Below are 56,749 nucleotides of genomic sequence, written 5' to 3'. Positions count from 1 at the left end.
TCAAGTGTCTGAGACTGGATTTGAACTCAGGTTCTCCTGAATCCAGGGCTGGTACTTTATCCAGTGCACCACTTAGTTGCCTCCTAGTTTTATATTTTTATTCTTACCTATGAATGAGCTTATTCATGCTTTGAAAAAATATTTAGCTGGAAATTACCTGAGAGCTAATTTAGTTGTACTTTTTTTCTTTTTAAAGCTAAGGAAATCGAGTCCTTCAGAGGTGCAATGAACAATAATATTTGGTAATCACCTGAATTTTTGGAAATCTAAACAATTCACTTTTCGTGAGTCAATTGCATTTTAAAATTTGAATAGTGCCTCTGACACAAAGTTTAATTTATTTTTTGGGGGTGGGGCAATGAGGGTTAAGTGACTTGCCCAGGGTCACACAGCTAGTATCAAGTGTCTGAGGCCGCATTTGAATTTAGGTCCTCCTGAGTTTACAGTCAGTGCTTTATCCACTGCGCCACCTAGCTGTCCCAGTTTCTTTTTCTTTTTCTTTTCTTTTCTTCTTTTTTTTTTTTTTGTGAGTTAGTTGGGGTTATGTGACTTGCCCAGGGTCACCAGCTAGCAAGTGTCAAGTGTCTGAGTCCAGATTTGAACTCAGGTCCTCCTGACTTCAGTCCTGCTGCTCTATCCATTCAGCGACCTAGCTGTTCCAGTTTCATTTATTTTTAAGGGTTTTTATTTTCTGAAACGTGCAGGAAAAAATATTATGTGTCATACAAAAATATGGGTTCCCCTTTTTTTACTTGCACCTGAGCCTCTTTGAAAACATTGTGGCCCTTGTACATCTTGTGCCTTCCTTCCAATGCTGGGTTTCCTGAGGGATAGCTCTATCTGCTCATTGTTCCCACCTGTGGTGTTTCATCTCCCATTCCCCTCCCAAAAAGTAGCACTTAACACAATCTCTCTAGCAAAGTCCTATCTTTGGCAAAACAGGATAGCTAGGTATTACTTTGGAGAGGTAAGTCACATAACCAATGTAGGCCGCAAGCGACAACCTAGAACTGATCAACAAAGTCAACAGTTGGGTTCAGATTTGTGTTAGTAGAGAGGCTTCTTTTTTTATTGTTTGTGATATATAATTATTATTCTTTTTTGGTGAGGCAATTGGAGTTAAGTGACTTGCCCAGGGTCACACGGCTAGTAAGTGTCATGTGTCTGAGGCCAGATTTGAACTCAGGTCCTTCTGAATTCAGGGCCAGTGCTCTATCCACTGTGGCATTAGCTGCCACTATAATTAAATTTTAAACATATATCAAACAGATTCAATATATGCATATACATATATGTGACATATAATGTATATTTTCTATGTTATTACATTTAGATATACCTAGACATATTCTTAGATGCAGAATTTCCCACAATGAGAGAATGCTGGGCTTGGAGTCAAGAAGACTTAAGTATGAACCTTACCTCAGACACTTGCTAGCTGTGTGACTCTAGGTAAGTCACTTAAACTCATTTTCCTCCACTGGGAAATGTCTCTATCTCATTTGCAAGGATCCAATGAGATAATATTTAGGAAGGGCTTAGCACATAGTTGGAACTTAATAAATTCTTGTTTCCTATGCTGCAGCAGGTACTCCTGCTTGGCTGACATCTCTTATGGCATATTTGTATAGCGTCGTTGACTCAGTTGAGGTAGTTGTACTTTGCTGTACCTCAAATATAGAAACACTTGGATCTACTCTATCTGCATTTGCTAGGAATCTCTACCCACAATCCACAGTGTTCAAGCAGTTCTCAGATGTTTCCCCATTGCTGGCTAGGGTCATATATTTCTTTTAAAATTATGCTGCACTGCATAGACTGCGGGGTTTGTTCTGGGAGAAGGTTCACATTCTCTGACACTTGGTTATATGATTTTAGGTAAGTCACTTAACCACCTTAAGCCCCAAGCAACTCCCTGGTACTAATCAACAAAGTCAATAGATGGGTTTAGGTCTATGTTGGTAACGAGGATTCACATATCCAAAAAAAGAGAAAAGGACCTCTTTGTACAAAAATATTTAAAGCAGTTCTTTTTATGGTGGCTAAGAATTGGAAATCAAGGGGATGTCTATCTCTTGGGGAATGGCTAAACAAGCTGTGCTATATGTAATGTTTTTGTGTAAAGTAATATTATTGTACTATAAGAAATGACATGAAGAATGACTTTAGAAATGCCTGGGAAGACTTATATGAACTGATATACAGTGAAGTAAACAGAATCAGGAGAACATCGTGCATAGTAACAGCAATATTGTTGGATGAAGAACTATGAAGTAGCTATTTTCAGCAATACAATGATCCAAGACAATCTCAAAGGACTAATGATGAAACATGCTCTCCACTTCCAGAGAAAGAACTGACATTGACTGAAGACAAACTGAAGCAGGCTATTTTTCATATTCTTTCATTTTTTTCTTTGTATTTGAGTCTCTAACAAAATGATTAATATGGAAAGGTTTTATATCATTGCATATGCATAACCTATATCTGATTGCTTGCCATCTCAGGGAGGGGCAAGGGGTGGGAGAGATAGAATTTGGAACTCACAATTAATAAAAATGTTTATTAAAAAAATAAAGAGAGTTCACAGACACAGAATTTACTCTAATTATAGGAGTTCATCATGAATTTGGATAAAATCCCCCAGACAACTGGTGTTAGGATCTAGAAAAAGAAAAGTATATTTCAGTAATTTCTGATGAGGTGGTGTTTGAAATCCTGGGCACCAATGGAATTGCTTAGGGTCCATGGTGACCTAGTACTCACATTTGGTGAAGCTCTGATATAAGACAGGGTGCTCACTCTCAAGCAGCATATAATGTGGTTGTTGGGTTCAGGACATAAACATATAAACCTTGTTTCAGAGACTATCATGACATGAAAGAACCAGTACTTTGTGAATTCTCTCACTTTTATCATAGAGTTCCTATCCAGGGAAGCCTGGGATATGTATCCTGACACTGTCTACTTGTAAGCATGGAATCCACAGTCTTTTGGGCTAACCTTTTATTAGAGGAATCATGAAAGCAAATGGAATTCCCCAAATGAATAACCATGAGTGTGAAAGCATGTATGTAAATTCTCTTAAACATGAGAACTTCCCCTGACAGAAAGTCATTTCCATTAATCCCATGTTGGCCTTACTACTTTCCAGTTGCCCAGCTACTTAAAGTGAGGGGCTAGGGAGAGCTGTTATCATTCTCTTTTTCCTTCTCTTCTTCCACCCCTTCCTCCCTTTCACTTCATCATCCATTCCTTGGTTGCCATCTCTCAGGTTCAATATGAGGTTAAAACCTACTAGGTTAGCCCTCCTCTTCTCCCCAGGTTGATATGAATATCTTTCCAAAGTCCCTTCCTCCTTTCTGCCTTGTTCACTTTCTCTTAGTATCCATGCCATCACTTCATTTTTCTCCCGGGGCAGACACACTTTATGCTTTCCAGTTACTCAAATGGGAAGGAGTCAAACTATCTCAACACTTTCTCTATACATTCAAGTAGAAATAAAACTGAATACAGGATGGTAGTGTTAAGTGACTTATTGAATACTGACCTTTACATGGTATATGTACCCGGAAACCACTTGGCTTTTGTAACTCACAGCCTCAAATTGCTCACATTTTTCATTGCTCTTTTTTTCATACTGAGGCTTTACCTTAAGAAAAGAGAGGAGAGTAAAGAATTTAGTAGTTATCTGAAAGTAATATCAGGGTTTGGTCTACTCAGTAGCCAATGCAACACTGATAACAATGGAAAATTTAGTCAAACCCTTCTTTTCCCCCAACTCATTAAATGATTAATAAATTCTTTTTTTAAAATCAATGTTTTTGTGTCTTTGGCATTGTGCTAAGTACTGAGGGTAAACACATGCATGTATAACCAGCCCCTCCTCTAAGGAGCTTACAGTCTTCTAGGAGGAATACAATATTTACCCGAATTAGTAAACACCAAATACATAAAAATAATTTCCAAAGGAAGGAATCAATGACAATAGCAACTATTTCCTCCAGACAAGGAATAAATGATTGATTGACAGGTTGAGTGACCACTGAAGTAATGGGTGGCTAGTGTTCCTTCAGAGGCTACAATGCACATCTTTTGATAAGGATTCTATAAATCTGAGTTGCTAAGGATCCTAACAGAGTCTCAGAATCTCACTTGGATGATACCTCAGTGGCTAATCTCCATATAGTCCTACCAGTAATAGAAAAACAAAGAAGATATAAACAGGGATAAAATAAGAATATTGTCCAGAGGTCTGGGAAAGGCTTCTTCCAGGAGGTGGGAAAGGTAGGTTGGAATCAGATTGCCAGGGGTCTTGGCTTTTAGGCTAAAGAGCTTGTATTTATCCTATAGACAACTGGGACTGACTGATAGTTTGGCTTGTTTTTTCCTAAGTAGGTAAGTTCCCCTTTTCTATGTGTGTATCCTTTAGATGTGCCTCAGTAATGTTGTGGACAAGGGTAACTCACAACTACTGGTACTCCATGTCCTATCAGTCCTTTCTCTCCCTAGAGACCCCACAGAAACCCCCCCCCCCCCATCTTAGGTGCATGCCTCTGCCTGGCAGGCTGCTGGGTTGGTGTCTCAGGGCCTGCTGCCCCCTGAGTCCATAAGCAGTGCTCTCCTCTCCTCCGGGCCTGGGGAGATGGGTCACATTCTTTGAAGCTGCTTTCTCCCAACAGTGACAATCTCTCAGTATCCAGCTCTGACCTGCAGTCTTTGTCTCAGGTTCCAAATAGAATCTGACTGAATGTTGCTCCCAGGGGCTCCTTTGACATGGATCATTGTGTTGGAGGTGGGGGTGGGGAGGAGAAATCCTTCCCCACCTAAGTTATCTCCTGAGCCTGGCCTGGCCTGCTTAATGAATTGACACATGAATAGAGTACTGGGTCCTTAGTCAAAAGATCTGGGTTCAAATATGACCTCAGACACTTATTAGCTATGTCTTAACTTCTGCCTCAGTTTCTTCAGTTACAAAATAGAGAAAATAATAGGGCCTTTCTCTCTGGGTGGCTGATTAAACCAGATCATATTTGTATAGCACTTAGCACAGTGCCTGGCATGTAGTGGGTGCTTAATAAATACTTGTTACTTTCCCTCTTGAACTTTTAAAAAATATATGTATAATAGTCTGGCAGCTAGGTGGTGCAGTGGATAAAGCTCCAGTCCTGGATTTAGGAGGACCTGAGTTCAAATACGACCTCAACACTTGACACTAACTGTGTGACCCTGTGCAAGTCATTTAAACCTCATTATCCCACCACACCCTAAAATTTATACACACACACACACACACACACACACAAACACACGTATATATGCTCAAGAGTTATGACTTAGTCTCTTAACTCCTCAACAAATGTTTTCTTTTGCTTTTTATCCAGTGGCCACATGCTACAAATCCTCCCACATTGATTAAGAGACTTATTCATAGATTTGTGTGGGTCATAAGTTAACTATTTTAGATTTTGTGATTACATTTTTGGAAGGGAATGACATTGGTGATTATATCAAGTGAGGTGGGAAAGGAAGCCACCTCCCTTACATCCACCAATTAGGAATTGGCTACAATATTTGGCTATACTCAAGGATAGTTGCCCCTAGGAGCAGCTGTACCCGAAGCTATACAATCTCTTTGTCCTATGTCGCAGGCTCCCTGCATACAGACAGGAGACCTTAGCACAAATGAAAGTTTAAAATTAGTATGTTGCATTTTGCAGTGAGTCCCACTTTCTCTGGACTCTAACTTCTCTTCATTTCTTTTTGGCAGTAGTTATGCCTTTATCACCATCATTTTCCAAGAGTCCTTTGATCTCTTCTTCACAGGAATCCTCTCTTTACCAGGCCAATCTTCCCTAGGACCAGTTAACCAGAGATCACATTTTCTAGCAAACTCACCTCCTGACTGAGAGGTGATACACTCAGTGTGCAGATGGAGATCTAATTTTTTGGGGGGCAGGGCAATGAGGGTTAAGTCACTTCCCCAGGGTCACACAGCTAGTAAGTGTTGTGTCTGAGGCTGGATTTGAACTCAGGTCCTCCTGAATGTAGGGCCGGTGCTCTATCCACTGTGCCATCTACCTGCCCCTCTATTTTTTTTAATATGGCCTATGTGGAAATTGGTTTTGCTCAACTATTATAGAAGAAATTATCCACTATGACTATTTAAATCTGAGAGTTCCCATGATTTCCATTTCCTTTAGAGATATACATGAAAGTCGGCTGCTCTGGTAAATTGATGCCTTTTGTTCTTACATAACCTTTATTTCCAGATCTATCCTTCCTTTCCCTCTTCCCCAGTGGGCCATTCTGTGTAATAAAGATTTTAAAAAAAAAAAAGAGGAAAAAAGCAGTTCAACAAAAAACAACTTAACCATGTCTGTCAGTCTAAGAAACACCTATAGTCCCTCACCTCTGTAAAGAAGAGAGGAAAGCACTTTCTCATATCTTTTCTCTGGGGCCAGGCTTGGTCAATATAATTAAATGGTATTCAGTTTGTCCTTTCTTGTTTGCCACATAGAATTATAAATCTAGAACTGGAAAACACATCAGGGACCAACTACTTCAATTCCCTCATTTTGCATTTGAGGAGACTGGGGCCCAAGGGAATTTAAATGAGTTACCTCAAAGCCATACTGATACATGCTCTGACTTCTAATTCATTGTCCTTGTCACTGTACTAGACCCACATTCTTGTTGCCCATTGTGTATATTTTTGTTAGTTTCTGCTCACTTTGCATCATCTCATGTAAGTCTTCTCACGCTTCTCTAAATTCTTCATACTCATCATTTCTTATGGTTTATGAATGTGCTATTTCATTCATGCACCACATTTTTTAGCTTTCCTCCAAATCAATGGTTACCAGAAAAAGCATTGCTGTAAATATTTTTGCACAGATAGATGCTTTTCCTCTACCTTCAGGGTGTAGGCTCCCAAGTTATTGGTAGATACCTATGAGTTTAAATGGATCTTCTGTACATTAAATTAAAAAGTTTTTGCACAAACAATACCAATGCAAACAAGATTAGAAGGCAAGCAGAAAGCTGAGAAACAAAATTGTCTTTACATACAATTGGAAAAACTCCAAAATATTATTTTAAAGTAGAGCATATTTCAGGTATTGAAGTTCAGTACTTTTTACATTAGGATGTCTTGTATCTATAAGATGGGGCAGCAGGAAATTACCTATGTGTGTATGGATGCTGAACACTTTTTTTTTAAACAAGCAATTCCAATTCATATATGTTCACAAAAGGCTGGTATTGGTAGCTACAAACATTCTGAATAGCAAACATTTTACATATATTATGATAAAGATCATAGCAACCACAAATCGCCAGACATTCTGAAATGAATTGTGGTAGTCATAGTTTAGCTGTCATGGAGCTGCCAGAAAGATATTTTTCTTCATATTTTTAGATGAGAAAACAGAGACTCAGAGAAATTAATTCAGTTCCCCAAGATTGTTGTTGTTTAGTCATTTCAGTTGTATCTGACTCTTCTTGACACCATTTGGGGTTTTCTTGGCAAAGATGCTGCATTGGTTTTTCATTTCCTTCTCTAGCTCATTTTATAGATGAAGAAACTGAGGCAAACAGGGTTAAGTGACTTGCTCAGGGTAGCAAAGCTAGTAAGTATCTGCATCTGGATGTGAATTCAGGTCTTTCTGACTCCAAGGCCTAGTTTTCTATCTCCTGGGGCACCTAGCTGCCCAATAGTAATAGTTCGCACTTTAAGAACCACATTCCAATTATTATGTGTGTGTGTGTGTATAAACTGAACCAACTGTGGCATATGAATATAATGGAATGCTATTATGCAGTAAAACAAAAATGTTGACTATACAGAATTTTTAACAAAATGAGAAAAGAAAGCAGAAAGTAAGCAGAGCCAGGAGCACAATACACATAATGAGTCCAATTATGTAAGTGAAATGATCACTAAAAGGAAATCACTGGCCTACAACATGAGGTCATCACAACGGCTCTGTAGACCTGAACTTTGCTAGACAGCCTAATACCTATTTTACCCCCACACTTTCTAAAATGAATCTGTAATTGCATCAATTTCTATATTTCTTCCAACAATCTATTCATGTCTGTTCCATCTTGTGTGATTCTTGCTCAAGTCTAAATGGATAAATGATCTAAATTTCAAAAGTCACATCATGAAAGAGTAGAGGAGAAGAAGGTCGTATCTTTCACAACTATAAGGAAAGAATTCTTAACCAACAGTGTCTAGTTTTGCAGATAGGGCTAGCACAGGAGTCCCTTATATTCTCTTTCTGACAAGTTGTCACATCCCCTTATGGTCTCTGGTTTTTGAGCTCCCAAAGCTGTTGCTGCTGCTGCTGCTGTTGCTGCTGCTGCTGCTGCCACCGCCACCACCACCACCACCTCCAAGGCCCACAGCTGCTGTTGCTGCCATATGGGCTCCAGGTCAGCCTCTATTCCAGTGACACAGACCCTCTTTCTGACCTCCTAAGTTGTCTGGGGCTGGAAAAATGTCTCACACTAATATTTTGTTGGCTCTGCTGCTCCAGAATTTGATTTGAAGCATTATTTTAAAGATGTTTGGAGGCAAATGTTGGGAGAGGTTGGCTATATGGCAAGAGGGAGTTTTCCAGGATGCCTCCACTTTTCTTCTCTCAAAAGGAAAAGGAAATAGGTTGTCCTGTGACAAACTGGTGAGATTCTTGCCAGATCCTCCTTAACAGGCTGATTCTTCACCTGGACCATGGTCATCTACCTGAGAACCAGTGTGGCTTCAGAAAGGGCTAAGGGACAATCACTATGGTGTTTGATGCTTGACAGCTCCAGGAGAAATGACCAGAGCAGAACAGGTCTGTACACAATGTTTATCAATCTGACCAAGGCCAATTCTGTCCCCCACACTGCAGATTACTCACTTGGTTTTGGGTCCGAGCTATATGCCTATGGGCTTGCTCCCTTTAGAGTCTCAGTGAAACTGGACTTGGTCACCATTAGTTCTCTGGAAAGCTCTGCTGATTCAAAGTGATGGAACTGTGGTTACCACTTTGGTCTAGATTCCTACCTTTGTTATTCCTCCACAGGCTTCAGACTGGGCTGAAACCTGCAAGGCAGACTCTGTTCTACTCCTGGTGTCTGTTCTACACAAATGTTGCTTCATTTTCTTTTATATCCTTTTGAATTTTCTCCTTCCTGGGTACAGTGCCAAGTGAGCAAGATTGTTCCTCTTCCTGGAAGGACCCCACTCCCACTCAGTACAGAGCCTCTCCTCAGTCTGCCCTAGGTCTGTGATCGAGAAGTGGGTAGTAAGTAGCAGTGCTGCCAGTTGGTAGCTGTTCTTGCATGCTACCCAAACTTAGGCTCCACCATGCTGGATCTGAGACCCTTTTTTGTCTTTGTATCTTCCTATGCTGGAATAGTCTGTGTGGTTCTTTCCTGGCCAGACCTTTTCCCCACCACGTGCAGACTTCTCTCACTCCCTAGGCCAATCTAGGCTGGAAAAATGACCATGACTTTCTTGGATGTTCCAATTCAGGATTCAATCTGGAACATTTTCTAGATCTGTTTGGAGGAATTGGGAGGGGGGAGCTTGTTCTAATTTTCTAGCTATTCCACCCTTGGATCCTTTTTTTTTTCCTTAGCCACAACATTGATTATTTTCAACATTTTATGACAAGTTTTCTTCTAATTTCTTTCTTGCTCAAGCCTATCTTGCAAATAGACCTCCTCCTTATATGCAATTTTCATCCTGTTATCTATTTAGTCCACAATCTACATTGACTCCTGGTTGTCTTTAGATACAATCTAAACCCTCTATCACAATAACTGGCTCCTGTTCCATCCCTCTCCATTTTCCCCCTACTCTGTACTTCTCACTAGAGCCCCTTTACTTTCTTCAGCCCTTTCACCTGACAGTTGTATGTTAGCCAAGTATGTACCTCTGGACACTGATTTTAAGGCATATTTCTTTCAGTGCTTCAAAAGATCATGCTTTCATCATTTTAAGTTCTCCCTCCACCTACACAATATTATAAGGTAAGTGCTTTGGATAATCGTAAAGATATATATATATATATATATTTTTTTTTTCCTGCAGGGCAATGAGTGTTAAGTGACTTGCCCAGGGTCACACAGCTAGTAAGTGTCAAGTGTCTCAGGCCAGATTTGAGCCCAGGTCCTCCTGAATCCAGGGCCAGTGCTCTATCCACTGTGACACCTAGCTACCCTAGTAATATAATATTTAAGGGATTAAGAGGAAGGTCATTACTGCCTGGAGGAGATGGCATTTTAGTTTTGTTGTACTATGGATAGAAATTTAGCTGGTGAAGAGAAGGAAATTCAGGCACACTATGAGATTCCATTGAGAGCACAGTATAAATTCAGGTGGAGAAAAAAGCACCATATTTGGCTGTAATACAGAGTGTGTAGAGAGTAATAATACCAGATTTGGGATGGCATTGAGTTTCAGGTAAAATAGTTTGAATTTTACCCAGGCAGTAGGGAATCACTGAAAATTTCTGAGCAGTGACAAGAGCAGGGCTAGACAAGAGAAAGATTAACCTGGTAATGGTGAGCAAGATGGATTGCATATGGGGAAGAGAGGAAACAGGAAGGAAAATCTAGCAAGAAGCAAATTTAAAAACTTTATTTTATTTTAATTTTTTTATTCCAAATGAGCAATACAACAGGAATTTGCATAACAAAATGGACTAGAAAAAAAGAGGATTGTCCCTGAAACTGCAGACCCATTATGTATGACTTGGTATTCCATTCAAATATGCAACAAACTTATCATGCAACTTTCTTTCCTTCTCCCTTCCCACCCCTTCTCCACCCACACCTTAGGGATGGCTACCATTAGACACAATTGTCTGTGTGTATATACACACACATATATGTGTATGTATGTGTGTCTGTGTCTGTATCTATGTCTGTCAGTTTTTTCTCTGGATGCAAACAGCATTTTCCTTTATAGAATCTTTGAAGTTGATTTGGGTTTTTATAATAGTCAGAATGACTGTTGAAGTGACTTCCTCATGGTCACAGAGTTAGTAAGACAGCAATCCAGCACTCTATCCACTTCACCATCCAGCTGCCTTAGGGATTTTGTGGAAGTGGAATCAATAGTACTTGGCAACTGATTGAATATGAGAAATAAGGGAGAGAAAGAAGAGTCAAAGGCTTTGAGCATAGGAGATGGGGAGACCAGTGTGCCAGACAAAGAAACAGCTAAAAAAGAAAAAGGAAAATAATTTTGGGGGAAAGATGATGAGCTCAATTTTGGACATGTTGAGTTTAAAGTCATGGTGGGATATCCAGATATCCTGTAGGCATTTGCAAGTGTTGGTGTGGAGCTCAAAAAAGAGGTCAGGTCTCAGTTTACAGAATTAGAAGGTCTCAATTGTTCCTGTTTCTATTTCTTCAAGCCAAAATTACTTTGTATTTATTGTATATACATTTTTCAATCACTTATCTTATGTACATGTTGTTTCTCACCAGGGAAATGTAAACCCCTTGAGGGAAGTGACTTTTAGTTTTGTCCTTTGTACAAAATTAGAAAATTCATGTACCAATGGGATGATTAACACTTGTTAAGAACTTCCATATTTTCCAGAAGAACTGTATGAAAACCTGGTGTAACATATCAAAAATCCTGAGGCCATTCAAAAGCATATACCAAGCAGACACAGAAACATTTAGGAATTTATGGACCACTTTCCTCTCAGAGACATCCTTATCTGCAGAGGTTCCCCCTCCCTAAGCCATTTGGGATATTATAGAACTACCAGAGACACAATTTTCTGAAAAAATACCCAAATCCTTCCTGCTTCACATCCTCTATCTCATTGCTTGGGCTCTAGGCATCAACTGTCAGGCTGATTTACATTGTGCAAATGGAATTAAGAGCATCCTGTTGCAAACCAGAAAGGAGGGAGTTAATCAATCTGGATCTGATTGATATATCAATAAAGACACAAGACTTAATTGTCCAGGGACTGCAAAAACACCCTTAACAATTACTGTGCCTCAGTTGTTTAAATATTTCCCTTCCTCAAGTCAGTGAGCTGTTCTCTTTGAGAAACTCTTATACATATATGCATTCAAGTTTTTCTACGTAGTATAATTAATAATAAACTGGCTGTACAGTACTGTTGTTCATTCTGTTTTCATGGAGAACTTGGGTTTCTCACTGGTCCATGGGAGAAAACAGTTTCTTTCTCACTTTTTTCATAAGGGACAGTTTTCTCATGCCCCTTACTCTGTGTCTGTGGAAAGCAGTTTACTGACCTGTGTTTCACTCTGGTCCTGTAAGCTTACTTTGTTTACTGTAGGGACAATTCTCAGTGTTGACACTTGGTATTGTGCCTGGCACATAGATAAATAGCAAAACTTATTTATAGATTTATGGATTATTTGTATATCATCGATATTTATAAGTTTATTAATGCTCCCTATGTGCCAGGCACTATGGTAAGTTCTGGGGAAGAAGATGGGGAAGGCAATAAGCATTTATTAAGCATCTACTATATGCCAAGCACCCAGCTAAGTGCTTTAGAAATATCTTATTTGATCATCACAACAACCCTGTGAGATAGGTCCTATTATTACCCCCATTTTACTGGGGATACAAATGCCAGCAGGCAAGACAATCTCTGCCCTCAAGAAGTGTATATTCAAGTAGGAGAAGATTATGCACAAAGGGGAGTTAGAAAAGGGATTGGCCAGGCAGCACTGGTTTAGAGATAGCTGGGAAGTGAGGTGGAGACCTAATTCCAGGTAAGATACAGTGATAGCATACTCTTAATTAATGATTTTTGAATTGAATTGAATTAGCATAGTATGATACCATGGGAATGAATAAGTTTGTCAGGGACAGACTATAAAGGATAGATTCTTGGGGAATCCTCATGTTTAGGGATTGAAAAGAGGATAAAGAGCAAGTGAAGGAGACACAGAAGGGAAAACTATTGGGGAGGAAAGAAGAGAACTGAGAATATGAGCTGCCTGAAGGAAGCTAAGGGAAGAAAGTACCCCCTCCTTCTACAGTAGTAGGGTAAGGGGATGCTACTTACTGTAAGGGGTGAGTGGGTAAAAGTGTTGAAAGGATAAGATGTCAAAGAGCATGAAGAATAAAAATAAGTCACTGGATTTTATCATTATCTAATCATTGGTAACATTTAAGAGAGTAGTTTCTATAGATTTGGGGGAGGGGTGGACAGAAACATGACTCAAAAGGATTGAGAGAGAAAGTAGTAGGAAATGGTGGCCTCAGGTATTAGGCACTTTTAAAATTTTCTAGTCATGTGTGGTCTTGGGCAAGTCACCATCTTTCCCTGTGCTCCAGCTCCCTTCTGCCACAACAAAGGTTTAGACTTAGAAGGGACTTCAAAGGTTACCTAGCCTGAATCTTCATTCTATGGATGAAGAAAGTGAGAAATCAAGGTCACACAGTGGTTAAGTAGGAGAGTTGGACTAGCTGATCTCCAAGGTCTCTTCCAGTTCTGTAATGATTGGAATGTCGCCACCTGCTGGAGACTTACTGTAGGAAAGCTCCTCCATGAGGAGAAGGTGCATGAGGGCAAGACATGTGACTTTTCTTTGGCATCAGGAAGTGACATTTGCTTGTGGGAGGAAGAGGGGTGAGGCTGGTCTCTTTCGTCAGGATTCTGGTGGAGAGTGGAGCTAAAAATGCGCTCTGCCTTTGACAAATAGATGAATCTAGGCTTTTCTCTTTATTTTCCCCAAATTCTTATTCTCCTTAATAAATGCTTAAAAGTCTAACTCTTGCTAAAGCTTATAATTTATTGGCGACCATTCATTAGGTATTTTAGAAACACTAGCTAGAATTTTAGCCCCTTACAGATGGCTGACCACAAAGGGGAAAGCTGAAACCTCCATCTTCTGATCTTCCTGTTGGGTAAGAAATTTCCCCTACCCTGTCCCTTTAAATCTGAAGTACTGCTAAATACCAGCTGTTTTCTATTTAAATTTTCAAATGGGTTTTTTCAATTCCCTAAGTACCCTATTTCTGATTTTAGTCTGTTTAACCAGACAAATGAGGAATAAGATCATGTTAATGCTTTGTTTTTGTGGATTTTCTATTTTTATTTTTGTTAGAAGAGGGAGCAAGGTGCTCACAGGAGGGAATATAAATATCTTCCCCCTCTCCCAACCCTGCCTTTTCAGAGAAATCTCTGACTCCTGCAGCTTTTGCAGATTCTAACACTAATTTTGCATGCCTCGAGGCAACCACCCAGCCTCTAAAAGCCTTTAATCCCCTAGAAGCAAGGGAAGGGGAAACCAGATCTGAGTTTCAATCCAAGCCTGATTCGAATTGCCCTATTCCCTTCCTTTCTCTTGGGACCCCACCTCCTCCCCCTCCTCTGTTGATACCTCCTACTACTCTCTTGGCCAAGCCCCTTAATCCTCCTGCCAGGGATGTCCAGAGATCTAAGCAGGCACAGCTTTCTCTACCTGAATTTGCAGCTTCTACTCAGTTACCTGAGTAGTCAGGCTCAGCCCTTCCCCAGCCTGGCTGTGATTCTGACTTGACCTGCTGTGGTTCTCTGAAACCAACCTTGGAAAACACTTTAAATCCCAGATATGCTCATTTTGTCTTTAATTAGTAACCTTATAAAGCATTTATATTATGAAAGGACTGACAGAGAAAATAGAGGGGTTAAAGAAGACAAACCTAAGCTGAATAAAAATGACAATCATCATATTTCAAGAAGACATATTTTGCAGAAATGTAGAAGTAAACAGCAAGGTATTAATATGAGTATTGGGGATTTTAGATATTGGAATAAAAAGTATTCTAAATTCACTCAGAGTAATAATGTCAGTTTAGAGGTTACATAAAGATTTCTATGCTATTACATCTACATTTTGAAATTAACAGTATGAGTTTATTTTCATAGAGATTTTCATGTTTTTAAGATTGTGTTTTATACTTAGCTTAAAAAGGGGGGAGAATATTTGTAAAAGCTTTTTATAGTCATGTGGTCAAGTTTATATTTTGTAATACTCTTATTAATGTTAAGTTCATATTCATTTAATAATGTTTAATATTATCAGTCATTTACATTCATTTGATTTCCCTAGTTTGAATTTCATTGTCTTTTATTCTTCTATGTGTATTTTCTTCTATTCATTCATCTAATTTTGAAACAATGCAAGATGGTTTTGATTTCATAATACAATGTTAATTTTGGAAGTATTGTGCTCCCATATACTGAGTTATTTGTTTTTGTTATTTTTTTCTCTCAAGTGATTATTTGATCAAACACTATAAAGCATTTTCCTGGCAAATTGTTTGCCGTGGCAAGTGTAAATTGATTCTAGAAGTATTATTTGTGATAAGCATATTTTTTTAAAAAGTGGGGAACATTTGCAAAAGTTTTCTTTTTTCAAAAAAAAGTTTTCTTTAAGATTGTGTTGTGTTTTAACTTGTATTTAAATGTTTTGATTTTTCACACAAGTAATTGTATACTTAGTAAAAAAAAAAGGTATTATTTGAAATTATTGCATAATTGTATATTATATTCTGAGTCAAGGTACATTCACATTTTTTGAGATCATTATTACCCTCAATTTTTAAATCCATATGAGACTTGGATTATGGGAATTTATCATTTAAGACATTAATTGCCTTCATTCTGAGCTATCAGATGCCAGTTGGCCAAGATGTCATCTGATCACAAGAGGAATACATGCAAGAGCAGACATTGAGCTTTCACATGAGGGGAGACATGCATGAAGTCAAGGTACAGCCAAGGGATTGGCTTTTGACAAATGTTGAGGTTGGTTTCTCTTGGTTTATTTTTCCCCCCACAATATTGTACAGAAGGCTGGAAGTTTTCATCCCACCCATCTCATTATAGCACCTGGCTTCTATGCCCCCTCCTATATGCCTGATGCCCTGGATGTCTCAATCCCATGCATCTGATTAAGTCTGACTCAGTTTCCTCCAATATGTGTGGTGGCATGGATGTATATCCCATCCACCTATTTTAAGCCTGGCACACTGCATAGGCAGTATATATTGCTCAAGTGTGGGAATGATCAAATCCTATCATTTCTCTGTTCTTTTATGGTTTGTAATTTAAAATTCTAAATGTGGGTTCTAATCTGTCCCCCCAGTTTGGGGGAAAACTGACTAAAATCACTGATAAACAAATTTAGGTTTTTTGAGGATTTATTGAAACACAGTAAAAGAAAGAGAAAAATTGAGAAGAGACTTCCTTTAACCTGGCAATCCTAATTTTCTAAACTCCCCAGTGAAGTCCTCTGCTGCCATCTTGTCAGCCAAAAGAGAGCAAGCTCTCTCCGTAGCCTCTGCTTCCTCCTTCCTGTTCCCCTCCCAGAAATGGGAGGTTCTTCTAGCTCATTGGTCGACTGGGCCCGAAGGTGGTCAAAGTTCAAAGTTGCTAGCTTCTGAGAACAATTACTTACTTAAGTACCCTTAAGTACCAGCCAGATGTGTTTACGACCTAGTAAGCGGTCAACAGTCAGTTGCCTTATCTAATTCAATAACTTTAAATCTCCAGGTGGGTCCCTGAGTATCTGCTAAATCCATTATCTTAACACAATGGTAACCCCCATAATTATCTCAGATGTCATGATAAATACAGTGTTGGATTTGGCCTTGACATCTGTTACCAATTATATTAGATTCTTTAATTTCTCATAATGGCATGAGGATAAATAGGCAGATGATGCAAAAAGTGATGAAACAAAGATAAAAATTATTTTTAAAAATTAATATCTCAGCAGTTGTCTTTCAATTTACCCTCCACAAGGGAAGACTATAGTAATATTAAGTTTTAGAGAATGCTTCAATTTTTGTTTTATGATATGTTTCATGTGTAACAACTAAGATTATGAATTTACTTAGACACGTTATTAAGAACTCTCATTGTTTGAATTGATTATTGACAAAGATATTTTAAAGTTATGTTAAGTTCAATTTTGTAGGAAAGTTTCCTGTCTCATTACCAGCATCCACACATCAACCCCTAAAAAGACTTCCATCCCATGACTACACCCAGAGGACATTCCAAGAATCACCTGAGAAAAGACTTTAAATGAATAGTTTTGTTTTGTTGGGGTTCCCCTCCTTTCTATTGTTATGTACACCATTTGTAATATGTATTCTCTGCAGAGGCCCTCCCTCTGCAGGCCAGTGTCAAAGCACTAGTACATGAGGGACCACAAGTCTGAACAAATTTTCCATTCTCCCTTTTTCTATATTGTTATTAACATATTGTTTGTTAGCATAGGGTATTATATTCTGTTATTTTTGACTGTTTCATCAAGGAAACACCCAGTGTTTCTTGAAGAAACAAAGCGGGGACTGTAACGATTAGAATGACGCCACCTGCTGGAGCCTTACTGTAGGAAAGGTCTGCCATGAGGAGAAGGCAAGACATGTGCCTTTCTTTGGCATCAGGAAGTGAAGTTTGCTTGTGGGAGGAAGAGGGGGCAAGGCTGGCGCTCTTGGTCTCTTTCATCAGTACTCTGGTGGAGAATGGAGCTAAAAATGTGCTCTCCCTTTGATAGATAGATGAATCTAGGCCTTTCTCTTTCTCTTCACCAAATTCTTATTCTTTGTAATAAATTCTTAAAAGTCTAACTCTTGCTAAAGCTTATAATTTGTTGGCAATCATTCATTAGATATTTTAGATAGACTAGCTAGAATTTTAGCCCCTTACAGTTCCCAACACAGGATCCTGTCAAGGTTTAAAAATATTCATTTTTACCAAATGTTCCATGGGCTAGGATGTAAAGGTGTGTGTTTATTTAGGCAATCAAGAAGCACCAAAAATTTCTGAGTAGTCACAAGACGAGGACCAGGCAAATTAAAGACTGCACAGTCTTGGTGTGTGTAAATGTGTGTGTGTGTTTGTGTGTGTGTGTGTGTGTGTGTGTAGGTGGGATAGTAAGAGGATGGTTATGAATTTTGAAAAAAAGACATCTGGACACACCAATGACCTTGAACAGTGATACTCTGCACTCACTCTCCTAGAATGAGGCTAGCTACATCTCCCCTTCATAGTTGTAGGAATACCCCTGTGAGGCAGTGGGGTTGTCTTTCTCCAGGGCTGTTGGCTTGAGCCCCCATTTCAGTGTGTTCTCTCCTAGGCAATTACCTAGTGCAGTGGATAGAACACTGAGCCTGGAGTCAGGAAAATCCCAATTCAAATCCAGCCTCCATAATAATTGTGTGATCCTGGGTAAGTCACTTAGCCTACCTCCCTCTTAGTTTCCTTATCCATAAAATGGAGATAATAATGGTCTTATCTTCAAGAGTGGTTGTAAGGATCAAATGAGAAGATATTTGTAAAGTGCTAAGCAAAGTGCCTGCAATATGTTAAGTACTAAATGCTCACCATCACCACTACCACCACAACCATCAGCATCATTATTATTAATGTTACCCTCCAATGATTAGTGTCTAAGTTTCATTCAACCAATTACCTTAGCTTTTACAAAGGGGTATTTGCAAACCAAAAGAAGACAAAGCAATACTATAAACACTTTCCTCTCAAACCTAGGGGCACACACTGAGCTGTAAAGTCATTTATTTCACTAAGTTCCCTGTTAAATTAACCCTAACTGCTGGCACTTAAGCTGGTAGCTAACTCTGGTCTTGGTCTTGTCATTGGAATCATGGTGGATCATTCTCCTGACCTTCTGAAGCTCACAGGGTCATAGAATAGTTTTATCCTCCTTCCCCTAAGATCCAGAAAGAAGAAAGGCAAAGAGCAAAGAGCAAGGGCCCATAGTGACAGGCCACATGTTAGCCCAGGGTGGGGAGGACCCAAGGAAGGACTCTCCCCTTTCAGAGGATTCTTTTTTTCCTATTTAAATTTTTTAAAAAATAACGAGATTTTATTCTTTCTTAATTACATGTTAAAACAAGTTTTTTTTTTAACATTTTAGAAAACATTTTGAATTGCAAATTCTATCCCTCCCTGCCTATCTCCCCTTCCATCTCCTTGAGATAGTAAGCAATCTGATATAGGTTATACATGTGCAATCTTGTAAAATATTTCCATATTAGTCATTTTGCACAAGACTGAAAAAAAAAAAGAATGACAGAAAGGAAGGAAGTGAAAATAGTATGCTTCAGTCTGTATTCAGACAATATCAGTTCTTTTTGTGGAGGTGGATAACATGTTTCATCATTAGTGCCTTGGATCATTGTATTGCTAAGAACAGCTGAGTCATTCATAGTTCTTAATTGTATAATACTGCCCTTACTGTGTACAATGTACTTAACTTTGCGTCAGTTCATGTAAGTCTTTCCAGGTTTTTTCATTCAGAAGCTTCCAGAAAATCTTACCTTGATGGAAGGCAGAAAGAAAAGGTGAGAATTGCTCCCTGAGGAAACCTTTTGCCTCTTGGTTTCTATTCAATGGTCAATCAAAACTTGATTTCTTTACCTTGTGGTTTGTGGAACAGAAGACAGAGGACCTGCACTTGCTCTGAAGTCAATTTGAAGATGCTTCCAACAACTGGACTTGGCTACTCTCCCTTACATTCATAAACAGTTTAGATGTGATAAGGAATAAAGCAGTAGCTGAGTGAGTCAGAAGAATCAAAGGAAGTTGTGGGGAGAGGGTGGGAGACTCCTTACTTTTAGGAGTGAGGGGAAGACTCTTTCTACCTTGTTCTTATCTCTTGCATCTGGTTCTTCCTCTCCATTCCCACCCCAATCCAGGCTCTCCAAACTGTGATGGGTTCTTTCTTTCTTCAATCATCTGTTCCCTCTCTAAGTCCATCCTCCAAACCACTATCTGAATGATAAACTTCCTGATACATTCCTAGGACCCCATCACCTCTCTACTCAAAACTTCTAGGGGCTCTCTGTTACCTACCAAGTAAAATATAATCTTTTGATTCTGGAATCCAAGGTCCTCCATCATCTACTTCCAACCTACCTGTCTAGTCTTAATTCATACTACTCTCCTTCATATCTTCTGTGGTTTAGCCAAAACGTGTTACTTTCTGTCCCCTATTCTTCATCTTGATCATTTTGTCTCTGTGCCTTGGTCATGCTGTCTCCCAAATGGGGAAATCAGAATGGGTTCCCTATCTCTGTCCGTTGGAGGCTCAGTTCAAATACCATCTCCCTCATGAAGTCTTCCCTGACCCTCACTAGGTAGCAAGTGGCATTGCCATTCTCAAATTGTTAATAGCTCTTGTCCAAGTGCCATTTCTAACAGCCTCTGAGCTGAAATCACTTTTTTGGTGTCTCTGGCCTTCCCTTCATTAGACAGATAATATGCAAGGGCATCATGAGGTTAGGAGGATCTGGATTCAAATAGATCACCTTAGGTCTCTTAGAGCCTCACTTTCCTCCTATGAAAAATGGGAAAAATTATATCTCTAATGCTTGTTTCACAGGGTTCAGATAAGATGAGATAATGCATGTTAGGGGCTATACAAAACTTAAAGTTTTGGTACTGTCAACTGCTATAAATTTATTTGAGACCAGGGCCAATGTGCCATCTAGCTTTTCAAACTCAACACATGGCGTGGTTGCCTGACAGGTTGTAGGTACTTAATCAATGTTTGTTAAATTTAGTTGAATTTGGTGTCACCACATAGAGCTTGTGCTTCACTAGCATTGTCTTGAATGGCCCAGGCTTTCATGCATGATATGGACATTGGAAGACAAACCATCCTTAATTATATTCCCAGGGACTGATCTCTAGGTCAGAAAGTGGATTTATTAATTCTAGAATTTGCCCGGATGATTTGAACTTTTGAGAGGTTCTTAACCTGGGATTTGTCAAAATGTATATGTGTATATATATATATGTATGCACACACATATATACATATATGTATACAAAGAAGTTGACATTTCTATATGCATACACACATGTTCATATACATCTATGCATACACAGATTCATACATGCACCACACATACAGAGTGCACATACAAATTGACAGACCCCAGGTTAAGGGGCATTTATGTATGATGCACATACACATGCATGCATATATGTATAATGTGTGTGTATCCGTGTGTATACGTATATATATAAAACTATATTTCAATTAATTTGGTTTCCTTTGTAATCCTACGTATTTTATTTTACCATTTAAAAAATATTCTGAGATTGCCCCAGTGTACACGATAGAAATGAGGGTAAGCTCCCCTGATTTTAAAGTTTTCTGAGCTCAGTCAGACAAGAATGAGTACCTGGAGAGCACACCACAAAAGCATTGCCTACTTCAGCACACTGTTTCTGAACCTATTTAAGGGATACGGTGATGTTTGGGAATAACTGCTCAGAGCTGCACATTTCTCATTTAGAATATAGGGAGAGGCAGCTTGTGACCTGAGGATGGAGGGAGGAGTAAGGGTCAGAGGAGTGGAGATGTTGAACTTGAGAAGACTGTAGAAACAACATCTTAACCTCCCCCACTCCCCTGTCCAAGTTAGACTAATTTTTCCTTTCGAGGTATTGAGACATTCCTAGAGATTTGCTTGGCTCAGGGGATTAAAGGATCAAACTGTTGGTCACCTCCTCATTGCCTGGGTATAAAGGGATCATGGGAAAGGCTCTGACGTTTGACTAGTAGAGCAGGATGGGGAGCTCAGGCAAGTGAATTTTGCTCAGGGGAATTAATTTGTGGCATCCTCAAGCTGTCGTCTTGTTGAACAGCCTTCTCCTCCTGTAGCTAAGCACATCTCTTTTTAGTTAACTGCTGGATGACCTACGCATGTCTCATTGTGTTCCAGGGTCCAACCTAAACTACCAGGGTCCCAGTCTGAGTCATGCCCTGCCCAGAACAGGAGCCCAGAGGCCATTTAGTCCAATGCTTTAATTTTAGAGATGACACAGCTGAGATTTATGGGAGACAGGTTGACTTGTCTGAGGCCATACAAGTAGTGTACATGTGAGGTAGGGCTTTAACCCCAGTCCTCTGCCTCCAGCACCAGTCCTAGTTCCATTGAAAGGAATAAGGGAGAAGCTGAGTCAGAAGTATCAAGAGCAGGTCTATGAAGAGTGAGAAGACTCTCTCTGCCTTGGCCATATCTCTTGCATCCAGTTCTTCTTCTCCACTTTCACTTCAATTCAGCCTCTCATCATCTCCTTTTACCTTAGATGATTGTAATCACCTCACCTATAACTGTGACAGGCACTTCCTATTTTCATATTATACTTAAGTACTTTAAAAAACCAATGATTTAGGTTAGCACTTGTAGGCCTCCTGGAGGATGATTGCCTGTGTGGCCAGAGCAATGCAGTATTTTTTTTTTCCTTAAGTAGTTTTTTTTAACAAGTTTTACTAAAATCCATTCTGGCGAAGTCTCTTGAAAAAGCAGTTTATAAAAGATGCAGATTGCTAGGGACAACTCCTACTCATTGTGTTTAAATTTTGTGAAACACTTACCAGAGTAGGTAGTAACTGTGATTGAATGTTGCTAGGATGGTTTTCTTTTCTTCTTTAAGTAAAGTCAAAAGTTACTCTCTCCTGATTTCTCACTGTTAGTATAGGGATGGAGTTCTGTGATTTGGTTTTCCCCTTTCTGCTTCTGTCCTATTAAAGGGGAACAGACTTGCCTGCAATTATTCTGGTGAGGTGAATGTTATTCTGAACCCATTCTCCTAGAGGGAAATCAGCAACATATCCCCCTCAAGGATCTAGTGGTCCCCCTGAAGGGTTGAGGGAATCCATTTTCCAATACTTTTGGTTTGGACTACTATTCCATTGTGTTGCTCTGGCCCCTGTTTCTTGCTAGTAAGTAGCACCTAAGTTCCATTTAACCAATTCATGCCAATTAGCTTTTACAAAGGGATATTTTCTCTTTTTTACATAAATGTATTTTATTATTTTTCAGTTACATGTAGAGATAGTTTTCAACATTTGTTTTTATAAGATTTCTAGTTTTAAATTTTTCTCCCTCCCTCCTCTCACTCCCCCCTGCCCAAGTAAGTAAGCAATCTGATATAGGTTATATATGTACAATCACATTAAAAACATTTCTGTGTCAGTCATGCTGTGAAAGAAGAATCAGAGCATAAAGGAAAAATCTCAAAAAAGAAAAATAACAATAACAACAAAATAGAAACAGCACAGTTAAATCTGCATCCAGATTCCACTGTTCCTTTTCTCTGGATTTGGAGAGCATTTTCCATCACAACTCCTTTTGAATTATCTTAGACCATTGTATTGCTGAGAAGAGTCAAGTCTATCACAGTTGATCAACACACTATGTTGTTGATACTATGTACAATATTCTCCTGGTTCTGCTCATCTCAGTCAGCATCAGTTCATGTAAGTCCTTCCAGGTGTCTCTGAAATCTGCCTGCTCATCGTTTCTTACAGCAAAACAGTATTATATTACATTCATATACCACAGCTTGTTCAGCCATTTCCTAATTGATGGGCATCCCCTCAGTTTCCAATTCCTTGCCACCTCAAAAAGAGAAGCTATAAATATTTTTGTACATGTGTGTCCTTTCCCCTTTTTTATGATCACTTTGGGAAAAAGACCTAATAGTGGTATTGTTGGGTCAAAGGGTATGTACAGCTTTATAGCCTTTACAAAGGGATATTTTCTTTGAAGATATGGCAAGAACAGAAGTACTCACATCAATCTCATCCCCTCAAAACCTGGGGAGCATTATCTCACCTCTACTATTTCTTTGATTTCTGGGGAAATCAAGTAGTATTTTAAGGTGGTATTACCACCTTTTTGTACTTAAATAGAGGAGGCAAGGAGTACAGATCAGTCCTTAAAATGTCCACACTCATTTAAAAGGGGAATGAAGCCCTATTTTATTTAAGTCCATCTGTGAAGTGCATAGCTGACTCTGTCAGGTTAGAGAACCTAAGACTGTGGATTTAACCCATGCATTGTGTTTCCTATACATAGACAAATCTTTCTTATCTAGTACCAGGCCATATCCTCAATTGTAATCATCTCAAAGGAGTAATAAGCCTGACTGGGAAAGGGAGTGTGAATACTTAGGTGGGGAAAGAAGTCGAGCAAATATCTCACTGTCAGAAGCCTTTATTTCCTCCTTGGAGTAAGGTTACTATAAGACTAGATCCTTATGTATGACCCTGAGAACTGAATACCTGACTTGCCTGGACTAAGTCCCAGGAAACTTCCTAGATGATGATTACATCATCTCCTGGTCTCAGAGTCAAATGGAAAGAGAAAACAGGGACCATGTACTGATAGGCTCTTTGGATCATGGGATCAAAGATGTTTAGCTTCAAGGGACTTTATTCTGATCCCAATTCCTCTAGGCAACTTGGGATGAGAGAATTTCAAACTCTTCCTCATACATTAATCACTCAAGATTTGTTGCCAAAATCTTTAAATAAACTTTAAATAAGACCCACTACCCACCTCACCCCCTGCAAGCTAGAGTTCTTGGCTTTGAAGTGGAACATCACCAAAAACTTCAAAGTCAAAAAGACTATATTTGAATGGAGTTAAGTTGCAAGTGCAGAAAGACCATGGTCCACTGATATATTCTGACCAGTGCAAATTTGGATGCTTTTTACACTAGATGAGTGCCAGAACTAGCCAACTCTGAATTCAGCATCCACTACTGGCCAGGGGAGAATAATTGAGATATAGGTACCCTTTCTAGAAGACTATGTAACAGTAAAAGCTATTTGAAACACCCAAGGAGATAGATTAATAGCACATGACAGTGCAGCCAAAAGTGAGACTTCTACCTGATAGCATGCCAACAACATGTGTGAGCCTTTTTCTATTGAACTGATCTTCTTTGCCTCAGTTTGTCTATTGATATCTGGCAAAGAGAGCAAATGGCTGATGTAAGACTCTGTGAAGTAATGAGCTGAGAGGTGGTGATGCCAAAGGACCCAAATGCCAGCCTCTTGAATGTACTTGACTATTAAAACTATAGCAGGATAACTCAATAACACAGTGTTTGATAAAATGGGACACATAAATCACCTAGGAAAAAACCACATATTGGATTAAAAGTACTGGGAAACCTAGAAATCAGTTTGGCAGAAAATAGGATTAGACCAACACCTTATACCATACTACATAATATATTCTCAATATATATGCAACCTTAATATTAAAGATCATAATATAAAAAATTAAAAGAGAAACAAATCATATATCTCTCATAGCTATGGGTAGGAGATTTATTCTTTTAAAAATTAATCAATTAATTAAATAATTTTTATCATAAAAATATTTTATTATTTTCTAGTTACATCTTGAGATAGTTTTCAACATTTGTTTTTATAGGGGCAGCTTGGTGGAACAGTGGATAAAGCACTGGCCATGAATTCAGGAGGCACCTGAGTTCAAATCTGGCCTCTATCACTTGACACTTAATAGCTGTGTGACCATGAGCAAAGTCACTTAACCCTCATTGCCCTGCAGAAACAAAACAAAACAGAACAGAAAAACCCCACATTTGTTTTTATAAGATTTCTCCTTCCAAATTTTCCTCCCTTGCTCCCCTCCCTCCCCACCTCTCCCTCTCCCCAAGACAGCAAGCAAACTGATATAGGTTATATATGTATAATCACATTAAACATATTTCTGACTTTGCTTCCCTCCCCCACTTGACTTTGTTCTCTAATTGTGTGCTCACTTTCTCCAGTGTTGTGAGGTTTTGGGGGAGAGTATACTTCTGATTTATGGGGACAATATTTTATAGATATGATTCTTACAATGTCATTTCAGTGAATGGCTTTGCTTTGAATTAATTGTGTCAAATGACTGACAGTTAAAGGTAAAAGCACTGGTGGGGACTCAAGGTATAAAACAAAATATAGCTTTGTAAAATAAAAAAAACCACACACACACACAATAGTTTTAAGAGTATGGACCCACAGAGTTCTTTATTTTCTTTCTTTATTTTTTTTTTTGTGGGGAAATGAGGGTTAAGTGGCTTGCCCAAGGTCACTCAGTTGGTGTCAAGTGTCTGAGGCTGGATTTGAAGTCAGGACCTCCTGAATCCAGGGCTAATGCTTTATACAATGCACCACCTAGCTGCCCCCCAAGAGCACTTTAATGAATTAATTCATAATTTTGTGGGGCAATGAGAGTTAAGTGACATGCCAGGGTCACACAGCTAGTAAGTGTCAAGTGTCTGAGGCTGCATTTGAACTCAGGTCCTCCTGAATCCAGGGCCAGTGCTTTATCCACTGCACAACCCACAGTGTAATTCAAATGAGAGGTGGGTACTCCACCCCAGGCAACCCTTCAAAAGTTGATTTCCTGAACATCCTACAGAGGGAATTAAGACTTTGCTTGGTTCTGACTAATGCTGCCATGCAGGAGTCAGAATTAGCATACAGTATAGGAGGGAACTGTTACCAGAGTAAAAGAAAGCTTCATGATCTTTGTAGGTAGACATGGCACATCAAGGAGAATGAAATACCAAAGCCCATCCCTCATGAAAGTCCACAGGGAACAGCAGAAAGATTAGGAAGCAGCAAAAGCAACTGGCGACACCGCTAGACAATTCAGAGTAGATCCAGGATGCCAAAGTGTCACTTGGAGATGTGTGGATACAGGGAGGACACAGTGTGGAGATGGTGGTGTTGTAAAAGAAATTTTGAGTGTTCAAAGCTTCTCTTAGTGAAAAGTAGACAGAAGCAAACTAAAAAATGGGCATCTTTTCCATTTTCTCTTGACTCACTAGACCTGGAGCTAGAAGCCAGTAAGAAGCTTTCAGCTCTCTCCCAGATTAGGTGAGCACAAGCCTAAGTGAGGAAGTTGCTTCTCTCAAGAATCTTTAATTCAACACCAACCACATGTAATAGAACTGTGGCAAGTAATGGGGGAAAGATGATTCTATAAGAAATTAGCTGAGAACGAGATTCAAAAAAGATTTCTAAGAGGGAAGGGGTGTGCAACTTTTTTATGATGAGGAAATGCCTTGAAATCATCCAGGTGGTACTATTACTGACAAGTAAATACTACTCATTAGTGCAGGCAGCAGGGAATAGTTGTCATTTCAACCTCAGCCACTTTGTCCTACCTTCATATAGAGATGGCTATAAAGGGACAGCTACTCTAGAGTAGAAGCAGATTCAAGGAGTCCTGGGAACAGAGAAGAGAATCAGATTATAGAGAGAAGCCCCTGGATATATCCATCTGAGCAACCCCATCCAGAGAGAAACAATGTTGAGGTCATGTAATACCAGCAGTTGTGAGTTGGCTTTGCCACACATGTACCCTACACGTATACCTTGCTGCCACTGTACTCTAAGTTTTTAGAGTTTTTCCCCTGGACATTTGTCCCAGGAGAGTATGTCCCAGGTTAATGGTGGGGGAGGGAGGGGTAACGTTTGGTAACCACTATTTTTGCTATGCCATCTGAGTAAATGTCTTTGCTAATTGTACTGACTGATGGTTAATGAGGGTTCATGAGCAATAGTATTAGGGAGGCTGACCCACAGGGTAGCCCCTAGTACCTGGGATAGCAGCCTTTATCTGGGAACTCCACCCATAACTACAAGTTTGGGGAGGAGTCCAGAAAGGGTGATACCCAGATTTGCTTAGATTTTCTTAATGTTCTTTGACTATTGGAAAGCCAGTATCTGCTATGGCAAGAGATGAGATGTAAAATGATTTAAAGCAAATAATTTCAGAATTAATGAACACATTTTAATTAATGTCTTTTGGTTTCATGTCACTATTTCTGAATATCTTTTCCCCTTCCTCTATCCAGTGAACTATTCCTTATAAGAAAAAAATAAAAAAGAAAGGAAAAAAAAGGGACTGTTGATTAAAACTAACCAGTACATTATCCAAGTCAAAATCTACTTTAAAGAGATCCATGTTTTATTTCAATTGTGCTTATTGATACAGGATACTCATGAAAGCAACCAAAAATGCATTCTTGATTGTGCCTCTAAAAGGAAGTCACTTCATCATCCTTGGTTTTGCCGGTCTGGAATTTCAATAGCTCCAATGGCTTATTTCTGTGAGGGAGATATCTGTATATTTTCAAATGTGAATATCGCTCGTTCCCAAGAGCGACCTGCAAATAAAGAGAAGTGGAGAATCAGTCCCATGGATTTCCATCCACAGCTCTTACCTCTCAGGGCCTTTGTGTGGGCATTCCTGTTTTAGGTAGGGCTTTTGACTAGATCAAACCTTCTCAAACTGTGGGTCTTCTGAATGTGGGAGTTGCAAAAATTTTGGCAACATTAAAAGGTTATGTATGCCTATTTTACATACCTTTATGCCTGGGGCCTTGTAAAAATTTCTTGGGCAAAAGGGGTGGTGAGTGGAAAAAGTTTAAGAAGCTCTGTCATTTAAGTCATTTATGAATGACCTCTGATGTGAATTTTATTTTATTTTATTTTTTTTTGTGGGGCAATGAGTGTTAAGTGGCTTTCCTAGGATCACACAGCTAGTAAGTGTCAAGTGTCTGAGGCTGGATATGAACCCAGGTCCCCCTGAATCCAGGGCCGGTGCTTTATCAACTGCTCCACTTAGCTGCCCCCTAATTTTATATTTTTATTCCAACCTTGAATGAGCCTATTCATGCTGTGAAAAAAAATATAGCAGGAAATTACCTGAGAGGTAATTTAGTTGTTGTTTTTTTTAAACGCTAAGTGAATTGAGTTCTTCAGAGGTCCAATGAACAATATTAGTTGTTAATCACCTGAATTTTTGAAAAGCTAAACAATTCACTTTTCATGAGTCAATTGCAGCTTTAAATTTGATTAGTGCCTCTGTCACAGAGTTTAATTTGTTTTTTGGGGATCAGGGCCCAGAGTCACACAGCTAGTAAGTGTTAAGTGTCTGAGGTCAGATTTGAACTCAGGTCCTCCTGAATCCAGGGACCATGTTTTATCCACTGCACCAACTAGCTGCCCCCAGTTTCACTCATTCATTCATTCATTTGTTTATTTGTCTATCTATCTATCTGTCTGTCTGTCTATTTAGGGCAATGAGGGTTATGTGACTTGCCCAGGGTCACACAGTTAGTAGGTGTCAAGTGTCTGAGTCCAGATGTGAACTCAGGTCCTCCTGACTTCAGGGCTAGTGCTCTATCCACTCAGCCACCTAGCTTCCCCTGTTTCATTTATTTATTTATTTGTTTGTTTGTTTATTTTTTGCTGGGCAATGAGGGTTAAGTGACTTGCCCAGGGTCACACAGCTAGTAAGTGTCAAGTGTCTGAGGCCGGATTGGAACTCAGGTACTTCTGAATCCAGAGCCCGTGCTTTACCCACTGTGCCACCTAGCTGCCCCGTTTCATTTATTTTTAAGGGTTTTTATTTTCTGAAATGTGCAGGAAAAAATATCATGTGTCCTACAAAAATATGGGTTCCCTTTTTTTTTTTTACTTTCACCTGAGCCTCTTTGAAAACATTGTAGCCTTTGTTCATCTTGTGCCTTCCTTCCAATGCTGGGTTCCCTGAGGGATAGCTCTATCTGCTCATTGTTCCCATTTGTGGTATTTCTTCTCCTATTCCCCTCCCAAAAAGTAGCACTTAACACCCTGTCTCTAGCAAAGTCCTATCTTTGGCAAAACAGGATATCTAGGTAGTATTTGGATAGGTAAGTCACATAACCATTGTAGGCCACAAGTGACACTCAAGCACTGATCAACTGTGTTAGTAGAGAGGGTTCTTTTAAAAATTTGGGATATATAAATAAATTTTATACATACAAATATACATACAAAAATACATACAAATAAAACAGATATATACATACATATGACATACAATGTATATTTTATACATATATCAAACAGATATAATATACACATACACATATATGTCATATAATGTATATTTTCTATGTTATTACATTTAGATATACCTAGATATATTCTTAGATGCAGAATTTCCCACAACAAGAGAATGCTGGGCTTGAAGTCAAGCAGACTTAAGTATGAACCTTACCTCAGACACTTACTAGCTGTGTGACTCTAGGTAAGTCACTTAATCTCATTTTCTTCCACTGGGAAATGTCTCTATCTCATTTGTAAGGATCCAATGAGATAATATTTATGAAGGGCTTAGCACATAGTTGGCACTTAATAAATTCTTGTTTCCTATGCTGCAGCAGGTGCTCCTGCTTGGCTGACATCTTATAGCACTTTAATATAGCCTCATTGACTCAACTGAGGCAGTTCTACTTTGCTGTACCTCAAATATAGAAACACTTGGATCTACTCTATCTGCATTTCCTAGGTATCTCTACCCACAATGCACAGTGGTCAAGAAGTTCTCAGATGTGTCCCCATTGCTGGCTACATCAAGTGTCTCTAGGGTCATATATTTCCTTTAAAATTACGCTACAGTGCATTGAGTGCTGGGTTTGTGCTGGGAGAAGGTTCAAATCCTCTGACAGTTGGTTATGTGATTTTAGGTAAGTCACTTAACCACCTTAGGCCCCAAGCAGCTCCCTGGGACTAATCAACAAAGCCAAGAGATGGATTTGATCTATGTTGGTAAAGAGGGCTCACATATCCAAAAAAAGAGAAAAGGACCTATTTCTACAAAGTTATTTAAAGAAGCTCTTTTTGTGGTGGCTAAGAATTAGAAATCAAGGGGATGTCCATCACTTGGGGAATGGCTAAACAAGCTGTGGTATATGTAATGTTAATGTGTAATGTAATATGTAAAGTAATATTATTGTAGTATAAGAAATGAGATAAAGAGTGACTTCAGAAATGCCTGGGAAGACTTATATGAATGGATATACAGTGAAGTAAACAGAATCAGGAGAGCATTGTACATAGTAACAGCAATATTGTTGGATGAAGAACTATGAATGACGTAGCTATTCTCAGCCATGCAATGATCCAAAGGACTAATGATGAAACATACTATCCACTTCCAGAGAAAGAAGTGACATTTATTGAACACAAATGGAAGCAAGCTCTTTTTCACATTCTTTCATTTTTTTCTTTGTATTTGAGTCTTACACAAAATGATTAATATGAAAGGTTTTATATAATTGCATATGTATAACCTATATCTGATTGCTTGCCATCTCAGGAAGGGGTAAGGTGAGGGAGGGATAGAATTTGGAACTCGAAATTAATAAAAATGTTTATTAAAAAAATAAAGAGGGTTCAGAGACCCAGAATTTACTTTAATGGTAAAAGTCCATTATGAATTTGGATAAAATCTCCCACACAAATGTGTTTAGGATCTTGAAAAAGAAAAGTATATTTCAGTAATTTCTGATAATGTTGTGTTTGAAATCCTGGGCACCAATGGAGTTGCTCAGGGTCCATGGTGACCTAGTACTCACATTTGGTGAAGCTCTGATATAAGACAGGGTGCTCACTCTCAAGCAGCATATAATGTGGTTGTTGGGTTCAGGACATAAACATATAAACCTTGTTTCAGAGACTATCATGACATGAAAGAACCAGTACTTTGTGAATTCTCTCACTTTTATCTTAGAGTTCCCATCCAGGAAAGCCTGGGATATGTATCCTGACACTCTCTACTTGCAAGCATGGAATCCACAATCTTTTGGGCTAACCTTTTATTAGAGGAATCATGAAAGCAAATGGAATTCCCCAAATGAATAACCATGAGTGTGTAAAGTATGTATGTAGATTTTCAGTCAGTTTTTAACATGTGAATTTCCCCTGATAGAAATTCATTTCCATCAATCCCATCTTGGCCTTACTACTCTCCAGTTGCCCAACTACTTAAAGTGAGGGGCTAGGGAGAGCTGTTATCATTCTCTTTTTCTCTCCCTTCTTCTACCCCTTCCTCCCTTTCATTTCATCATCCATTCTTTGGTTGCCATCTCTCAGGTTCAGTATGAGCTCAACACCTACAGGTTAGTCCTCCTCTTCTCCCCAGGTTGACATGAATCTCTTCCCAAAGTCCCTTCCTCTTTTCTGCCTTGTTCACTTTCTCTTGGTATCCATGCCATCACTTCATATTTCTCCTGGGACCGACACATTTTATCTTCTCTAGTTACTCAAATGGGAAGGGGACAAACTATCTCAACACTTTCTGTATACATCTAAGTAGAAATTAAACTGAATAGGGTATGTTAGAGTTATGTGACTTGTTGAATACTGACCTTTACATAGTACACGCGTCCCTCAACTATTTGTTGTTTGTAACTCACAGCCTGAAATTGCTCATATTTTTCATTGGTCTTTTCTTCATACTGAGGTTTTACCTTAAGAAAAGAGAGGAGAGTAAAGAATTTAGTATTATCTGAAAGTAATATCAGGTTTGGTCTACTCAGTAGCCAATGCAACACTGATAATGTAAAATTTAGTCTAACCCTTCTTTTCCCTCAGTTTGTTAAACAATTAATAAATGCTTTTTTAAAATCAATGTTTTTGCCCACTCTGTCTTTGGCATTGTGCTCGGTACTGAGGATAAACACATGCATGCATAACCAGTCCCTCCTCTAAGGAGCTTACAGTCTACTAGGAGGAATACAATGTTTACCCAAATTAGTAAATACCAAATACACAAAAATAATTTCCAAAGGAAGGAATCAATTACAGCAGCAACTATTTCCTCCAAACAAGGAATAAATGATTGATTGATAGGTTGATTGACCACCGAAGTAATGGGTGGCTAGTGTTCCTTCAGAGGCTACAATGCACATCTTTTGGTAAGGATTCTATAAATCTGAGTTGCTAAGGATCCTAACAGAGTCTCAGAATCTCAGTTGGATGATACCTCAGTGGCTAATCTCTATGTAGTCCTACCAATAATAGAAAAACAAAGAAGATATAAACAGGCATAAATTGGGAATATTGTCCAGAGGCCTGGGAAAGGCTTCTTCCAGGAGGTGGGAAAGGTAGGTTGGAATCAGATTGCCAGGGGTCTTGGCTTTAGGCTAAAGAGTTTGTATTTATCCTATAGACAACTGGGAATAACTGATAGTTTGGCTTGGGTTTTTTGTTGTTGTGTTTTTGAGCAGGTAAGTTCCCCTTTTCTACCTTTCTATCCTTTAGATGTGCCTCAGTACTGTTGTGGACAAGGGTAACTCACAACTATTGGTACTGCATATCCTGTCAGTCCTTTCTCTCCCTAGAGACCCCACAGAACACCCCCACCTTAGGTGCATGCCTCTGCCTGGCAGGTTGCTGGGTTGGTGTCTCAGGGCCTGCTGCCCCCTGAGTCCATAAGCAGTGCTCTCCTCTCCTCCGGGCCTGGGGAGATGGTTCACATTCTTTGAAGCTGCTTTCTCCCAACAGTGACAATCTCTCAGTATCCAGCTCTGACCTGCAGTCTTTGTCTCAGGTTCCAAATAGAATCTGACTGATTGCTGCTCCCCAGGGCTCCTTTGACATAGACCATTGTGTTGGAGGTGGGGATGGGGAGGAGAAAACCTTCCCCAACCTAAGTTATCTCCTGAGCCTGTCCTTCTGGCCTGCTTAGTAAATTGACATATGAATAGCACTGGGTCCTTAGTCCAAAGACCTGGGTTCAAATATGACCTCAGACACTTATTAGCTGTGTGACCCTGGGCAAGTCACTTAACTTCTGCCTCAGTTTTTTCAGTTACAAAATAGAGAAAATAATAGGGCCTTTCTCCCAGGGTGGCTGATTAAATAAGATCATATTTGTAAAGCACTTAGCACAGTGCCTGGCATGTAGTGGGTACTTAATAAATACTTATTACTTTCCCTCTTGAACTGCTTTTTAAAAATATATATATTATTGGGAAGCTAGGTGGCACAGTGGATAAAGCACCAGCCCTGGATTCAGGAGGACCTGAGTTCAAATCTGACCTCAACCACTTGATACCTACTAGCTGTGTGACCCTGGGCAAGTTACTTACCCCTCATTGCCCAACCCCACCCCCAAATTATATATATATATACACACACACACATATATATGTATATATGTATGTATGTATGTATATATGTATATATATATATATAGAGAGAGAGAGAGGCCCAAGGGATATAACTGAGTCTCTTACCTCCTCAACAAATGGATTCTTTTGCTTTTTATCCAGTGACCACATGCTACAAATCCTCCCACATTGATTAAGAGACTTATTCATAGATTTGTGTGGGTCATAAGTTAACTATTTTAGATTTTGTGATTACATTTTTGGAAGGGAACGACATTGGTGATTATATCAAGTGAGGGGGGAAAGGAAACCATCTCCCTTACATCCACCAATTAGGAATTGGCTACAATATTTGGCTACACTCATGATGATAGTTGCCCCTAGAAGCATCTGTACCTGAAGCTATACAATCTTTTTGTCCTATGTCCCAGCCTCCCTACCCACAGACCCCTAGCAGGGGACCTCAGCACATATGAAACTTTAAAATGAGTATATTGCATTTTGCAGTGAGTCCCAATTTCTCTGGACTCTACTTCCCTTTATTTTCTTTTGGCAGTAGCTATGTCTTTGTCACCATCATTTTCCAAGAGGTTTTTCACCTCTTTTTCACAGAAATCCTCTCTTTACTAGGCCAGTCTTCCCTAGGACTAGTTAACCAGAGATCACATTTTCCAGCAAACTCACCTCCTGACTGAGAGGCGATGCACTCAGTGTGCAGATAGAGATCTAATTTTTTTTAATATAGCCTATGTGGAAATTGGTTTTGCTCAACCATTATAGAAGAATTGATCCACTATGATGATATAAATCTGAGAGTTTCCATGATTTCCATTTCCTTTAGAGATATACATGACAGTGGGCTACACTGGTAAACGTGACAATCCTCTGGTAGGGAAGTTGCCTAACCTGCCAGATGGATTTTAACAGCAACACATGCTTTGATCTCTCTTAGAAATCAGTATCCTATCTGGATTGTAAACTCAGCATTTAGCCCATCCCCCCCATCCCCTTGAAAACTATCAGAATTAACTTCTCTTGTTAGAAAAGTTTGTCCTTAAAGTTTGTCCCAAGCTGTCTCAGGCCAGGCCCATACAATATGTATTCCTTTGATAAAATAATAAATTCATTTTGCTACATTTTTCCTAGCCTACCTTATTTCTTTAGGGCTAGGGGAGAGGCTAGGGTGGAAGAAAAAAGACAAATATAAGGAGGCAGGAATGGGAATATGTTGCCATGACTAGACAGGATAGAAAGCACTTTTGATAATAAGAACACAGATTAGAGTGGGAAAAGACCTTAGACATTATCTACCTTGACCCCCTCATTTTATATCTGAGCAAACTGAGGCCCAGAAAAGTTTAAAAACTTGTCCAAAGTCATATATGTAGCAAATGGAAGAAGTGGGATTTGAACCCATGTCCCTTAATTCTAATTGTTCTTTACACTGCAATATGCTCCTTCTCTGGGAGGGCAGGAACTATATCTTATCTCAACTGGCTCCTCCCTTACTACTTAGCATAATGCTCTAGAGACAGCAAGTGGTTACCAACTTTTGTTGGTGGTAGTGTTGTAGGCAGAGAGCTACCCACTTATGGAGGGCTTGGAAAACCAGGTAGAAGAGTTTGGACGTGGTTCAATAGAAAATAGGGAGATTTTTTTGAGTAGAAGAATGATGGGATGTTTTCTAGAAATATTTAAGGAAGGTTTACATAGAGCATAGACTTAATAGGGGAGAACTTTGAGTCAGACAGGCCAACTAATGGAGTAATCCAAGAGTAAGGTGATGAGGGCCTAGAGGAGAGGAGACAATATGACTAGGGAGGAATGGATAGGAAGCATATTGAAGGAAGCTTTCCTGTCCTCCTTGATGAATTGGATGTAGATGATTAAAAGAGAAGGATGAATAAAAATCAGTCTAAGGTTTTAGACCTAGGTGACTGGGAAAACTACTGGAGCCACTGACAGGGATGGAAAATGGGAAGGTGAGTTACTTTACAGGAGACTTATGAGTTCACTTTTGGTCATGGTGCGTTTCAGTTCACAGTAGCATGTGGAAATGACTTCCAGGTAGCTGGAATCAAGGGAATTGAGTTTGGTTGGGGGAAAAGAACTAGATTTGGAATTTAGAAGTCAACCAGCATAGAGGTAGTAGTTGGAGTGATGGGAAAGGAAGAGAGTACAGATTTATAGATAAAGCATTTGCTATGTGCCAAGTACCATGGCAAGTGTTAGGGGGACAAATATAAACAAATAAGACAGGGAAAGAGAACAAATAAAAGGATGCTGAAAAGTGAAAGTGGAGGGAGGGGGTGCAAGATGGAGAGTAGGAGAGAAGTACAGAGAATGAATGGAGCCAGGACAGGTGAGTATGGCTGGGGGCCCCTCATGAAATGTTGGTCTAGACTAGGGTGTGAGTATTCAGGAGAGTAGGCTTCATGATAGAGATTACTCCAGGATGACAACAGGTGAAATACAGAGAATGAGTTGATCTAGGAGAAAAGAGATGAAGGCTGAAGTCTGAGTCTTGGGGAATACTGAAAATGAAGGGACAGAAGGCAGAGGAAAAAGAAAAAAGAGAAGGATTGTTTGCAAAGGTAGGAGAACCAGATGAGTATAGTGATACTGAGTCCAAGTGAAGAGAGAATTTTGATAAAGAGGAGATGATCTCTCTCTCTCTCTCTCTCTCTCTCTCTCTCTCTCTCTCTTTCTCTCTCTCTTTCTCTCTCTCTTTATCTCTCTCTCTATCTCTCTCTCTCTCTTTCTCTCTCTCTCTCTCTCTCTCTCTCTCATATTTTGTGGGGCAATGAAGGTTAAGTGACTTGCCCAGGGTCACACAGCCAGTAAGTGTCTGAGGTGAGATTTGAACTCAGGTCCTCTTGACCCCAGGGCCAGTGCTCTATCCACTACACCACTTAGCTGCTCCTTCCTTCTGCCTACATCAATGCTAAAGTTCTTTCTGTAGGTGACAACTAGGAGAGAAACAAAAATAGTTTATCCTTTTGGTCAGAAAGATTGGAATTATCACCATCAGAATCCTTTTTATTGCTTGGGAACTGCCTGTAGGTTGACTTATTGGTCAGAGGTCATTAGGGTCTCTTTTGCAACATGACTTTATTCTATATCTTTTTGGCCTTAAAATAATCCAAAGAAAGTTATTCAAGTGGTTTTGAAATTATGTTCATCAACCTGTTAATGTTCCTATACTTAAGTTACAGATCAATTCCACCCAGTAAAATTAGAAAAGTGTCCTCAGAAAAATGTTAGCACAGAAAGGGCCCTGAAGAGATCCTGATTCTAATCTTTCCATTTTACAGATTAAGCAAGAGATCTTGGATTAGGTGCTGGTTGTGAAATTTTAAACGTTACCTGATTAAAAAGGAGATCTGAATAGAAGAAATACCTTGGTCCATTCCATAGTATTTGTCTTCATTCATCATAAAACCATTCTTTTCTTTTTTTTTTCTTTGATTGTATATTTTTAGTCTGATAAGTCAATGATTTCTTAGTGGCACTATAACTACTCCTAGATCTTGTAATTGGTTTAAATTACAATTGGCAACAAAAAGGATTGATAATCAGGTAGAAAAGAAAAAGTTCTCATTTTGTCAATCAGCTTCTTGTCCATGAATTAAAACAAACTATCTGTTTTGGTTGATTTCATAAGGTACAGCAAACACTGGGTAAATTCATCCTCTACTGATAGGTGGAATTTCCCATGTTTTCTAAACTTTCTGCTTGCCAAATGCAGCCATTCTGAATGTTACCTTCAGTATCTAGAGAAGCACATATTTTTATTTTTTAAATTGATGCCTTTTGCTTTTACATAACCTTTATTTCCGATCTAGCCTTCCTCTCCCTCCTCCCCAGTGAGCCATTCTGTGTAATAAATTTAAAAAAAAAAAGAGAAAAGAGCAGTTCAACAAAACAACTTAACTATGTCAGTCTAAGAAACACCTATAGTCTCTTACCTCTGCAAAGAAGAGAGGAAAGCACTTTCTCATATCTTTTCTCTGGGGCCAGGCTCGGTCAATATAATTAAATGGTATTCAGTTGTTAATTTTTTTGTCCTTTCTTTTTTTTCCTCATAGAATCATAAATCTAGAGCTGGAAAACACATCAGGGACCACCTACTTCAATCCCCTCATTTTGCATGTGAGGAAACTGGGGTCCAAGGGAATTTAAACGAATTATGAAAGTCATACTGATAGTGTCAGAGGGTAGGATTTGAACCCACTTGCTCTGACTTCTAATTCAGTGCTATTGTCACTGTACCAGACCCACATTGTTGTTGCCATTGTGTATATATTTTTGTCAGTTTCTGCTCACTTTGCACCGTCTCATGTAAGTCTTCTCATGCTTCTCTAAATTCTTCCTACTCATCATTTCTTATGGTTTATGAATGTTCTATTTCATTCATGTACCACATTTTTTTTAGCTATCCTCCAAATCAATGACCAATGATCTTGTTTCCAGTTCTTTGCTACCACAGAAAATACTGCAATAGATAAAGAAGCAAATGAAAACATCACAGAGATGATAGACAAGCCTAGAAACTAATTCTTTGAAAAGACTAACACAACTGACAAACTTTGAGGGGGGGGGTGATATCAAGTCAGCAGAACCCATTATTTTCAATTAAATTCTTCCTTTCATAGACTGCAACTCCTCACCTCATCAACAATCTCCTGGATTTCTGGAGTTGCAGCTTCAATCTCAGTTAAGCCTCCAAGAAACATTTTCGTAGTGGTTGCTTTGCAGAAAGAAATGCTGGAACCGAAGTGATGAAATGGTAAGACCAATCATCCTGAGTCCAGTTTTTAAAGGGAGGCAGGTGCTCCTCACAACCAAGGAGTGCAAGGGTGGATCATAATAAAGCACCGCCTTCTTGGCTGTAGAAATGACTTATTGCTCACCTGTTAGCATGTGTTAATTCATGAACATGAATGTAAAGTATTGTCATATAATAAGGCAATTAGATGTTCCTCCAAACCCCTTTTTAAAGTGGGCAAGAAGAAGCAAACCTCTGTTCTCTGAGTGAATGGTTCAGTCCAGGGAGGGCTTCTAATTAAACAAAAGAGGAGTGTTTACTTTATGTTTAAAGGTAATAGCCCCAAATTTCCAAATTTTCTTTTCAATTATACTTGTTCAATTTTAATAATGATAAGTACTCTTCTCTTTCACTCACTTCCCCAAGGAATAGGTGAGACTTTGGCTTCTTAAAACACTGATATTCTATGAGTTTATGGAGGAAAGGTATTTATTATACAGACTTTTTGATGTGTTTTTTTTTTTGCTAGTATTTAAATTTGCTTGAAATCAAGCAGAGCTTGTCTTTCAACATATGTGAAGCTATGTGGAAATCCCTGTAGGGCAGGGACTGTGGCTAAGACTCTCCTCTGGTACCCAACATGGTACCTAGCATATAGTAGTAGCTTGATAGTCTTTGAATCTATCATTCAATAATTTGAATCAATCGGTCAATCAACATACATTTATTAAGTACCTACTATGTGTCAGACATTGTGCTAAGGACAGGAGATACACAGAAAAAGATGAATTAGTTTCTTCTTTTAAAAATTTACATTTTTATAGGGGAGACAATAGAATTAAAAGAAAGAGAATAGATTCATATAAAATGAAAGTAGTTAAACATGAGGTAGCTTGGTTGGAGGGCACCTAAAGTTGAGGGGATCTGCAAAGACTTCATTGTGGAAGGTGGTCATGAAGAAATAGAGGGGGATGTGAAGCAGTAGGGAATAGGAATAGGGGACAGCCAATGCATAGGCACAGAGCTGAGGAAGGGGATGGCATATAAAGAGAACAGTGATGGCCAGATGGATTGGAATGTCAAGTGTATGAAGCAATATCTGCAATAAACCTGGAAAGGTTGTCTGGGGACACATTAGAAAGGCCTTTAAAAATTAAAGAAGTTTGTAATTGATCCTAAAAGCAAGAGGGAACCCTTGAGTGAATCCTTTTGTTTGGCAAAGAATTCTTTTCTTGCTTTTTTTTTTTTTCAAAGCTTGGAGTTCTTAAATGAATCTGCCTGCCTGTCTATTTTTTAAAAATAATTTATTATTTTTATTTTTTTCAAATAACAAGAATTAAAACCAAAATTAGTATGCTCCTCCTGCTACTCGTTCCTCCATTCAGCAAATTTTAAAAAGAAAAGGAAATCTCTCAAAACCCAACTAGATTGTTTTCCAAAGCAAATCCCCACATTGGTCCTGTCTGTAAATGTATGTCTCCTTCTGCATCTTAAGTTCATCTGGTCCCTGGCAGAAGGTGCGTGGCATGTTTCCTCTTGATTCTTTTGAACTCAGGGTTTATCATTGTATTATTTTGATGAGCATTATTAAGTCTTTCCCAGTTCTTTTTCTCTGTAATCTTGTTATCATTGTACAAATTTTTCTTTTGGTTATGCTCACTCCTCTCTATATCAGTTCATAAAATTCTTTCCAAATTTCTCTGAAATCATCAGTTCCATGATTTCTTACAGCAGAGTAGTGTTCCAGTACATCCACATACCAGAATTCATTTAGCCATTCTCCAATAGGATACCCCCTTAAGTTTCCAATTTTTGGTTACCAAGAAAAAGCATTGCTATAAATACTTTTGCACAGGTAGATCCTTTTCCCCAACCTTCAGGGTATAGACTCCCAAATTATTGGTAGATACCTATGGGTTTAAATGGATCTTCTGAACATTAAATTTAAAAGATTTTGAACAAACAAAACAAATGCAAACAAGATTAGAAGGGAAACAGAAAGCTGGAAAACAATTTTTATAGGCAGTGTTTCTGATAAAGGACTCATATCTATAATATATAGGGAACTGAATCAAATATATAAGAATACAAGTCATTCCCCCCTCCCCCAGTTGAGAAATGGTCAAAGGATATGAACAGGCAGTTTTCAGATGAAAAAATTAAAGCTTTCTACAGCCATATGAAAAAATGTTCTCAATCACTACTGATTAGAGAAATGCAAACTAAAACTATTCTGAGGTACCACCTAACACCTATCCAAGTGGCTAATATGACAAAAAAGTAAAATGATAAGTGTTGGAGATGATGTAGGAAAATTGGTACACTAATGCACCGTTGGTGGAGCTGTGAACTGGATTAGGTCATTCTGGAGAGCAATTTGGAACCTTGTCCCAAAGGTTATAAAACTGTGCATACCCTTTGACCCAGCAATACCGCTATTAGGTCTGTATTCCAAAGACATCATAAAAAAGGGAAAAGGACCCACATGTACAAAAATATTTATGACAGCTCTTTTTGTGGTGACAAAGGATTGGAAATTGAAGGGATGCCCATCAATTGGGGAATGGCTAGACAAGCTGTGGTTTATGAATGTAAAGGAATACTATAGTATTATATTATAAGCAGATGGATTTCATAAAAACCTGGAAAGACTTCCATGAATTGATGCTGAGTGAAATGAGCATAACCAAGAGAACATTGTACACAGTCTCAACAACATTGTATGATAAGCAACTGTGATAGACTTAATTCTTCTCAGCAATACAATGATGCAAGACAATGCCAAAGGACTTATGGTAGAAAATGCTCTCCACATTCAGAAAAACAACTATGGAGTCTGAATATAGATTGAAGCATACTATTTTCACTTTTGTTGTTGCTTTTTTTGTTGTTGTTTATTTTTTCTAGCATTTCCACCTTTTTTCCCCTGATTCTCCTCTTACAATACGACTAATGTGAAAATATGTTTAACATGATTGTAATGTATAACCTATGTCAGATTGCTTGCTGGCTTTGGGAGGGGGAAGGGAAGGGAGGGTGGGAGAAAATTTGAAACTCAAAAAATATCTTTACATGTAATTGGAAAAATATTTAAAAAATCAAATCAAATTAAATTAAAAAAAATAAATGGATCTTCTGGTACCTAGCCTTGGTAAGTCCATAGAAGGTCACATAATCACAGAAGAAAATGTGGGGTAGTTTGAAAAGCACTGGACTTGGAGGCAGAAGTCTTAAAATTACTTTGTGCCTCTGGTATTGTCTGACTTGGCACCTCATCTAATCCATGTGAGGCTTAGTGTATTCAGTTGTAAAAGAGGCAAGATAAAACTTGCACTATCTACCTTTCAAAGAGCCAGCATAGTGTAGTACATAGAATTCTGGCTTCAGTGTCAAAGCCACCTGGGTTTAAAGCTTCTGATGGCTTTAAGTCCAGCTTCTTTTTGGCTTTGTGACTTTGGACAAGGCCCAACCTCTCTGTGCCCCAGGGACTATGACTCACTTCGCCTACCAATCAGAGGTTTAAATTTTTTTTAAAAATAATTTTGAACTGAATTACAAAAAGACCAAAAAAAGAACATTTCCATGTACACAGTACAACATAAAAGGAGGATTCAGTATAAAACCATGGATTTCCATTTCACAGTTTACCTTTTTTTGAAAAACAATGTAATAAATACTATGCATTATTTTCAAAGCCACCCTGCTTTTTGGTGCTTCCTTCTAAGTTTTTTTATCTACTATACACTTTTAATTTTTTTTCCCTCTTCACTGTGCCCTAGAGGAGGTTCCCATTAGGTACAAATATGTGTATATTATACATACTTCTATTATTTTTTTCCTCTGGATGTGGAGAGCATCTTCCTTCATAGATCATTTGTAGTTGATTTGAGTATTTATAATACTCAAAATGCCTTAGTCATTCAAAGTTGTTCTTAGAACAATACTGCTATTATTGTGCATAATGTTTTCTTGGTTGTGCTCATTTCACTTTTTCCTCTCAGAGGTTTTGTGAGGAATACTTCCATATTTTGAGGTAAACATTCTCTTCGAGGATATAGCTCTCAACCCATCCACACTTTCTTATTCTAGGTTCCTGACCATTTCCTCCCAGAAACCCTTATCTGACATCTATCCAAGATGGTGAGCCTTCTCTAGATCTCTTGGCATTGTGTGGATATCCATGGAGCAAGTGTGTTGTCTTAACTTTGTGACTGTCCTGTCTAAGGAAAGTACTTTGTAAACCTTAAAATGCTAGCTTTAAAAAATGAAGATATTGTTTCACAAATATATCAATTGTTCCTAATAATTGAATACAAGGTGCTAATGATTATGTGACTCTCCCTCAAAGTCCCAGCTCTAGGAGTCAAGAGAAAATAAGGGGGCAGCTAGGTGGTGCAGTGGATAAAGCGCTGACCCTGGATTCAGGAGGACCTGAGTTCAAATCCGGTCTCGGACACTTGACACTTACTAGTTGTGAGATCCTGGGCAAGTCACTTAACCCTCATTTCCCCACCAAAAAGAGAGAGAGAGAGAGAGAAAATAAGACTAAACAATGAGGCACATGAAGAGATGACAGCTGGATAATGCCTGCTTTGGGAAACCCATCCCAGGACCATTTATTCTGCTAGTCACAAAACAGAATTTTCCCCCTGGTGTATCTTCTCTTTTCTCTCTGACTTCAGAGTCAGCAGTAGCTCACATTTACATCTCACTTCAGGACTTACAGAGTTTTTCTCACAGAGCCCCAGTGGGAGGGCAATGGCCCAGAATGGTTGCACGGCAAGCATTGGCCCATTGAAAGTCATGAAGTACAATTATCCTTCTCAGTGTTATGGATGGTTTTTAATCACTTCCATCATAGCTAAATAAAACAAATGAAAATAAAGTCAAAGGCCAATTAGACTGAGTTTGGAGTTAGAGGCAGTGGGTTCTAATCCTGCCTCTCTGTTGTTTCCTGCTTGTGTTACCTCAGACAAGTCACAGCCTCTCTGGGCTTCATCTGTTAAATGAGAAGGTTGGACTTTATGAACTCTAAGATCCCTTACTACTCTTCATTTATGATCTCATGATTCATTATTACAGTGAGTAATGATTTCAAAAGGATTGCAGAGATGACAAAAATGGGGGGCACATGAGGCAGGCAAAGCACTGGATCGGCAGCTAGATGTTGCAGCGGAGTTGTAAAGCCTGGAGTTGTCAAGACATAAGTTCAAATTTGGTCTCAGACACTGGCTAGCTGTGTGACCCTGGGCAGGTCACATAACCTGTTTATTCATCTGTTAAATGGGGATAATAATAGTACCCACCTTCCAGGGTTATTATGAGTATAAAATGAGGTAATAACTGTAAAGAGTTTAGCATAGTGTCTTCTAGGCATTATATAAATGTTTGCTGTTGTTTTTCAGTCTTTTTTTATTGTTTCCAACTCATTATGACCCTATTTGGGATTTTCCTGGCAAAGATACTGGATTGGTTTGCTGTTTCCTTCTCCAGCTCATTTTACAGATGAGGAATATAAATGTGTTATACACACATGCATATTATATGTGCATATATACATATATCACATATGCACATATATAAATATTAGTTATTATTATAATTATGGTTTTGAAGATGAAAGTTTAATTTATGACCTGACAAGGAACTGTGTCCTAGACCAAAAGGTTTAGTTCTCTAAGTTCCTCCCACCCCAATACATTCAACAAGTATTTTTTAAAGCACTTATTCTGTATAGGATTTGAAAAGCATCAAGGTTAAAGAGCTGATTAGTCAGGAGGCCCAAGGTGTAAACTCCAGTTTCTGACACATACTGGCTATGTGGCTCTGGGCAAGTCACCTAATGAGCCAATGCCCTATCAACAGAAATGAGAGGAAAAAAAGGAAAAGGAATAGGTTTTGGAGGAAAGAGGAATAAAATTTTGGAAATGTTGAGCTTGAATTTACAGAGGGATGTCCAAAAGGTAATGTCTAGTCAACTACTGAAAATGCTAGATTTGGTTTTAGGATTGGAGGGTAGAGATACAGATTCATGAGTCATCAGGTTTTTGTTTGTTTTTTTTAATTAAATTTTTAAATTTGTTTTAATCACCTGAAATCTACCTTCTCAATCTTCTCCCCCTCCCCAATTGAGAATACCAGAAAAAATCATTATAAATATGAAGAGGCAGTCAAAAGAAATTTGCACATTGGCCATGTCTAAAAAATATTTGTCTCATTTTATACTCTGAGTGCTTCACCTCTTCATTAGGAGGTGGGTAGCACATTTCATCCATTGTGAATCATCTATATACAGTTGAAATTGGAAACTGTTGGATTGGATGAAATTGCCAAGGGAGAAAGGTGAGTGAGAAGAGGGCTAAAGATAGAATATTATGGAATAACTGCATTTAATGGGTAAGTGAAAGAGAGGATCATAGGAAGTCCTTTTTCCTCTTATCCTTCTAAAAAATAATACTCAATAAAATTCATTGGATCTTGTTTGATTTAAAAATTGATTTTAATTTGAACCATATTAAACAGAAGACTCAAAGACTTTTGTGAAAATGTCATTCTCATTGAACCTATATAAGGGGTGTTCAGAGAATGTCATTTTGATGAGTCTGAAAAAATCTTTCCATGCTATTTTGATCAATCACCAAATACTAATTGGAGATTTACTATGTGCCTATGCCTGTGTTAAGCTATTTGGGTGGGTGAGTAATAAATTATAAGACATAGTCCAGGTTCTCAAGAAGCTTGGTGTTGTTCATCCTTCATTTTTGTATGGGATAGGTGGACTTGAGTCAGTTCAGATTAGGAGGATGGGGTCTGGAAAGTACCCAGCCCCCAGTCCCTGTTATAGTCAGATTATTTTGTTCATATTTTATTCCATTGCTCATAACAGAAATCATGTATTTTGCCTTACTGAACCTGATGTACCCTGGTACCCCTTCCCTGCCCCCCTGCCCCAACCTTGCCTACATTCTAAACTCCTTGTCCTTGTTATGCTGTTGCTACAACACACCTCATGACCAGGCAAGAGAAGATGTGTCTTGCTAGCTTGAACCCCACCCAGATACTACCTCCCCCTTTACATTCCTAAGTCCTAACTCCTCCCAGTACCAGCTCCTGGTACGATCACTCCCTCCTTCCCCCCTGCCTCTCCTTACCCAGGTGGAATGGTTAGGAGTGGTTTCACCCCTCTTGTGGTTTCACCCTTTCCCCCCTCCCTTGGTTTGACCTTTTCCCCCTCCCCTTTCCCCCTTGTTCTTGGAACGTGTATCCATACCCTGATCACGAGCTGAACACGCATACTGGGTGATACAGGATTGGATGTTAGATTGTGAGCTCACCCTGTACACTAGGGGACCACCCCTCTCAAAATCTCTATTAAAAACCCAACTTATGAGCCCATTACTTCGGATCTCATCTCTAGCATGAGGTCGCCTGTTCTCATGAGAATGCAATAAATCTATCTCTGCTTGACTTGGTGGTCTCCTCAAATTATTTGGGTAAACTGAGGCAGTTTGTCCCAAACAATTTTCAAGGAAGACCAATGAAAGCATAGATGATGTCTTGACTTATGTGTGAACTGGCTTTCAGTGAGGCGTAGTTGCTCAAAGTCCTCAGTCTATCTCTCTGTTCCAGAGTCATCAAAGTCCAGTGGCAGGACAAAAGTCAGGATAACTGTTGATAACTGGGGATATCAAATATATCTGATAGTTGCAAAAATATCTGGGGATATGAAGGCAAAAATGAAAGAGTCTGTGCCCTTTAGAAACTTTCATTCTATAAGTAGAGATAAGACTTGTCAATAAAACTTCCTGTTTTATGAACTGAATGCCTACTAGGCAGTTCAGTGTTCTGGCCCTAGATTCCAGAAGACCTGAGTTTAAATCAGAGCTCAGAAACTTACCAGCTGTGTGACCCTGAGCAAAGTCACTCACTCTGTCTGTCTCAGGTACTTCATCTGTTATCTTCTAGCCTTATTGTAGTACTAGCTCTTATTACTGCTATTATTATAATAGAGGGATGATATTATAAAGTTTCCCAGCTCTCCTGAGTAAGGATTAGGAGCTAGAGATGTGAGAAATCCCTTGGGGTTGTATACTTGGTGACATATGACAGCCTCAGACATAAGGATTATATAAACAATACTATTATATATTGTAAGAAGGAGAGTTAATAAGAATGAATAATTTTGTGAACTTTAAGTATTTAAGGTGGCCACATGATTTAGAATAAACCTCTTCCAGCATCAGAAGGATTCACAAGTGAATTTTACCAAAAAACAATTAATTCCAATATCATATAAGCTATTTGGAAAAATAAGCAAAGAAGGAGTCTCACCAAATTCCTTTTATGATGCAAATATGGTGCTGATACCTAAGCCAGGAAGAGTAAAAACAAAGAACAAAAACAAAAGTTGGGCAACGAGGGAGTGCAGCTAGTACATGTCTGTGACCCAGGGCAAGTCACTTAACCCTGTTTGCCTCAGTTTCCTCATCTGTAAAATGAACTGGAGAAGGAAATGGTAAACCACTCCAGTATCTCTGTCAAGAAAACCCAAAATGGGGTTGAGAAGAGTTGGACATGACCAAACAATAACAACAAGTTATAAACATGAGTTAAAATTACTTCTGTGGCAAAATATTTCATAATGTGAATAACCAATCATTCAGAGTATTTAGTAAACAGATTTTCACATAGCATGTCTCATTTAGAAGGAATATACCTATATTAGGTATAGGAAGGAAAGAAGACCCTAAATTAGACTGGGCTGTCTAGGCAATGGGAAGAAAATTATAATGACCAATATTAAATGATACTTTAAAGTTTGCCAGGCACTTTGCATATATTATATCATTTTAGCCAGACAACAACTCTATGAGGTAGATATTATTATTATCCCCATTTTGCAGATATGACTGTTGAAGCTGAAAGAGATTAAGTGACTTGCTCAAGGTCACACAACTGGTCATTGCCTGGGGCAGGATTCAAATTCAAGTCTTCCTGACTCCAAGGCCCAGATTTTATCCTCCCTTTCACCTAGTGGTGCACCTGACTTCAATGTAAGAAGGCAGCCATTCTTCAGTTCATAAGGAGGAGGGAGTACAAAGGGAGGGTCAGTCAGTCTCAGCCCCTCTTCCACTGGGTGCTTAGCTCCTGGCTATCCTGTCATTTCAGGCTAGTGCCATGTGTGGCATCAGGCATTCTCTTGGGGGCTTCCCTCAGGCACTTTGGCGACCTTATCTTGTAGCCAGGTTTAGAGGGCAGTGTAGAAAATCCTGGTCAAGATGGTCCTATGACTCATCCCTATGGGAAAAGTTGTGGAAGCATGGTGGATGGGACTTCTCTCTTCTCTGTACACCAGGTATAGTAAGTTCCTTGGGAGTAGAAGGGGTTTTGTGAGGCAGCTGTCTGGTTCAGTGGGTAGTATGTTAATTAGTCTTGGGGTCAGGAAGATCTGAATTTGAAGCTTGCCTTTGACATTTATTATCTTTGTGATTCTGGGCAAAGAATGGGAAGCCCAGATACCTGTGCTATGGGCAAGAGCTAGGCTACATACTGAGGAGTGTCCAGTGGTTAGTCCATAATGCTCTTGTGTATTATTTTAGGGATGCCAAAATAACTTTTGCCTAAGGATTTGCCCCCCACCTACCTGTCATGGTTCTTGAAATTCTCATGGTAGTCTTGCCTTTCCAAGGGAACATTTATTGAGCACTTCCTAGCTTCTGGAACCAGGACAGGTGGGTTGCTGAAACATGAAAGATCACATGAGGCAGCTGGGGAGAAAAAAAACCCAACACTTGGTAATGAATCACCTTGAGAACAATTACAAAGCAATGTATCAACATGTGTCAGAGGAGTTGGGTTTGAAGCCCCTATGTGCCAGGCACTAGAAGATAGGGAAGGGAATAAGCATTTATTAAGCACCTACTATATGGTAGGTACCCAGGTAAGTGCTTTACAAATATCTCTTTTGATCATCATAACAACCCTGTGAGATAGGTCCTGTTATTACTCCCGTTTTACTGGGGATACAAATACCAGCAGGCAAGACAATCTCTGCCCTCAAGAAGCTTATATTCTAGTAGGAGAAGATTATGCACAAAGGGGAGTTAGAAAAGGGGTTGGGGAGGCAGCACTAGTGTGGAGATAGCTGGGAAGTGAGGTGGAGACCTAATTCCAGGTAAGCTACAGTGATAGCAGACTCTTAATTAATGATTTTTCAATTGAGTTGAATTAGCATAGTAAGATACCAATGGAATGAATAAGTTTGTCAGGGACAGAGAGTAAAGGATAGATTCTTGGGGTATCCTTATGTTTAGGAATTGAAAAGAGGACAAAGAGCAAGGGGAGGAGACACAGAAAGGAGAGGCATTAGGGAAGAAAGAAGAGAACTGAGACTGTGAGGTGCCTGAAGTTAAGGGAAGAAAGTACCCCCTCCTTCTACACAAGTAGGGTGAGGGTGTGCTAATTACTCTAAGAAGTGAGTGGGTAAAAGTGTCAAAAGGATCTAAAGGATAAGAGATCAAGGAGGATGAAGAATGAAAAAAAGTCACTGGATTTGATCATTATGATGTCATTGGTAACATTGAAGAGAGTAGTTTCTACAGATTTGGGGGAGGGGAGGACAGAAACCTGACTCAAAAGGGTTAAGAGAGAAAGTAGGTGGAAATGGTGGCCTTAGGTATTAGGCACTTTTAAAATGTTTTAGTCATGTGTGGTCTTGGGCAAGTCACCATCTTTCCCTGGGCATAGCTCCCTTCTGCCACAATAAAGGTTTAGACTTGGAAGGGACTTCAAAGGTCATCTAACCTGAATCTTCATTTTATAGATGAAAAAAGTGAGAACTCAAGGTCACACAGTGGTAAGTGGAGAGTTGGACTAGCTGATCCCCAAGGTCTCTTCCAGTTCCAAACCCAGGATCCTGTGAAGGTTTAAAAATATTTCACTTTTCCCAAATGTTCCATGTGCAAGGATGCAGAGGTGTGTGTTTACTTAGGCAATCAAGAACCACTAAAAATTTCTGAGTAGTGACAAGACCAGGGCCAGGCAAAAGGAAGACTGCACAGTCTTGGCGTGTGTGTGTGTGTGTGTGTGTGTGTGTGTGTGTGTGTGTGTGTGTGTAGGCGGGATAGTAAGAGGATGGTTATGAAGTTTGAACAAAAGACATCTGGACACACCAATGACCTTGAATGGTGACACTCTGCCCTCACTCTCCCAGAGTGAGGCTGACACTCTGCACTCATTTTCCCAGAGTGAGGCTAACTACATCTCCCCTTCATAGTTGTAGGAATACCCCTGTGAGGCAGTGGGGTTGTCTTTCTCCAGTGCTGTTGGCTTGAGCCCACATGTCAGTGTATTCTGTCCTAGGCAATTACCTGGTGCAGTGGATAGAGCACTGAGCCTGGAGTCAGGAAAATCCCAATTCAAATCCAGCCTCCATAATAATTGTGTGATCCTGGGCAAGTCACTTAGCCTATCTCCCTGTCAGTTTCCTTATCTGTAAAATAGAGATAATAATGGTATTACTTTAGAGAGTTGTTGTGAGGATCAAATGAGAAGATATTTGTAAAGTGCTTAGCAAAGTGCCTGGAATATGGTAGGTCCTGAATGCTCACCATCACCACCACCACCATCAGCATCATTATTATTAATGTTACCCTCCAATGATTAGTGTCTAAGTTTCATTCAACCAATTACCTTAGCTTTTACAAAGGGGTATTTGCAAACCAAAAGAAGACAAAGCAATACTATAAACACTTTCCTCTCAAACCTAGGGGCACACACTGAGCTGTAAAGTCATTTATTTCACTAAGTTCCCTGTTAAATTAACCCTAACTGCTGGCACTTAAGCTGGTAGCTAACTCTGGTCTTGGTCTTGTCATTGGAATCATGGTGGATCATTCTCCTGACCTTCTGAAGCTCACAGGGTCATAGAATAGTTCTATCCTCCTTCCCCTAAGATCCAGAAAGAAGAAAGGCAAAGAGGCAAAGAACAAGGGCCCATATTGACAGGCCACATGTTAGCCCAGGGTGGGGAGGACCCAAGGAAGGACTCTCCCCTTTCAGAGGATTCTTTTTTTCCTATTTAAATTTTTTAAAAAATAACGAGATTTTATTCTTTCTTAATTACATGTTAAAACAAGTTTTTTTTTTAACATTTTAGAAAACATTTTGAATTGCAAATTCTACCCCTCCCTGCCTATCTCCCCTTCCATCTCCTTGAGCTAGTCAACAATCTGATAAAGGTTATACATGTGCAATCTTGTAAAACATTTCCATATTAGTCATTTTGCACAAGATTAAAAAAAAAGAATGGAAGGAAGGATGTGAAAATAGTATACTTCAGGCTGTATTCAGACAATATGAGTTATTTTTCTGGAGGCAGATAACATATTTCATCACTAGTGCCTTGGATCATTGTATTGCTGAGAACAGCTGAGTCATTCATAGTTCTTAATTGTACAATACTGCCCTTACTGTGTACAATGTACTTAACTTTGCGTCAGTTCATGTAAGTCTTTCCAGGTTTTTTCATTCAGAAGCTTCCAGAAAATCTTACCTTGATGGAAGGCAGAAAGAAAAGGTGAGAATTGCTCCCTGAGGAAACCTTTTGCCTCTTGGTTTCTATTCAATGGTCAATCAAAACTTGATTTCTTTACCTTGTGGTTTGTGGAACAGAAGACCCTTTGTGAGGGCCAAAATTTGATATACAGAGCGTTATTTGGGTGACTTGCCTTAATATCGGTGTCCCAGAAATATGAGGGACACTTTTAGGTTTAACCTCCCCTCTGAACTGCCTTTTTTAGATATTTCTCTAAGGCCAATAAAAAAGGAGCCTCTACGCAAAGGATCAGATTTTATTACTTGGGAATTAATTAAACAACAAAGGTGAAACTAATAAAAAATCAAAGATAAGGAAATAGGAAAATAGAAATACAGATGAATGTTATTAACTCTAAACTTAACCTATGCAACCACAGACCAATTTCCAATTAAGCTAGTTCAAAGGAATTTAGGGTTTTCCCTAATTAAACTCACCGAACCTGAAAATTTACAGTTGCCGACAAACTGAGTGCCTAGCATTCTAGAAGCAGTCTAGTGTTCCAGAAGCAGCCTAGCATTCCAGAAGCAGCCTGCCTCTGAGAGTTCTCCTTCTGACCTCAGTGGTATATGCAACCTCAGGGTGGGCCAGGTGTGGCCCCTCCCAAATGGTTCAGCTAAATCTGTGATATTAATCTGTACCAAAAATATTTTTTACCACACCTTGATGGAAGGCAGAAAGAAAAGGTGAGAATTGCTCCATGAGGAAAGCTTTTGCCTCTTGGTTTCTATTCAATGGTCAATCAAAACTTGATTTCTTTACCTTGTGGTTTGTGGAACAGAAGACAGAGTACCTGCACTAGCTCTGAAGTCAATTTGAAGATGCTTCCAACAGCTGGACTTGGCCACTCTCCCTTACATTCATAAACAGTTTGGCTGTGGTGGGGAATAAAGCAGTAGCTGAGCGAGTCAGAAGAATCAAGGGAAGGTGTGGGGAGAGGGTAGAAGACTTCTTGCTTTTAGGAGTGAGGAGAAGACTCTTTCTACCTTGGTCTTATCTCTTGCATCTGGTTCTTCCTCTCCATTTCCACCCCAATTCAGGCTCTCCAAACTGTGTTGGGCTCTTTCTTTCTTCAATCTGTTTCCTCTCTAAGTCTATCCTCCAAACCACTATCTGAATGATAAACTTCCTGATGCATTCCTAGGACCCCATCACCTCTCTAATCAAAAGCTTCTAGGGGCTCTCTGTTACCTACCAAGTAAAATATAATCTCTTGATTCTGGAATTCAAGGTCCTCCATCATCTACTTCCAACCTACCTGTCTAGTCTTAATTCATACTACTCTCCTTCATATCTTCTGTGGTTTAGCCAAAACGTGTTACTTTCTGTCCCCTACTCTTCATCTTGATAATTTTGTCTCTGTGCTTTGGTCATTCTGTCTCCCAAATGGGGAAATCAGAATGGGTTCCCCATCTCTGCCTGTTGGAGGCTCAGTTCAAATACCATCTCCCTCATGAAGTCTTCCCTGACCCTCACTAGGTAACAAGTGGCATTACTATCTTCAAATTGTTAATAGCTCTTGCCCAAGTGCCATTTCTAACAGCCTCTGAGCTGAAATCACTTTCTTGGTGTATCCTAGTCATTTGTATATCTGGCCTTCCCTTCATTAGACAGAGAGTATGCAAGGGCATCATGAGGTTAGGAGGATCTGGATTCAAATAGTTCACCTTAGGTCTCTTAGAGCCTCAATTTCCTCCTATGTAAAATGGGAAAAATTATATCTCTAATGCTTGTTTCACAAGCCTGTTGGGATCAAATAAGATGAAATAATGCATGCTAGGGGCCGTATAAAACTTAAAGATGTGTTACTGTCAACTGCTATTAAGTTATTTGAGACCAGGGCCAATGTGCCATCTAGCTTTGCAAACTCAATACATGGCATGGTTGCCTGGCAGGTCGTAGGTACTTAATCAATATTTAATTGAATTTGTTGTCACCACTTAGAGCTTGTGCTTCACTAGCATTGTCTTGAATGGCCCAGGCTCTCATGCATGATATGGACATTGGAGGACAAACCATCCTTAATTATATTCCCAGGGACTGATCTCTAGGTCAAAAAGTGGATTTGTTAATTCTAGAGTTTGCCCGGATGATTTGAATTTTTGAGAGGTTCTTAACCTGGGATTTGTCAAAATGTATATGTGTATATATATATGTATCCACACACATATATACCCATATGTATACAAACAAGTTGACATTGATATATGCAAACACACATGTTAATATACATCTATGTACGCACACACACATACACACACAAGTTAAAAGACCCTAGGTTGAGGCATGTATGTATGATGCATGCACACATGCATAAATGTATAATGCACATGTGTATACATGTATGTATACATGTAAAACTATATTTCAATAAAATGGGTTTCCTTTGTAATCTATGACTTTTATTTTATGCTTTAAAAAATATTCTGAACAGTTTAGCAAGCTGCATTAGTGGCCTTGCCCCACGGCAACTCCTGCCAAAGGCCAGAGGAAACAGAAGTCCTCGTCTAAAATGCATCTTCGCCCAGAGCTGGGGGACAGGTAGGGAGCTGCAGGTGAGAGAGAGGGAGGGCAGTACCTCTTCACCCAACACCTTCTCCTAAGACTGAGAACAAGCTTCCATTGGGGGACTTCATCTACCAGAGCAGCTCCTTGCCCTGCACTTGGAACTTAAGGTCACCTCAAAATGATGGAACCCCAGGAGAGCAGTGTCCAGTACAGCAGGTGGAGCAACAGCCAGGATGAGGTCAGCATGAACATGCAGGCCTCCGAGAGCTCCGGCTGTGAGTGGATCTATACCAAACTATGCACCGGGAAGCTGGGCATCGCCATGAAGGTGGCAGGCGGGATCATTATATTCTGGATCATCTTCCTCATCAGCTACGTCACCAGCTACTATATCCACAAGTGCAAGTAGCGCTTGTCTGAATCTGCTGGACTCCTTTACCAGGAGCCCTCCACCTACCCAAAGACCTCTTACTTCCTGGCTCAGACCACCGGGCCAGGCTGGCCCCTGGGGGCACACACAGCTATAGATATAGATACACACACACACACACACACACACAAAGGCAGGGAAAGTCTTTTTTTCTTTTTTCAGGGAGAGCCACATACCTAGACTGACAGACACTCAGGCACTGTACAGAAGAGACATAGACACAGAAAAAGACATACACTAATGCACATACTTCTCCCCTGCCCCAGGATAGAATTCCAGACTAAGCTGTCCATGTCCCAGCCTTCCCCTGCCACATTCCACCCACAGGGAGAGTTACTGAAGCCCAGGACTGCATCTCTCTCCCACCCGGCCCCTCCTTGGTTGCCTTGATTAGATGACCTCTCCTTTGGATCTGTGGCTTGACAGCCAAAGGTCCGAGAAAGGTGGGAGAGGCCGGGGCACAGGTCACTCATCACCGCAGCTTCTAGAGTTCCATTTCCACCCATCCCTGCTCCAGTCACAGCTGGTGGGGGTAAAATCTACCTCCCATAGGCTGTGGCCTCTCCTCCCCACTCCCTGCCCTGCCCCTGGCCATGAATTCTGATTTCAACAGAAGTTTGTTGAGGGAGAGAAAGGCAGTGGCCCACTTATTTCCAGCAAAAATTTTTTAAAAGAAGCACCATGTATGGGAAAGAGGTACTTGGTTCAAATCCTGACTATACCATTTATGTTGTGTAAGCATGGGAGAGTTGAGAAAGTCACCATCTCTGGGCCTCAGTTTCCTCAACTCTAAATCGAGACCAGATTTTGAAGGTCCCTTCCATCTCTAAATCTGCTTCTATGACAATGGTTCAACATGGAATCCTAGCGAAGCCAAAAATTTCCCATGCTCCCTGGGGCTCAGCAGGGAAATTCATAGCCTTAACTCCCAGCCCCCCAGGGCCCAGGGTCTTCCCCAGACTCACAGGCCCACAGCTGTGATCCCTTTATGAGTGTGAGGGGATCTCAAACCTTCAGCTCTGGAGCTACTCTCAGAGGTATCCCCTCTAAAGTTAGTCCTTTGCCCCCTCCCCTGGATTTGCCCTCAATTGCTGCCCTAAATCCTAGGGAATAATATCCCCTGGCCTACCCTGAAGGAAGAAAGCCCCAGTGAATCTGAATTGGGGCCCTGATATTTCCAATGACCCCTGGACACAGGTGCCACAAAGACTCTCAGAGCCAGGAGAAGGCAGCCCCCAAGCTGAGGAGCCTTCCCTCCTGATCCGTGACCTCGACAAAGAGGCAGAGGCTGAGCCATGAAGAACTGGGGTGTTCTGGCGGTTGAGCCCCAGCCTCTATGCCACCCCTCCCCCGGCCCCTTTCTTGTGCCTTTCCAGAGAGGCAGAATAATATGAAGGAAAAAAAGTCTTAGACTGGAAGGATTCTAATAAACAGCCACTTGTGTAAAAAAAAATATTCTGAGATTGGCCCAGCGTACATGATAGAAATGAGGGTAAGCTCCCCTGATTTCAAGTTTTCTGAGCTCAGTCAGACAAGGATGAGTACCTGGAGAGCACACCACAAAAGCATTGCCTACTTCAGCACACTGTTTGTGAATCTATTTAACGGATACAGTGATGTTTGGCTGCACGTTTCTCATTTAGAATACAGGGGGAGGTAGCTTGTGACCTGAGGATGGAGGGAGGAGTAAGGGTCAGAGGAGTGGAGATGTTGAACTTGAGAAGACTGTAGAAACAACATGTTAATCTCCCCCACTCCCCTGTGCAAGTTATACTAATTTTTCCTTTGGAGGTATTGAGACATTCCTGGCCATTTGCTTGGCTCAGGGGCTTAAAGGATCAAACTGTTGGTCACCTCCTCATTGCCTGGGTATAAAGGGATCATGGGAAAGGCTCTGATGTTTGACTAGTAGAGCAGGATGGGAGCTCAAGCAAGTGAATTTTGCTCAGGGGAATTAATTTGTGGCATCCTCAAGCTGTCGTCTTGTTGAACAGCCTTCTCCTCCTGTAGCTAAGTACATCTCTTTTTAGTTAAGTGCTGGATGACCTACACATACCTCATTGTGTTCCAGGGTCCAACCTAAACTACCAGGGTCCCAGTCTGAGTCAGGCCCTGCCCAGACAGGAGCCCAGAGGCCATTTAGTCCAACGCTTTAATTTTAGAGATGACACAGCTGAGATTTATGGGAGACTGGTTGACTTGTCTATGACCATACAAGTAGTGTTCATCTGAGGTAGGGCTTTAACCCCAGTCTTCTGCCTCCAGCACCAACCCCATTTCCACTGAAAGGAATAAGGCAGAAGCTGAGTCAGAAGAATCAAGAGAAAGTCTATGAAGAGTGAGAAGACTCTCTCTGCCTTGGCCAAATCTCTTGCATCCGGTTCTTCCTCTCCACTTTCACTTCAATTCAGCCTCTCATCTCTTTTTACCTTAGATGACTGTAATCACCTCACCTATAACTGTGACAGGCTCTTCCTATTTTCTTTTGTAGTTTATCTTCCTTGTCACTATCTGAATAATAATCTTTCATATTATACTTAAATACTTAAGAACAATGACTTACATTAGCAGTTGTATGTCTCCAGGAGGATGATTGCCTGGGTGGATAGATGGAGGCACTATTTTTTTTCCTTAAATAGTTTTTTTTTAACAAG

The 56,749-nt window shown here is 39.7% G+C and overlaps 2 protein-coding genes across 2 annotated transcripts; one reads left to right on the top strand and one right to left on the bottom strand.

The window, feature by feature from the left end:
- Window positions 1-27,887: 27,887 nt before the first annotated feature.
- LOC122746085 (cystatin-A1-like) lies at window positions 27,888-38,754 on the bottom strand (the record flags this gene model as incomplete). The annotated part of the gene is made up of 4 exons (XM_043991553.1): window positions 27,888-28,016; window positions 32,049-32,150; window positions 38,465-38,568; window positions 38,709-38,754. Coding segments are annotated over 4 exons (381 nt in total), but the record flags the coding sequence as incomplete, so codon positions are not given.
- A 15,089-nt stretch (window positions 38,755-53,843) lies between these two features.
- LOC122751496 (small integral membrane protein 1-like) lies at window positions 53,844-54,074 on the top strand. Its single transcript, XM_043998566.1, has one exon. The coding sequence runs from the start codon at window positions 53,844-53,846 to the stop codon at window positions 54,072-54,074; it is 231 nt and encodes a 76-aa protein (XP_043854501.1).
- Window positions 54,075-56,749: the final 2,675 nt, after the last annotated feature.

The sequence above is a fragment of the Dromiciops gliroides genome, chromosome 3 (genome assembly GCF_019393635.1).
Source record: "Dromiciops gliroides isolate mDroGli1 chromosome 3, mDroGli1.pri, whole genome shotgun sequence".
Taxonomy (NCBI): domain Eukaryota; kingdom Metazoa; phylum Chordata; class Mammalia; order Microbiotheria; family Microbiotheriidae; genus Dromiciops; species Dromiciops gliroides.
Note: the sequence above shows the minus strand (reverse complement) of the source record. Positions and strands in the feature narration are given on the sequence as shown.

What these genes read in the sequence shown, in the direction of transcription:
- LOC122751496 (XM_043998566.1), top strand. Translation starts at nt 53,844, where the DNA reads ATGATGGAACCCCAGGAGAGCAGTGTCCAGTACAGCAGGTGGAGCAAC.